Raw genomic sequence first — 72089 nt, forward strand, 5'->3', positions numbered from 1 at the left:
CAACGCCATGCAAGATTATAACAAGATTTATTTCAATATTCTAGTGAAAGAGAAAACTGGAAAACTTCATTTAACTAATGACAAAATATACAAATGAGTAGATTTGATAAAATCGGTAAACCTAGACAATCTGTTTCAACACCTTGCTACAAGCCTTAGGGGAATGTGTGCCAAGAGCAAAAAATAGTAGGTACTTGTTCTGGAAGCCTGTTGTTAACCGCATTCATTCCACTTTCTGACTCACTTCCTAGAATTACCCTCCACCCATCATCCCAGGTTTACCATGGAAGCAGTCACTTTATACAGTCGTGCTATGGCTCCCCGACTACAGTCAGTGAGGACACATCTAATGCCACGTTGGAACATTTCTCTCTTCTGAGATATTCTGAGAGCCGGGACCTAGTGAGGGCCTGAGCTTGGACCCGCAACAAGTAAATCTCAGCAGCTATTGGTTTTCGGTCTTGTGGACTGGGGAAATGGTCCGCACTCAAAGGAAGAGGGAGGCTAACGTGTGGACAGAAACAGAAAGAACAAGAAGAGAGTCCATTGTTTCAACTTTAGTTTGTTCTTTTTTTTTTTTAAAGATTTTATTTATTTATTTGAGAGAGACAATGAGATAGAGCATGAGAGGGGATAGGGTCAGAGGGAGAAGCAGACTCCCCGCCGAGCAGGGAGCCTGATGCGGGACTCGATCCCAGGACTCCAGGATCATGACCTGAGCCGAAGGCAGTCGCTTAACCAACTGAGCCACCCAGGCGCCCCAACTTTAGTTTGTTCTTGATGCTCCTTTGCACTCCTGATCTTGAGTTCCATCAGGGACCCCAACTTCTTTTAGGGGACCCCTTCTTGCTTGAGCTAGTTAGAGCATCTAGAGAAATGTGTATGGACACATGCTCAGAAAAGCCAAGGAAGCTGTGATGGCGGAAAAGTGGTTATCATATTAAGTTACAGGATTAAAGAACCTTGTGATTCAAGATGGTCACTTCATCTTTCCAGAGACCTCGCTTTTCACATCATTACAATGAAGGAGTTGAATTACCCTTGAACAGCATGGGTTTGAATTGCGTGGGTCCACTTACGTGCAACCTTTTTCAATAAATACAGTACAGTGCTATAAATGCATTTTCTCTTCTTTATGATTTTCTTTCTTGTTTTTTTGGAGTAGTTGACACATGATGTTATGTTAGTTTCAGATGTACAACAGAGTGGTTCAACAGCTCTATACCTTACGCCATGCTCACTGCAAGTATAGCGACCATCTGGCACCATACAACGCTAGCTAGTACAAAACCATTGACTATTCCCTATGCTGTACCTTTTATTCCTGTGACCTATTCATTCCGTACCTGGAAGCCTGAACCTTCCACTCTCCTTCACCTTTTGTGCCCATCCCCCTCCACTCTCTTCCTTATGATTTTCTTAACATTTTGTTTTCTCTAAGTTACTTTATTGTAAGAATGCAATATATAATATATAGAACACACAAAATATATATTACCTTCTTATGTTATCAGTAAGGCTTCCGGCCAACAGTAAGCCATTAGTGGTTAAGTTTTTAGGGAGTCAAAAAGTATACACAGATTTCTGAGTGTGCTGGGCTTAGCACCCCTAACTCTCAAATTGTTCAAGGATCAACTGTACTTTAAAATTTTGTTCCATTTTCTTCTGGCCCTCATGGTTTCTAATGCAAAATCCATAGTTATTGTTCCCTTGTAAGTAATGTATCATTTCTATGGCTGCTTTCAGGTTTTTTTCCTTTGTCTTGAAACTTATGACGTGGCTGGGCTGGGTTTTTTTTTTTTTTTTTAAGGCTTATCCTGTTTTGGATTCACTGAACTTTTTGCATATGTAGCTTTAGGTAGCCCAATCAAATTTGAGCATTTCAGCCATTATTTCTTCAAATATTTTTTCTGCACCACATTCTTTCTCCTCTCTTTCTTGGACTCTAATGACAGATATTAGACTTTCTTTCCCCCTGTATTATTTCTTTCATAGACCCCTGTAGCTTTGTTCAGTTTTTCAATTTTTTTTTTCTCTCTGTTGTAACAGATGTGATTAAGTTAAGGATCTTGAGATAGGAAGATTATCCTGGGTGGGCCCAGTGTAATCACAAGCATCATTATAAAAGGAACACAGGACTGTGAGGGACAAAAAAGAAAATCTGTAACAGAAGCAGAGGTGGGCGTGATGTGCTTTGAAGCTGGAGAAAGGGACCGTGAGCCAAAGAATGAAGGCAGCCTCTAAGAAGCCGGAAGAGGCAAGGAAATGGATTCTTCTCTGGAGCCTCCAAAAAAAATGCAGTCCTGCTGACATCTTGATTTTAACCTTGTTAAGATTCACTTTAGTTGTCTGATCCTCATGACTGTAAGATATGACACTTGCTTTGTTTCAGAGCACTATATTTGTAGTAATTTGTTATAGAAGCAATATGAAACAAATAGAATCCATGCAGCAATTTAAAAATTTTTTGATTGCTGTTACTACCATTTGGATCTTTCTATTTTCTGTTTCTTCACTGAGACTTCATCTTCTCATTCATTTCAAGAATATTCATACTTATGACACTTTTATAATAATTGCTTTAATATCTTTTTTTTGATAATTCCAATATCTGTGTCATTTCAGCATTGCTGTCTGTTGATTGTTTTCTTCCCATGTGAGTTGAGATTTCCTATTTTTTTATATGCCAAGTAATTTTGGATTGTATCTGGACATTTGATATTATGTTGTTTAAATCCTATGGAAAATGTTGATATTTTTGTGTTAGTAGGGATTGATCCAGTTTGGTTCAGGTCATGAGATTTGACCAACCTACTGTGCATTGTATTTTTAACATCAGTTCCCTTTCCAAATGCCTTTGCAGTGCTATTCAGATCTGCTGCATATATGCCCCCCCAGTGGCCAGTACGGGCCCTGGTGATGGTCTGTCTCACTGTAGTTCTAAGTGTATGATATGCTATTTAGGGTCGGAGTCAGGCATGCACAACTGGGAGATGATGCCAGGAGTTCCTCAAACTCAATGGGGTCTTCCTGAACTCTTTCTCTCTCAAGTTATTCAAATTACTCTAGAATAATACTTTGTCAAGTTAGCAGGCATATAGCACACTTATACATCTCTCTATTGCATGTGTTTTAAACACATTTTTAAGTGTATTACAGAAGGCTTATGACACAGATTCCCTTAAATAACACACTCCTCTCAAAGTAGCATGCACATAGCTCTTATAACCATCTTTATTACTTTTTTTTTTTTTTAGAGGGCGGTAGGGGCAGAGGGAGAGAGAGAATCTTAAGCAGGTTCCATGTTTAGTGTGGAGCCCCATGTGGGGCTCAATCTCACAACCCTGAGATCGTGACCTGAGACAAAATCAAGAGTCAGATGCTTAACCGACTGAGCCACCCAGGCGCCCCTTTATTACATTTGTTTTAAAAAAAATTCTCTAAATGAATTACAGAATGGCAATCACATCCATTCCTTTAAAACATTGTTTTCTTTGTAGCAGATGGATGGCACTCTTTTTTTTTTTTTTTTTAAGATTTTATTTATTTATTTGACAGAGACACAGCGAAAGAGGGAACACAAGCAGAGGGGAGTGATTACACAGAGCAGGGAGCCCGATGTGGGGCTCGATCCCAGGACCCTGGGATCATGACCTGAGCCGAAGGCAGACGCTTAACGACTGAGCCACCCAGGTGCCCCAGATGGATGGCACTCTTATAGTCACCATTATTATATGTGTTTCTAAATCCTTCTCTAAATGCATTATAGAAGAGCTAAGTATTCTTTTTTTTAAAAAACATTTTATTTATTTATTTGACAGAGAGAGACACAACGAAAGAGGGAACACAAGCAGGGGGAGTGGGAGAGGGAGAAGCAGGCTTCCCACTGAGCAAGGAGCCCGACGCGGGGCTCGATCCCAGGACCCTGGGATCATGACCTGAGCCGAAGGCAGACGCTTAACGACTGAGTCCCCCAGGCGCCCTGAAGAGCTAAGTATTCTTAGAATACTTCAAAACATCTTTTATGGGGGCACCTGGGTGGCTCAGTCAGTTAAGCATCTGCCTTTGGCTCAGGTCATGATTCCAGAGACCTGGGTTCGAGCCCCATGTCGGGCTCCCTGCTCAGCAGGGAGTCTGCTTCTCTCTCTCCCTCTGCCACTCCCCCTTGCTTGTGCTCTCTCTGTTAAATAAATACAATCTTTAAAATAAAACATCCTTTACAGCATAAAATCCAACGTCCTCAAGTCTAACTGATGTAATGAGATGGGTAGAGGCCATTTGATGGGTCACAATTGCCAATAGGAAGTGAATTGATCACACAATACTCAGGTCAAATAAAAATGAAGGTGAGTCTCCAATATGGGGCAGAGTTAGTTTGAACCTTTATCTCACACCTAAAGAATAAATCCCACCAAATAGGAGTTTGCATTCAATTACAATTCCACAGTGTTAGGGCAACAATAGTATAGTTATATTAAAAATATAAAGGCAAGAAAAGAAACAATTTATTTAAAAAAGCATCTTTGATTTTAGTTTACTAGAGCATTGCAGGCTTGTTAAAATACTTAAAGACAATGTGTAATTTAGAAACTGAAAGTACTCATGGCTCTTTTTCTGGTCATGAAATGAACTGAACTGTATACTTTGCTTTTGAGTTATTTACTTTAAAAGTATTATGTTTCCTGTTCTTGTTTTTAAAAATGAAATGACCACAACTTTCATGTTGCTCTCTCACACAAAAACAAATAAGTTGTTTTTTACTTAATGTAGTTCTCAGATTGTTTTTTCTTGAGACTGTGAATTTTAAACAAATTTTAGAAAGGAAATTTATTAAAGAATGGCCCAAGAAGTGGAAATAACCTACCATACACAAATAGTAGAATGAATAAACAAATTATAATTTTACAACGTACCACCATACTCTATTTTTTGTTTTTTTAAAAGATTATTTGAGAGAGAGAGAGAGTGAACATGCGCGCACAAGCACGAGGAAGGGGGAGGGGGAGAGGGAGAAGGAGAAGCAGACTCCCTGCTGAGCAGGGAGCCCAATTCGGACTCCATCCCAGGGACCCTGGGATCATGACCTGAGCCAAAGGCAGATGCTTAACTGACTGAGCCACCCAGGCACCCCACCATACTTTAAAACCAAGCAGAAATTAAAATGAATGAACTAGATCTATATGTATGGATGTGGATCAACCTCAATACAATGTTAAGTCTAAATAATGTTGTAAATGGTTAGGAACAGTGGGATACCATTAAGTACACACACATACGCACACGTATACCCAAAATAATGCCGTATTGAATCTGGATGTGAACATATGTAATGAAAGTATAAAATATGAATAGGAATGATAACCTCAAGATAGTGGTTACCTCTGGGGATAAAAGGGAAAGAGATAGTAAAGATCTGGAGCTTCAGCTGAAACAAAAAGAAACAAAAGTCCTGAAACATGCGCGGCAAAAGATTAACATCTGCTAATTCGTGGTGCTGCACAGATGACAAGTATATTATTTTCTAGATGTTATAGTTAAAATGGATGATGATGATGATGATGATGATGATGAAGAGGGAGATGAGGAAACCTTCCTGTTTAGTGTGGAGCTCCACATGGGGCTCCACACTAAACATGGAACCTAATATTTGGGGGTGCCTGGGTGGCTGAGTTGGTTAAGTGTCTGACTCTTGATCTCAGCTCAGGTCTTGATCTCAGGGTCTTGATCTAGGGGTCATGAGTTCAGGCTCCTGACTGGGCTCCATGCTGGGCTCCTTAAAAAAAAAAAGATTATTTGATTCATCCTTCTGCTTTTTCTGCTAAAAGATAAGTTTTTTTTTTTATGGTGTAGCAATTTTTAAAGGAGACTTTTTTTTAATAAAGATTTTATTTATTTATTTGAGAGAGAGAGAGTGAGAGAGAGAGCGCAAGAGGGGGTAGGGTTAGAAGGAGAAGCAGACTCCCTGCCGAGCAGGGAGCCCGATGTGGGACTCGATCCCGGGACTCCGGGATCATGACCTGAGCCGAAGGCAGTCGCTTAACCAACTGAGCCACCCAGGCGCCCTAAAGGAGACTTTTAATTTTGGAATAGTTATACATTTACAGAGAAATTGCAAAGATAGTAGAGAGAGTTTTCATATATTCACACCCTATTATAAACATTAGTATGGTAAATCTGCCACAATTAATGAACTAATCTTTGTACATTATTTTAAACTGAAGTCTGTACTTTATTCAGATTCCTCAGTTTTTAAAAATCTAATGTCTTTTTTCTATTTTGGGATCTCATCCAGAAATCACAATACCTTGAGCCATCATGTTTCCTTAGGCTCCTATAGACTGTCTGGTATTTTGTAGGATGTCCCTCGATTGAGGTTTCTACTGGTATCCATATTTTACCATTCTGAGCAAAGTGTAGAACTCTTACCTTCTTTTGTATCTCATTTCCCTCCCCCTTTTATAATATAGTTGTTTTAAATATTTCTTCTGCATACATTTAAAACCACACCAGTGTTATATTTTTTTAAAACCGGCAAATATAATTTAGAAAACTCAGACAAACGCCCATTGTATTTACCCATATTTTTGCTTGCCATGTCCTTTCTTTTTTCTTGATGATTCAAGGCTCTGTCTTTTATCATTTTCCTTTTGTTTAGAGAACTTCTTTTGGCCATTCTTTTTTTTCTTTCTTTTTAAAAAAATTATTTTTTATTTAAATTCAATTAATTAACATATAATGTATTATTAGTTTCAGAGGTAGAGGTCAGTGATTCATCAGTCTTATATAATACTCAGTGCTCATTACATTACGTTCCCTCCTTAATGTCTATCACCCAGTTCTCCTATCCTCTCGCCCCCATCCCCTCCAGCAGTCCTCAGTTTGTTTCCAATGATTAAGAGTCACTTATGGTTTGTCTCCCTCTCTGATTTCGTCGTTTTATTTTTTCCTCTCTTCCCCTATGATCCTCTGCCTTGTTTCTTAAATTCCACATGTGAGTGAGATCATATGATAATTGTCTTTCTCTGATTGACTTATTTCCCTTAGCACAATACCCTCTAGTACCATCCATGTTGCTGCAAATGGCAAGATTTCATTTTTTTAAAATTTATTCATTCGAGACACAGATACAGAGAGAGAGAGCTGAGCAGGGGGAGAAGCAGAGGGAGGGAGAGAAGTAGACCCCCTGTGGAGCAGGGAGCCCGATGCGGGGCTCGATCCCAGGCCCGTGGGATCATGACCTGAACCGAAGGCTGATGCTCAACCATCTGAGCCACCCAGGCGCCCCCAAGATTTCATTTGTTTGATGGCTGAGTAATATTCCATTGTATATATACACCACATCTTTATCCATTCATCTGTTGATGGACATCTAGGCTCTTTCCATAGTTTGGCTATTGCTGCTATAAACATTGGGGTGCAGGTGCCCCTTTGGATCACTACATTTGTATTTTGGGGGTAAATACCTAGTAGTGCAATTGCTGGGTTGCAGGGAGCTCTATTTTCAACTTTTTGAGGAACCTCCATACTGTTTTCCAGAGTGGCTGCATCAGCTTGCATTCCCACCAACAGTGTAGGAGGGCTCCCCTTTCTCTGCATCCTCACCAACATCTGTCGTTTCCTGAGTGGTTAATTTTAGCCATTCTGACAGGTGTGAGGTGGTATCTTGTTGTGGTTTTGATTTGTATTTCCCTGATGCCGAGTGATGTTGAGCACTTTTCCATATGTCTGTTGGCCATTTGGATGTCTTCTTTGCAGAAATGTCTGTTCATGTCTTCTGCCCATTTCTTGATTGGATTATTTGTTCTTAGGGTGTTGAGTTTAATAAGTTCTTTATAGATTTTGGATACTAGCCTTTTATCTGATATGTCATTTGCAATATCTTCTCCCATTCTGTCGGCTGTCTTTTGGTTTTATCGACTATTTCCTTTGCTGTGCAAAAGCTTTTTATCTTGATGAAGTCCCAATAGTTCATTTTTGCCTTTGTTTCCCTTGCCTTTGGACACGTGTCTAGCAAGAAGTTGCTGTGGCTAAGGTCACAGAGGTTGCTGCCTGTGTTCTCCTCTAGGATTTTGATGGACTCCTGTCTCACATTTAGGTCTTTCATCCATTTTGAGTCTATTTTTGTGTGTGGTGTAAGGAAATGGTCCAGTTTCATTCTTCTGTATGTAGCTGTCCAATTCTCCCAACACCATTGGTTGAAGAGACTGTCTTTTTCCCATTGGACATTCTTTCCTGCTTTGTCGAAGATTAGTTGACTATAGAGTTGAGGGTCCATTTCTGGGCTCTCTATTCTGTTCCATTGATCTATGTGTCTGTTTTTGTGCCAGTACCATACTGTCTTGATGATTACAGCTTTGTAATAGAGCTTGAAGTCAGGCATTGTGATGCCCCCAGCTTTGGTTTTCTTTATCAACATTCCTTTGGCTGTTCGGGGTCTTTTCGGGTTCCAAACAATTTTTAGGATTATTTGTTCCAGCTCTGTGAAAATAGTGGATGGTATTTTGATAGGGATTGCATTGAATATGTAGATTACTCTAAGTAGCATAGACATTTTCACAATATTTGTTCTTCCAATCCATGAGCATGGAACGTTTTTCCTTTTCTTTGTGTCTTCTTCAATTCCTTTGATGAGTGTCCTATACTTTTCTGAGTACAGATCCTTTGCCTCTTTGATTAGGTTTATTCCTAAGTATCTTATGGTTTTGGGGCAATTGTAAATGGGATCGACTTCTTAATTTCTCTTTCTTCTGTCTCATTGTTAGTGTATAGAAATGCAACTGATTTCTGTGCATTGATTTTATATCCTGCCACTTTGCTGAATTCCAGTATGAGTTCTAGCAATTTTGGGGTGGAGTCTTTTGGGTTTTCCACATAGAGTATCATGTCATCTGCAAAGAGTGAGAGTTTGACTTCTTCGCTGATTCGGATGCCTTTTATTTCTTTTTGTTGTCTGATTGCTGAGGTTAGGACTTCTAGTACTATGTTGAACATCCGTGGTGAGAGTGGACATCTGTGCTGTGTTCCTGACCTTAGGGAGAAAGCTATCAGCTTTTCCCCTTTGAGAATATTTACTGTGGGCTTTTCATATAAGGCTTTTATGATACTGAGGTGTGTTCCCTCTCTCCCTACACTATGAAGAGTTTTAAACAAAAAAAGATGCTGTACTTTGTCAAATGCTTTTTCTGCATCTATTAAGAGGATCATATGGTTCTTGTCCTTTCTTTTATTAATGTAGTGTATCACATTGATTGATTTGCGGATGTTGAACCAAACTTGCAGCCCAGGAATAAATCCCCCTTGGTCCTGGTGAATAATCCTTTTAATGTACTGTTGGATCCTATTGGTTAGTATTTTGGTGAGAATTTTTGCATCCATGTTCATCAGGGATATTGGTCTGTAATTCTCCTTTTTGGTGGGGTCTTTGTCTGGTTTTGGGATCAAGGTAATGCTGGCCTCATAGAAAGAGTTGAGAAGTTTTCCTTCTATCTTGATATTTTGGAAACAGCTTCAGAAGAATAGGTATTAATTCTTCTCTAAATGTTTGGAAGAGGGTGCCTGGTGGCTCAGTTGGTTAAGCGACTGCCTTCGGCTCAGGTCATGATCCTGGGGGTCCCAGGATCAAGTCCTGTATCAGGCTACCTGCTCAGCAGGGAGTCTGCTTCTCCCCTGACCCTCCCCCATTTTGTGCTCTTTCTCTCTCTCTCACTCTCTCTCTCTCTCAAATAAATAAATAAAATCTTTAAAAAAAATGTCTGGAAGAATTCCCCATGGGAAGCCATCCAGCTCTGGACTCTTGTTTCTTGGGAGATTTTTGATTACTGCTTCAATTTCCTTGCTCGTTATGGTCCATTCAGGTTTTCTATTTCTTCCTGGCTCAGTTTTGGTAGTTTATACGTCTCTAGGAATGCATCCATTTCTTCCAGACTGCCTAATTTGTTGGCATATAGTTACTCATAATATGTTCTTGTAATTGTTTTTCTTTGGTGTGGTTGTGATCTCTCCTCTTTCATTCATGATTTTATTTATTTGGGTCCTTTCTCTTTTCTTTTTGATAAGTCAGGCCAGGGGTTTATCAGTCTTTTTTTTTTTTTTTTAAAGATTTTATTTACTTATTTGAGAGAGAGAATGAGAGAGAGAGAGCACATGAGAGGGGAGAGGGTCAGAGGGAGAAGCAGACTCCCACTGAGCAGGGAGCCTGATGTGGGACTCGATCCCAGAACTCCAGGATCATGACCTGAGCCGAAGGCAGTCGCCTAACCAACTGAGCCACCCAGGCACCTGGGGTTTATCAATCTTATTAATTCTTTCAAAGAACCAGATCCTAGTTACATTAGTCTGTTCTACTGTTCTTTTGGGTTCTATTTCATTGATTTCTGCTCTAATCTTCATTATTCCTCTTCTCCTGCTGGGTTTAGGCCTTATTTGCTGTTCTTTCTCCAGCTTCTTTAGGTGTACGGTTAGGTTGTGTATTTGAGACCTTTCTGTTTCTTGAGAAAGGCTCGTACTGCTATCTACTTTCCCTCTTAGGACTGCCTTTGCTGCATCCCAAAGGTTTGAACAGTTGTGTTTTCATTTTCATTTGTTTCCATGAATTTTTTTTATTCTTCTTTAATTTCCTGGTTGACCCATTCATTCTTTAGTAGGATGCTCTTTAGCCTCCAAATATTTGAGTTCTTTCCAACTTTCTTCTTGTGACTGAGTTCCAGTTTCAAAACATCGTGGTCTGAAAATATACAGGGAATGATCCCGATCTTTTGGTACCAGTTGAGACTTGATTTGTGACCCAGGATGTGATCTATTCTGGAGAACGTGCCACGTGCTCTCGAGAAGAATGTGCGTTCTGTTGCTTTGGGATAGAATGTCCTGAATATATCTGTGAAGTCCATCTGGTCCAGGATGTGTCATTCAAAGCCCTATTTCCTTGTTGATCTTCTGCTTAGATGATCTGTCTATTGCAGTGAGTGGAGTGTTATTATCGATGTGTTTCTTTGATTTAGTTATTAATTGGCTTACATAATTGGCTGCTCCCATGTTAGGGGGCATAAATATTTACAAGTGTTAGATCTTCTTGTTGGATAGATCTTTTAATTATGATATAGTGTCCTTCCTCATCTTTTATTACAGTCTTCGGTTTAAAATCTAAATTGTCTGATGTAAGGATTGTTACCCAGCTTTCTTTTGACGTCCATTAGCATGATAGATGGTTTTTCACCCCCTCGCTTTAAATCTGGAGGTGTCTTTGGGTCTAAAATGAGTCTCTTGCAGACAGCATATCGATGGGTCTTGCTTTTTTATCCTACCAAAACTACCAAAACTGAGCCAGGAAGAAATAGAAAACCTGAATGGACCATAACTAGCAAGGAAATTGAAGCAGTAATCAAAAATCTCCCAAGAAACAAGAGTCCAGAGCTGGATGGCTTCCCATGGGGAATTCTTCCAGACATTTTTTTTAAAGATTTTATTTATTTATTTGAGAGAGAGAGAGAATGAGAGAGAGAGAAAGAGCACAAAGATACCCTGTATCTTCTGATTAGGGCATTTAGCCCATTTACATTCAGAGTAACTACTGAAAGATACATATTTAGTGCCAATGTATTGCCTGTAAAGTTACCGTTTCTGTATATTTCTCTGTTCCTTTCTGGTCTATGTTACTTTTGGGCTCTCTCTTCATTTAAAGGATCCCCTTTAATTATTTCTTGCAGGGCTGGTTTAGGGATCACAAATTTTTTTTTTCTGTTTGTCCTGGAAGCTTTCTCTCTCCTATTTTAAGCGACATCCTTGCTGGATAAAGTATTCTTGGCTGCATATTTTTCTCATTTAGCACCCTAAATATATCACGCCAGTCCCTTCTGGCCTGCCAGGTCTCTGTGGATAGGTCTGCTGTCAATCTAATGTTTCTACCCTTGTAGGTTACAGACCTCTTGTCCTGAGCTGCTTCTAGGATTTTCTCTTTTTGTCTGAGATTTGCAAGTTTCACTATTATATTTCAGGGTGTTGATTTTGAGGGGGAGTTCTCTGTGCCTCCTGGACTTGAATGCTTTCTTCCTTCCCCAGATTAGGGAAGTTCTCCACTATAATTTGCTCCAATATCCTTCTGCCCCCCTTTCCTCTTTTTCTGGGATCCCAATTATTCTAATATTGCTTTGCTTTATGGTATCAGTTATCTCTCGAATTCTCCCCTCATGATCCAGTAGTTATTTATCTTTTTCTCAGCTTTTTATTCTCCATCTTTTTGTCTTTTGTATCACTAATTCTTTCTTCTGCCTCATTTATCCTAGCACTTAGAGCCTCCATTTTTTTATTGCATCTCATTAATAGCCTTTTTGATTTCAACTTGGTTAGATTTTAGTTCTCTTATTTCTCCAGAAAGGGATTCTCTAGTGTCTTCTATGCTTTTTTTCAAGCCTAGCTAGTATCTTTATAATCATTATTCTGAACTCTAATTCTGACATCTCACTTATGTCCATACTGATTAGGTCCCTGGCAGTCAGTACTGCCTCTTGTTCTCATTTTTGAGGTGAGTTTTTCTGTCTTGTTATTCTTGGAGAAAGTGATCGCTTTTCTATTTGTAGAGTTGCAGCTATTCTTTTCTTAGACCTCTGCTTGAGTTTGCAGGTGTTCAGAATGATTTGATAGCTATCTAGCTGAATTCCTGGGACCAAACAAAACTAAGGTCTCCTACTCCTCTGCCATCTTGGATTATCTCTGCTAAAAGATAAGTTTGTGGATCCAATATATAGTATGTCTTTACATAGTCTAAACACACAGATGCCCTCCCCTTTTTTTCTTCCAGCTATCACACTTTAATATGTATATATGTATGTGTGTATGTATGTATGTATGTATATATGTAAGTAATCTCTGTGCCCGATGTGGGGCTCAAACTCACAACCTCAAGATCAAGAGTCCCATTCTCTTCTTACTGAGCCAGCCAGGCACCCCACACACTTTAATATTTAAAGACAAAAAGTGCTGATTTTTTCTATTATTTAAAATTTTTTTTAAAACATACACACAGAGGTCTAACAGCCAAAATTCACAGAGGAAATGAGCTCCTACTCTGCCCCCACTGGTCCTATCTTGTGGTTGATGCTGCAGTGGGCCCTCCTCCTCTCTAACACATAGCAGTTCACTGTCGCTTCTCTGCGCTACAGCCACATGCTACTCTGATGCATCTGCTCGGTTTCATGACAGGCATGTCCCTCCCCATGGCTCCATTCTAAGATAAAACCCCAACAGTTGTTAATGGTCAGGGTACATCCCTCTGACTGGCATCAGCAACTGTCCCACAGTGGGAGAGTGAGGGGATGTTCTGGTTAGGAGCAGTTTAGTGGCAGGAGTGGCATGGCCAGAGCTGGAGTAATGGTCTCCATTGCTGCAGTCTGGTATCAGAGTTGGGACAGAGATGTAAGTCTGAACAGCATGAAGGGCACAGATGAGGTTGGGACTCTGTGAGATAAAATAGGAGAGTTCCCCTCACCAGGTTTAGATAGAATCAACATGTCAACATTTTAAATAAAAATAAAAGTAATCCAAATAATCCACATAACTGTTGAATCAGTATGTTGTACACCTGAAATTAATATAATGTTATATGGGAAAAAAAGGTAATCCTAAGAATCAGCAATTCAACTAGTACTGAATTTCAAAATTTTCCCACCAAGACAGCTCAGCTATCACAGTAGCAATCTAGATCTGTCCAGGACAAGAAGGTAAAGCCCCCAGTATTCCCCCTGACAGCCCCATGTTGGGCCCTAGAAGGATCTGCATTTGCAGCTTTTCAGTCTCGAAGACCACAGGAAGAGCCAGGGTCATAAAGGAAGGCTGCCCTGGAAAAACCTGCATAGTTGTTTTTTTTTTTTTTTTTTTAAAGATTTTATTTATTTATTTGACAGAGAGAGAGACAGCGAGAGCAGGAACACAAGCAGGGGGAGTGGGAGAGGCAGAAGCAGGCTTCCCGCCGAGCAGGGAGCCCAATGTGGGACTCGATCCCAGGACCCTGGGATCATGACCTGAGCCGAAGGCAGACGCTTAACGACTGAGCCACCCAGGTGCCCTGCATAGTTGTTTTTTAATGACAGGGGTTGATTTTATTTATTTGACAGAGAGAGACACAGCGAGAGAGGAAACATAAGCAGGGGGAGTAGGAGAGGGAGAAGCAGGCTTCCCACTGGGCAGGGAGCCTGATGTGGGGTTCGGAGCAGGGAGCCCGATGAGGGGCTCAATCCCAGGACCCTGGGATCATGACCTGAGCCGAAGGCAGACGCTTAACGACTGAGCCACCCAGGCGCCCCCCTGCACAGTTTTTGAGCCTCAGGGAAGGAGAGATCCAAAATAGCTTTGGCTTTGGATCCAACCCTCTCTGGGCACATCTCTGTCAGACTCCACAGTCTCTCCTGTGGTGATTTATCTAGATCCTGTCATCCTCTTCCAGCTCCTCCTCAGTCTTCCCAGTACCTTTGAGAGCAATTCCTCTCCAGGGCTGGGGGGACGGCGGCCACGGCTGCCAGGGACTCCAGCCATAAACACCTTCTTTATGATAGACTTATTTCTTCTAATATACATCTAGGCTTTCATTTCTAAAATAAAGTCTTTACTTCTAGCACTTCATAAAGCTTAAAGGCTGTGCCTGTACAAAGATGGGATTTTTAAAATTACTGATTAAAAGTGCTTTATCCTACTTAATTCTCCCCTTGGCTTTTTACCTATTTCTTTATTTGCAAGCCTTATTCCTTTATAGGAATTTGGGCTCCTTTTGAATCCATTTTAATGTCTTCATTCTTCATTTCAAATTTCTCTGGAGAAACTGTTATTTCTCTTTCTGTTGATCACCTACCTACTGATTTAAGAGGGGACTGGCTGGTGGCTACCTCAATGGCTTGCTTCTCAAATGGTCCCTTTTGGCCTTTCTTATCCCTATTTTGCCTAGCCAGAAAGAGAAATCCAGTATGAAATTTGCTGATCCTTACATCAAATCCTTACAACTATCTCTCCATTGATAAGAGACAGGTTATCCTAAACAAGCACCCTATTAACATGTGTCCCTTCCTACCTTATAAAATGTTAGAACTTTACAGTTTTATACTATACTGCAGAACTTTATAGTTCTAAGTTTTAGCTTTGCAGATATGTTCTGCATAATGTTCTGGCAAATATGTCTTAAAAAGTACCAAATTCGAAGCAACCTTACCTAAAATAATAAAAAGCCCATGAATTATAAACACTGAGTTCATGATATTCTTCTGTCTTTCCCTGGTCATCAATACGCTTTTGGCTGTAGGAAATATGTATGTGTTATTTTGTGCTTTTCTTTTGAATATAATGTTATTTTACTTTTTAAAATTGAGATAAAATTCACTTACCATAAAAATTTAAAGGGTACATTTCAGTAGTTTTTAGTATATTCATAAGGGTTTGCAACCATCATATCTAATTCAGAACATTTTCATCACCCTAAAAGAAACCCATACCCATTAGTAGTTACTCTCAATCCTCTTCACCCTCATCCCCTGGCAATCATTAATCCACTTTCTAATCCACTTTCTGTCTCTATGGATTTATATATTCTGGACATTTCATACAAATGGAACCATATAGCATATGGTCTTTTGTGCCTGGCCTCTTTCACTTAGCATAATGTTTAAAGGTTCATCCATGTGTAGCATGTATCAGCCCCTCATTCCTTTTTATGGGTGAATAATATCCCATTGTTTGGATACACATTTGTTTTGTTTATCCATTCGTCAGCTGATAGACATTTAGGTTGCTTTGATTTTTTGGCTATGATGAATAATGCTCCTCTGAACATTTATGTATAGGTTTTGGGGTATTTACCAAGGAGTGGTATTGCTGGGTCATATGGTAACTCTGTTTAACTTTTTGGGGAATTGTCAAAATTTTCCCATACGTGCTGCATCATTTTGCAATTCCACCAGCAACAACACACAAGAATTCCAATTTCTCCTCATCCTTGCCAACACTTGTTATTTTCTGGAGTTCCCTCTATTTTTTTTTTTTTTTTTGCACCCACTCACTTATCTTTTTAATGATTCTATATTTTATCACATTGATTTACCATGGTTTATAGTTTGGGTCCTTAATTCATTGGGCATTTTGACTGTCTGCATTTTCCCTCTGCAATGATAAATATGGCTCTTTCTAAATCTTGGCAATAAAGATTCTTTTCTTTCAGATTATTTCCTGGAAGTATGTTCTTCCAATGTGGGGTTACTAGGGCAATGACTATGAAGAATATTATAGCACCTGTTGCTGCCAGCAACATACATTTCTCTATTCCCTCACAGTCCAGTTTAATTCAGTGAAAACTTACTAAGGCCCCCCTCTTCCTTGCCACTCGCTGCCTGTGGAGGTGGCAGCTGTCTTCTACTCAGCATCATGGCTGCCCTCAGACTTCTAGTGAAGCCCAAGATTGTTAAAAAGAGGATCAAGAAGTTCATCTGGCACCAGTCAGACCAATATGTCACAGTTAAGTGCAACCAGGGGTTAAGAGTCTGTCGGTTAAGAGTCTACCTTCAGGGGCGCCTGGGTGGCTCAGTCGTTAAGCGTCTGCCTTTGGCTTGGGTCATGGTCCCAGGGTCCTGGGATCGAGCCCCACATCGGGCTCCCTGCTCCGCAGGAAGCCTGCTTCTCCCTCTCCCACTCCCCCTGCTTGTGTTCCCTCTCTCACTGTGTCTCTCTTTGTCAAATAAATAAATAAAATCTTAAAAAAAAAAAGAGTCTACCTTCAGCTCAGGTCCTGGGATTAAGCCCCAGATCGGGCTCCCTGCTCTTGGGGAGACTGTTTCTCCCTCTCCTCCCTGCTCGTGCTCTCTTGCTATCTCTGTCTCTCTCTCAAATAAATAAATAAATAAAATTTTTTAAAAAAATTAAGTGCAACTGGTGGAAATCCAGAGGCACTGACAATAGGGTGCACAGAAGATTCGAGGGCCAGATCTTGATGCCCAGCATTGAAATGGGAGCAACACCAAAACAAAGCACATGCTGCCCAGTGGCTTCTGGAAGTTCTTAGTCCACAAGGTCAAGGAGCTTGAAGTGCTGCTGATGTGCAACAAATCATGCTGTGCAGAATTGCTCACAATGTCTCCTCCAAGAACCGTAAAGCCATTGTGGAAAGAGCAGCCCGACTGGCCATCAGAGTCACCAATCCCAATGCCAGGCTGTGCAGCAAAGAAAATGAATAGATAGCTTTTGTGCCTGTTGTATTTATGTTAATAAAACCATAAAACTACCAAGAAAAAAAAAACTTACTGAGGACTTACTGAGTGCTAGTCATTATGCCAGGTCAGGGCTTTACAGATGTGGTCCTACCCCCAAGGCACTTCAAGTCCAGTAAGACACATAAGAAAATAGATAATTTCATAACATGTAAGTATGAAGAAAGAGGTATGCACAGGTTGCTGTGGAAGCACAGAGAAACAGTGGGAAATCAAGTGGTTAGTGGTTTCCAAATCTTTTCCAGATGAAGCTTACTTCCTGTCCTGTTTTTTAGCTGTTGTAGCTAATATGAGGCGGTAGAGTGTTTGCAAAGTTGGTTGTAATAATGTCTTCCCATCCTTCCATGCAGGCTCCATTGCCAGGTGACTTTGCCATTCCATCCATTAAGAGGTGAGTCTATTTTCCTTCCCATGAATCTGGGCTGGCCTGCTGATTTGCTTTGTCCATGACAATGAGAGAGAAGTGACACTGTGTGACTTCTGAGCCTAGGTCTTGAAAGGCTTTGTAGTTTCTGTTTATGCTGTCTTGGAATAGTAATAAGACCAGCAAGACTAGCAGGACTGCCCAGCTAACCCCAGCCCAAACTGCTGACCTACAGAATTATGAGCATTATTATTATGTTATTTTAAGCTACTAAGTTTTGTGTGATCTGTTATGTGGCAATAAATAACTTTTACATCTGCCAAACCTTTTATTTTCTTGCAGCTCATGCCAACTGGTACGACATTTCATAATGAAAGGCTAAGTATCATTAGTATACTTGAAGAACTATTTCTGTATCTCATCTTCTAGATTATTTATCTAAATATTAATTTAGTATCTGTGAGATCTTAAAGTGTTCAGTTTTGTTTTGATTCCAACTCTTTATTTCTTATCTTTGAGTCAATTCTCTTTCCAAGATAAAATATCTCACACTTTTAACAGTGAACTTTTTAAAAGGGGGATGGTAAGGGGAGGAAGGAAGAAAGAGAGAAACTTTGAAGAGCCAGGACATTGGATAATACTGGTCATTCACAGAATGAAGTAATAATGTACTCCTTGCCTGGGGTCCATGTTTTATTCAATTTTGTATCTCCAAGGTCTCTAATGGTATCTGTATTTGGCACATGGCTGGAGTTCAACAAGAATACATGAAGAGATAATCGAAACTACTTCTACACATTGTTTCATATTTGTATGTCTTGTTTCCTGAAAGTAGAGCCAGCTTCTGCTAGAGTTCTGGTCCAGTAGGCAGCACAGCCCTGGGTATATCAAGGAAGATCTCAAAGCCTTATGTAGTAGACATCTATGTTGGCAACTATTACCTGAACCCTTGCCACAGGAAAATGAAAGACAGCAATATTTCCTATGCTCTTGCTCTTCTTAGGTTTTTCTGCTTGTACCTTTCTCTTCCACCAAAAACTAAATAACTGTTGATCTCAACTCCAGTGATCTCAAAGATTCATGAAGACAAAAATAATCCTTACTCAAAAATGGGGTGTCTACATAGATCAATGGAACAGAATAGAGAACCCAGAAATGGACCCTCAACTCTATGGTCAACTAATCTTCAACAAAGCGGGAAAGAATGTCCAATGGAAAAAAGATAGTCTCTTCAACAAATGGTGTTGGGAAAATTGGACAGCCACATGCAGAATAATGAAATTGAACCATTTCCTTATACCACACACAAAAATAGACTCAAAATGGATGAAAGACCTAAAGGTGAGACAGGAATCTGTCAAAATCCTTGAGGAGAACACAGGCAACAAGAAGCCTGCTTCTCCCTCTCCCACTCCCCCTGCTTGTGTTCCCTCTCTCGCTGTGTCTCTGTCAAATAAATAAATAAAATCTTTAAAAAAAATCATTTGATATGAAGATTTTCTTCTCTTCATATTGATTAGAACAAACACATAGCGGAAGAAATCTGTAGCATTTTACTTGGGACAGTAGCTCCAGTCTGATGAATACATTGTCCAAAACTCATATTTAGTGCAAAGGCATGTCAATTCAGTATTCTTACCAGTACACAGAAGGGATTTTAAATACAGTACATGCATAAAGGAAATTTTTTTATGTCCAAGGAGGTGGTTTCATAGTTTTCATTAGAGCCAATTTCCTTCTTAAAGGGAGATCCATATTTCTAATGTCCTCAAAGCAGACACTACACAGCATATCAAAGACATGGGGAACATTAAGATGTACAAGACACAAATCCTCTCAAGTGAGGTGAGTCACTCAAGTTTATTTATCTGCCATGTACCATGATGATAGAGGCTTCATATCTATTACCTCATTAGAAGGTGAGATAAGACACACGCAGAAATAATAATATACTTGGCATATACTGAGCACCCAATAATTATCTGTTTAATGAATGAATATAAGGAACATAAGAGATCTCAAAATAATCACCCTTGTTTCAGAGACCCAGAGATTGAGAGTCCCCCTTAGGTAGTGGTTTCCGACACCAAGAACCTCATTTCATGTTGGGTCGACCACTTCCGAGCTGTATAATGAATGGTCTGATCCTCGGCAGGTTAGGTAATCTGAATTTTGATTTCCTAATCTGCGAATTGGGTCAAGCGCCTCCCACTTCGTAGTATTGTTATGGGGGTTGGTGATAACGTATGTAAAGTTCCCCGCATAGAAGGCGCTCAAAAAAGTGGTAGCAACTATTACTATTAAGAAATTTTAGGGGCGCCTGGGTGGCTCAGTTGGTTAAGCGACTGCCTTGGGCTCACGTCATGATCCTGGAGTCCCGGGATCGAGTCCCGCATCGGGCTCCTTGCTCAGCGAGGAGTCTGCTTCTCCCTCTGACCCTCTCCCCCTCATGCTCTCTCTCTCTCAAATAAATAAATAAAATCTTTAAAAAAAAAAAGAAATTTTACTATTGGATTGATACGCTCTAGCCATTGATCTAGTGCTCTTTCTACAACCGGCTCCAGTTATGTGCATGCACTTCTGCAAACACACTTAAAGACTCCTACAGACTCAGAGACCAGTGCTTTTATCTGGTGGAAGACATTAGCAATTTCACTTTGATAGAGCGGAGTGTGGAGAGGCGTGAGGGATGTCTCCAGCGCCTTTTCAGGGCCCCTTATATACTGCAAAAAGCCTGTCACCGAGGCTCCCCACCGGCTTCTCGACGTCCAATCACGTTTCCTTAGCACCTACTGTGCGCAGCGCACGGCGCCAGGAGCTGCTGCGGGCCGGGCACGTTCCCTTTCTCTGGTCTTTTACGTCACGGCTTGAGGGAACTCAGCCCTCTTCCCTGAAGTACTGTTGAATTGGTTCGCAGGCAATAGCGGTACCCGCCAGGAAAGCTCCAAACCTCCACACTGCAGCGAAACCACAGACGCTCCCACCTACCGCGGCAGGGAGGAGCAAGGACCCCTGGGAAATTGACCTTTCGCCTCCACTCACTCTTTACTTCGGCTCACCAATTTTGACGCTAACGAATGAAGCGACGAGAAAACCTGGAAGGCGGGACTTAGTGTTGTCCGATCCACACTGATTGGACTGCGACGGCGTGAGGGGGTGGACCGCGTGAACAGGCTAGCGTCCCTCCCTCGGTGGGCGGGAAGAAGTGGAGGCTGCGCTTGCGCACTGGGAGGCAGCGGAAGTGGCCTGAGGCGGCTACGCGTGCGCGGTGGGCGGAGCGCGGCTCTTCTACCTCCTCTGCCAGCCTAAGTCTTCCCATCCTTGCCCAGCTGGTGTGGTGCTCGTGTTTCCGCACCTCTTCGCGGAGAGTCGCTGCCGAGTGGGCGCTCGGTGTTCGGGTCGTCATGGCTGGTTACGAATACGTGAGCCCGGAGCAGCTGGCTGGCTTTGATAAGTACAAGGTAGCGCGGGGGCCCGCGGACGCCCCTCTCCCTCCTCTTCCCGGCCTCTCCCAGGCGGCTGAGGGGCAGGCGCGGTTCGTGTCACCTTGTGCCGCGTGGCTCCGAGCGGGCTGGCGGGCGTTTCTCCGGGGGTCCTGTCGAGACCTGGAGCTTTGGGGTCAGGGTGCGTGGGGGCATCCTAGGCCAGCCGCCTTGACTTGGTACCCTCCCGGGGGATTGCCTTTTCCTTAGGAGACCGCTCGACGAGAGTGGAACCAGAGAATTCCCTGTGCTTCTTTACTTCATTATTATTATTTTTATTTTTAGCGGATGCAGTTCCCTTCGTGGTGTCTTAATTGTCTTCATTTTAATGAGGTCTCCACCCGTCTCTTGGATACAACTCAGATGGAGATGGTTTTTGGCAGATGAGGCCCGGGGAGGGGGAGTAACTACCGAGGCGGTGGTATTGATGCACTCCACTTCTACTCCCAATGAGGAGACTTCCTCAGCAGTAGCTTGGGGCGCTTGGGCTGCCCGATGAAGTAAATGTGCGCAGAACGAACTGTGTAGTAGAAAGAGAGCGAGCTTTGGCGTCCGTAGAAACCTGATACTAACTCTAATTACCTGGCGTTGGGCCAGGTAATAGTCCCTATGGTGCAAAATGATTATGGGAATTTGCGAAGGGCCTGACACGTAATGGGCCTCCAGTAAATGCTGGTTGTTAACTTTCCTCCAAATCTGGTTTTCCTCCACTGCTCCCTTATCAGTGACTGACTCCACTGTCCATCCAGTTTTCCGAGCCTGAAATCTGGGCTGTAACCTTTCATCCTTGCTATCTGTGTCGCTTTCACTCTTGAGTCCTCTACCTCACCCACCAGTCAGTGAATCACCAGGTCCTGTACCTTCTGTCATTTTTAGCCTAAGCTAGAAGAGTGGTTCCATTACCACTCTTCCCACATACACTTTAAGTAATCTTTTTATTTTAGAATACTTTAGATTTGCAGAAAAACCGTGAAGATAGTACAGTTCCCTATGTCTCATACCTGGTTTTCCCTATTATTAACATCTTACATTAGTATGTTACATTAGTCACGATTAATGAACCAATATTCACGCATTATTAACTGAGGTCCATACTTTACTCAGATTTCCTAAGTTTTCACCTAATGCCCTTTTTCTGTTCTGGGATTTCATCCGGGATATCACATTTCATTTAGTCATCCTGTCTCCTTAGGCTCCTCTTGGCTGTGGCCATTTATCAGACTTCCCTTCTTTTTGATAGCCTTGATAGTTTTGAGGAGTTCTGGTTATGTATTTTGTAGAATGCCTGTCAGTTGGGATTTGTCTAATGTTTTTCTCATGATGAGGCAAGGGTTATGGGTTTTTGGGAGGAAGAGCACAGAGATGAAGTTGCACCTCTCATTGCATCATATGAAGAGTACGTGTTATCAATATAACTTGTCACTGCTGATACTGACTTTGATCACCTGGCCGAGGTAGTGTTTGTTAGGTTTCTCCCTGTAAAGTTACTCTCTTTGGAAGGAAGTCACTATGAGCCCTCCCTTGGTAGTGGAGAGTTATGTCTTACCTCCCTGAGGGCAGAGTATTGGCATAATTTGTTTGGAATTGTGCATGGGAGATTATTTATTTGACAGAGACAGAGACAGTGAGAGCAGGAACACAAGCAGGGGGAGTGGGAGAGGGAGAAGCAGGCTTCCTGCTGAACCGGAAGCCCGATGCGGGACTCGATCCCAGGACCCTGGGATCATGACCTGAGCCGAAGGCAGTCGCTTAACCAACTGAGCCACCCAGGCGCCCTCCAGTCATTTGTTTATATCAGTGTGGATGCATGAATATTTATTTTATACTTTGGGTTATAATCAAGTACTACTTTATTTTGCTCGACCACATTTACTCTTGCCCTTATAGTCTTTTCTCTATGTTAAATAGTGATCTTTAAAAAAATGTGCATTACTCCTTTGCTTAAAACCCACCACTGTCGGGCGCCTGGGTGGCTCAGTCGTTAAGTATCTACCTTCGGCTCAGGTCATGATCCCAGGGTCCTGGGATCAAGTCCCACATCGGGCTCCCTGCTCGGCAGGAAGCCTGCTTCTCCCTCTCCCACTCCCCCTGCTTGTGTTCCCTCTCTCACTGTGTCTCTCTCTGTCAGAAAATAAATAAAATCTTAAAACAAAACAAAACAAAACACAAAAAACACACCAATGTCTTCCCATTGCTCTTGGAATGAAGTCCAAAAAAATCCATAACATGATCTGCACGGTGCTGAATGATATGGTCCTTGCCTGTCTTCAGCTTCACATCATGCTCCTCACTGTCTGCCCCTGCCAGTATTAGTAGCCATCTCATCCCCATCCCCCCTTTTCTTCTTAGATCTTTAAGTAATGTTGTTCCATCTGCCAGGATTGTAGCTTCCTTTCCTGTTTATATTCATCTTCATGTCTTCACTTATATGTTACTTCCTCACAGAAGCATCCCCTAAGTTCTCCTCTCCCCTTAAGCGTGCTGTCAGAGTACCCTCTGCTCCTTTATGGAATTTGTTAGTGTGTCTCCCTATTACAATGTAATACTCAAGTGGTTAGACTTGGCTTATGGATCACCATGGCCTTAGCACAATACTACTGTGCATACTAGGAACTCAATAGACATATGTAGAATGAATGAATAGCTGAAAAAAATCATAATGGATTTTGCCTAACTGGAATTGGAAAAACTATGAAGGACCTTGCTTACAAGCAGGTCATATAGGACATTCCTCTACTTTCAAGCAATATGGTGTCATACAATTTTGACCTGAGGTGCTGACATACATTAAAATTTAAGTGGAAAGAAGTTCCAGAGCCTTCTTGGTAACCTTGGCCAGGGCTTCACAACTTCATTAATGAAGGTTATTAACCCAGATACCTCATGTTTTGCCTTCAGCTCTACCCTCTTCCTGTTATCTCTTCTGCACAGTAAATATTGACATAAAAACTTTTTTTCCATACTAGGATCTGGCTTTCTGGGTGTAAGTGCCAATAGAATAGCTGTTTCATTTGCAGCAGTGTCTGTAATATGAAATCTACTTTTTCTTATAAAGCAGTGTTCCCTAAGTTTATATTTCCAACTAGATAGGTGTCCTAATTTACAGGAAATTTTAGTGTGCTTTTCTATTCCTATGTTTTCCCGTTTTCCGTTATCTGACTCACTTCCTGTGTCTGGCAGCGTATCTCCTATCATCCTGGAAAACAAAGGTCAGTTTAGCAAACATCCAGTGTTCACTAAAATGTAGTTTGTTGATTTTATTTTAAAAAAGGAGGGCCACAAATTATAACATAAACTTCTTCTAGTAGAGGGTTCTTAGTATTGTGTTCAGATTAAAAATATGAATCCAAAGGTGCCCAAAGGACAAATCAGTGTGGTCAGTTTTCCTGGAATATGAATTGCACCTAGAGACACTTTCCTCCTAAAGATCACATGTTCCCATTGTGTGATCTTCAACAGGAAGTGCTTTATAAATGCTTATTGAATTAAAACAGCTTTTGAAGCAGATCATCCCATAAATGGGTAGACTCAAAACAGTCAAGAGATTTTTATTCCCTGGTGTGGCCCTGTGTATTAGAGCAAAGTGATGTGAGAAAATTTGATACTATAAAAGCTGCTGGTGGAAAAATTACTTTTGAATTAGTTTAATTTCTTTGTCTCCCTAGAGGTACATCTGAGAGCTACAGTTGGAAACCTGGCAGTTATTCAGAATAACCACCGAGAGGGGTGCACATGTGGGTGGTAATTAGATTTCTGTAGTAAGAAACTAAGACGATTGCTTCTCAGTGTAGAAGAAAGCATGGGATGGATTGTATGTTATGTGCTGTCTTAACATTTGTGTTCTCCGTTTGTTACCACAATTTTATTAAGCAGATGAATAATTAGTTGAGAGTCTGCCTTCTCTGTTAGGATATGAGCTCTGAGAGGGTAGGGCCTGTAGCTGTCTTGTTCAACATGATCAGGGTCTAGCACATGAACAGAATAGATGCTCAACAAATATTTATTCGAGGAATGAAAGTGTAAAAGAACATAAATCATTTTGGAAGTGTGGTAAAAGGGAGCTGTGCATCTCCTGGATATCGGAAGAATACTTTTGTATTTTGAATGGGAAGATGTCAGGGGTTTAACTACCATTTTCTCTGTTGCTTATTTATGTACCTTCAGACAGTTATATTGAGGGATTTTACCTTTGAGAGGCTTCTCATTCCTCCTTTCTGCCTGACCTTTCTTTGGACAAGTCTTTACAGTTGAAGGATTTCCCCAGTTATCTAAGGGTGAAACTTCTGTTGTGGTTTACCTAATCTGACCTAGGGAAGGCATTGTTTAATTGATAGTGTAACAGCTAGTTTCAAATTGTATTATTTTTCTTCAGAGAGGAGGTAAGTGTTCTTTGAAATATCTTGCTTGGTTTCAAGAATATAATTCTATGATGAATTGGTTTCTGCTATTATTCTTTTGTTGCATATCAACAACAGCCTGATTATAGGAACTGTGATAATGGTAAATTTATTAGTATTGCAGTTAACAGGTTGTAAAGAGAGACTGTGTGCATCTTGATGATAATGCTAAAGAATCTGGCCTTCACCCTTACTAGTTCACACAGTTTGATTCTGTTTATTCAGTAAGCATTTATTGAGGGCCTACTGTGTCAGGCATAGCACTGGGGCTGCAAAATGCAGTTAGGTAAGTGCCGGGTGCTATGGGAGAGAAAGAAGCAGCTCCAGGGAGAGAGGGTTAAAGCTGAGAAAGGCAGCAGAGAGGGGATGGAGGGGAAAGGCAGAGCTCAGTCTAGAAAGATGAAGCTGAGTAGGTCCCACATTACCAGATGTAGAGGGAGAAAAGGCTTTACAGAGCAGAAGAGCAATGGAATGCAAAAGGAGTGGAGGCCGACAGTATTTTCTGGCAACCATAAGAAGGTAGATGTTTAGGCATAATGATGGAGGGGCAGGAGATGAGGCTGAAGAGGAATGTGGGGCTCTGTCAAGAGGGAATACTTTCATGGAAAGGACTTCTAGATTTTACCCTGTAGATCAGTGTTTCTGTGGCCCAAGGACTATCAGCATCAGAATCACCTGGGAAAGTGTTTAAATAGGAGATTCCTAGCCTCACTTTGGGAGATTCAGATTGGGTAGATTACTGTTATCTGCATGTTAAATACCTCAGGTGATTTTTAGGCACATTGTAATGCTGTAGGTTTGGGGGAACTGCTTGATTTTTTTTTTTTTTAAGATTTTATTTATTTATTTATTCCTTTGAGAGAGCGAGAATGAGAGAGAGAGCGTGCGTACATGAGGGGGGAGGGTCAGAGGGAGAAGCAGGCTCCCTGCTCAGCAGGGAGCCCGATGTGGGACTCGATCCCTGGACTTCAGGATCATAATCTGAGCCGAAGGCAGTTGCTCAACTGACTGAGCCACCCAGGCGCCCCGGAACTGCTTGATTTTAAACAGGATCAGATTTTAATTTTAGGAAGCTTACCCCAGCAGCTTGTAGAAAATGAATGGGTGAGGTGATCTGGAGACCTTTTGGGATCTTCTGGATAAACCTAGGTAAGAAATGAGGGGAAGCCTGAATCTAAGTAATAGGGATAGAAAGGGAGTGGGGATTCTAAAGATAGAAGTCAGAACTGGTTAACCTACCCACTGAATTTGGCCAGCAGATATGTTTAATTATAGCCCACACCATACTTTGTTTCAAAAATTAGCATCTTCCCCATAAAAACCCAGATTTCTCGATTCGTTTGAAAAACCAGAATAGTGGGCAACATTGGCCCTGAATTTCCTCTTGGCAAGACTCCCCCGAAGCTAAGTAGTGCTTGCCCTTTTTAAAAAAGGTAGTTGCTCTCCAGTTTGCCATTTTCCCGCCAGTCCATATGCTTCATGTGGGTCTGCTTTGTTCAGTTTATCTTCCTGACCCCTGTGGACGTTTGTTTATGATCCTTGATTTAAGATTAAAAATGGACAAGACCATGGTAACGGAGAAGCTGGAGGTGTTGGTGGGGTGAGTCCAGGGGATGAAGGATGGGGAGGAGTCTGGGATGACTCAGGTTCTGGTAAGATGACTGAGTGGAGAAAGGCGGTAGTCACTGAGGTAGGGGTTTTGTGAAGCATTAACCCTGGGAAGGTAACCCTTGGTAACAATAGTACCTAACACTTGTTTGGTCTGACTTAACCCTCTTGATAGCCCCAAGAGGAGGTATTATGAACTCCTATCTGATGAGTAAACAAACTCATGAGAGATTGACCCTTATAGAACAAGCATAATTGTAATTTAAACGATAAGTGATGCTGAATCTGGAAGAATAACAGTAATCTTTTGCGCAAGGCACTTCTCTTGGGCAGGGCCATGTGAAGGTGTAGTTTGTGGACTGGGAATCAAAACAAAGAAAACTTCATGCGCTAAAGAAATATCGCTGGTGGATGAATTATGCTCCACTAAAGGAATATTTCTGTAATGATTTCAGAGAGAACACTTTTCTTCTGAGCCAGAGTAGACACATGAGAAATTCTTAATCTTTTGATTTGCACTTATGATTGCAGGCCAGCTACAGTATACCATGTTAATTAAGGCATTACCTAGATATGTTACAGTTAATTCAGACATAACTTATTTTTAGTTGTGCTTGGTCTCCTTGAGTAGATTGGAAGAGCTGCCTTTCCCACCTGTAAATACATTCGTAAGTCTTTTTTTTTTTTTTTTTTTTTAAGAGAGAGAATGAGATAGAGAGAGCATGAGAGGGGGGAGGGTCAGAGGGAGAAGCAGACTCCCTGCTGAGCAGGGAGCCCGATGCGGAACTCGATCCCAGGACTCCAGGATCATGACCTGAGCTGAAGGCAGTCGCTTAACCAACTGAGCCACCCAGGCGCCCCCATTTGTAAGTCTTGAAAAGCATTTTAGTGGCCTTATTATTTATTTGTTTATTTTAAGGTTTTATTTTTAAGTAATCTCTACACCCAACATGGGACTCAAACTCACAACCCCGAGATCAGGAGTCACATGCTCTACCGACTGAGCCAGCCAGACGCCCCTTTTTTATTATTATTTTTTAAGGTATTTTTAAGTAATCTCCTTAGTGGCCGTAGATATAGATTTATAAATATCTCATGGAAAGAATTATTTTTGCAGTTGACAGAGACAGAGGAGTCTTTCAGAAGGAGTGAAATAAGGATGGATGGGGAACTTCTGCAGAATGAGAGGGAGAGAGATCAAGTGGTAGGTAGAAGGTCACCACATTTTTAGGTGCTATTTGGAAGAAACATCCTGACTTGGTTCTTTTACTATTTTCTGAAACATCAGTTCACTGAGGATGGCTTGTTTTTCTAACTCCTGTAATGCTTAAATGTGAAGAACTTTGAATAAGAATTTGCCCAGCGCATAAGGGAAAGTTGGAGAAGATGTTCCGGAGAGACTGATGGGGGAACCGAAGCACAGAGACCAGGAAGACCATGGTAAATTAGACATAAGGAAGTGGTGGGTATGCCCAGTACCAGGCTGAGCCTAGTGAGCCCAGTGAAGGAAAGTTGAAATGGCAAGAGCAATATCATTGTAAATACTGAGTGATAATAATAATGATAATGATAGCAAACATTTATATGGCATTTACTATATGCCCGGCATTGCTTTAAGTGCTTTTACGTATTTTATCTCATTTAATATTCACAAATGCCTTGTGAAGTAGAGCTACTTTATCTCATTTAATATTCACAAGTGCCTTGTGAAGTAGAGCTACTCTGTAGGCACAGAGAATTTAACTTGCTCAAGGTCCCAAAGTTTGAGATTTGAACCCAGGCAGTCTGGGTTAGGAGCCCATTTTCTTCATGCTATGCTTCCTTTCAAATCTAAGAACTAAAGATAAATTCTGCCTTGTAGTTACTGGGTGTTTTGTACCAGATAGAGGAACATTAGAATAAAGACCTTCAGTGACATGCTTAATTGGGTTTGTGTCTAATGTTTGCAGGCGGGGAAACTGTACAGTGAAAAAGAAAGAACTATTTTTGTTTTCTTTTCCCCCATTTAAAAATTATTAGCAGGGGCAAGTGGATGACTATATTTACTAGTCTTACATTTTGTTGAGTATTAAGAACATTTCGTATACTAGTAGCTTTAATTGAGATAAAAGTCTTTTGATTAAATAATTAGCTTTGGGACTAATAATAAGTTTGAAATAAACCACATGCTAGCGTTCTGACTTAGTGTCATTTTTAACCGGATTTCCTCATCTGTGAAATGGTGTAGTATCTGCCTCATAGGATCATTATCAAAATTGAATGAGTTTATATTTGTAAAGTGCCCGGCACATAGTGCTGTATTAGTGTTAAGTAAAAAATAAAACTTGACATCTGTGCCTCTCTGTTTGTGAACATTGGCTAACACATACACATGTGTACCCATACCCCAGGAAGTTATACCAAGAGAAAGTGTATTTTAGGAAAGCAAGTTAAGGGTGACAACTTAATGGAGAGATAGAAGAGTAATGGAGGTCTGTGTCTAGCTTGGGTCCCACAGAGACTTTGACTTCAGATTTCTTTTGTTAAATCATATATAATAATACAACAAGCAGAGTAAATAAATTTTCTTAAATACCACTTTCCTATTTAAGAATCTGCAGTATCCTCCGTGTATTTATCATGTGTTTGATACCCAGATTTCCCTGCAAGGATTTCAGGTTTCTTCACTCAATGACCCCTCTTTTTGTCTTCTCATCTCTTGTTAGAATTTATTATAGGTTATTTAAGTTTAGCAAGCAAACTTGTTTGTCATCATGAATTGCTTGTTTTTACTGCTCTTGCTTCTCCAATCTTGTGTCACCATCTTCTCTCCAACTTGTTAGTAGATGTAAGTGATAATATTGACTGAAATGAGATCTCACTGTCTACAGAGTCGTGTTTTCTGTGAGCGTAGTTCTTAAAGTCTTGTATTGATAGAAAGTATTTTAAGAAATTTTAAATTTTTGTCCCAGGGTTATTTGAACCCCCCCCCCTTTTTTTGCACTGTTAAGTTTAGGTTTGGTGTTTTTATGCCATAGATTATTTGTAGCATAATGCCTTGCATTTAGTAAATTTAGTGAGTACTTGTCAGATTTTATTATATCTTGTCTCTTGCTTACAATGCAGTATTTGAAGTTACCATAAGGAGGAATAGGTGTTGGCCACTAAACTAATGGTGTGGTTTATCCTTCAGCCGAGGAGTTGGTGGGAGTGCTCTTAATGTTTGCTTTCACCAGAGCCGTGGTCCTCAAACCTGAGTGTGCTGCACAATTACCAGGAGGGTCTGTTAAAAGAGACTGCTGGGCTGCACCCCTAGAGTGTCTGATTCTGTTTGTCTGGGGCAGGGTCCAAGAATATGGGTTCAGTTTGGTGACTACAGTTTGCAAACCACCTCATCAAAGAAATATTCAATTATATTGCAATCTGAAGAGCAGTTAATAAAAACCAAGAGATGGATATAAAGGAGTAAGAAACTATATTACTGTAATGTATTAGCTCTCAAGCATTGGGTAGTCTTGATTTTGTGGGTAGGAGCCCTAAGATATCTCTTAGTAGAAAAGAGGATGTAGTGCTTTCAGTTATGCACTAGTTTCTTATTGCTGGGTAACAAATTATCACAGACTTGGTGGCATAAAACAACACACATTTATAATCTCACAGTTTTTATGAGTTAGGAGTTAGCCAGCTCCTCTCTCTGTTCAGGGTCTTACCAGGCTGCAGTTAAGGTGTCAGCTGGGCTGCGTTCTCATCTGCAGCTTGGGGTCCTCATCCAGGCTTGTGTGGTTGTTGGCAGCATGCGGTTCTTCTCAGTTGTAGGGCTGAGGCTCTTAGCTTCTAGGGCTTTCCCACTTTTCCCTGCCACATGGCCCTCACCATAGGCAGTTCACATCATTGTTGCTTGCTTCTTAAAGGTCAGCAGGAGACTCCTCCAAATTGCTAAGATGAAGACTTCTATAATGAAATGTATCATGGAAGTGATATCTCATCACCTTTGTCATGTAAAGTATCCTAATCAAGGCAGTGACCTCTCTCACCTTTGCTATTTTCTGTTGGTTAGAAACTAGTCACAGGGTCCACCGTCAAGGGAGTGGAATGAACTATCAAAGGGAGGGGATTGCTTATACAGGGGCTTGACTCACTGGGGATTACTTCAGGATGTGTCTGCCATAAACTGGAAGACAAAAAGTGTATTTTAGAGGATATTTTGAGAATAATGATTTCAGTAAATTGGATCTAGATAGATCATGATCGTATTTAAGCCAAGAAAGGATAGTCTGGTTTCAGACAACGTGATCAATTTCATAGATGTGTTCCAGGATGAATCAGAAAGGACTTACAGTTCAGACCTTTCTGTTTATTAGCCGTTATAATCCTTGAATTTTATAGTCTCTTCATGTGTAATATAGGTAGGAATAATCTATCTTACAATACCAAACAAGAGAATAGCTGTAATTGTCCTGTGGAAACTGTAAAACATTATACAAATGTAAACATAATATTATTAAATAGGGGAAGAGTAAGAAGAATTTCCTCTTGTGAAGTTAAAAGTTGGTTTGGACTACTTCCTAGGGGAAAATAGATTTGGTGAAGGGAGTAACATTTCTTCTCATCACTGATACCTTAACTCTGTACTGCTACTTAAATAAACATGCAAAGTACTTCATGCATTTATTCATTCATATGTGCAAACATTCAAATATGTTTATTGAGCTCAGGCTACTGTGTGCCAGAAACAGAAAAGATCAGGTTGGGAAGTTTTCTCCATTCTCGTAATTTTAAGTTTCTTTATATCCCAGTGCTCAGTGAGTCCCACACTTGTATGTGAAAGGCTGCTCTTTTGATTGCCTTGGTATTTGTTGAGTAAATAACAATTTTTTAAATAATTGAGATCCCTCGTTTTATGTTTTGTGCTTAAGTGACTAGCCTGGAAGATTGGAATGCCATTGCTAAAGAACTCTGCTCCAGGAGCGGCTGGTGGGGTACATTTTGGCAACAATGGATTCTACCCCTGGAAAGACTTAAGGCACCTAAACATAATTGAGCCATGAGTCCTGTCAGCAAGGACCTCTGACCTCAGTCTCGTACCCCAGTGCTGCACCGGACACTGAGCTTCATTGTTGCAGGGGGAGAAAAGAGAGAGTTGACTCTTTTCTTTCTTTCTCTTGTTTTAAGACAGGTTGGTAATGTGTGTTTTTCATTTTAGTCATGTCTGAAAAGTTGGTTTGAGCAACAAATATTATAATTTCGCATAACCCAGTTGTGAACTAAAATTGGCTCTTTATGGATATCTTACTTTTTACTCCTAAAAACATGGATAATTTTGAACTCAAGAATTTTGGAAATAACTTAAAAAAGTTAAAAATATCATTTCGAGTTTGGTTGCATCTGAAGTGATTAACAAGTGCAGTTTATGAACTATTAATATCTTGTATCGAGCCACATTGTATGGATTACTATAGTTAACTAAATATATTTTATAACTATAAAGCTTTGGGGCGCCTGGGTGGCTCAGTCAGTTGAGCAGCTGACTCTTGATTTCGGCTCAAGTCATCATCTCGGGCTTGTGGGATCAGGCCCCACATCTGGCTCCTTGCTCAGTGGGGAGTCTGCTTGAGGATTCTCTCTCCCTCTGCATCTCCTCCCACTTGTGTTTTCTCTCTCTCATAAGTCTTTTTAAAACAGTATAAAGCTTATATTTCAGATGGGTAAAGACAGGCCTTATTTTAAAATCATTTGACAATGAGAGTCCTATTCTACTTATATTGTTTAGAAGACCAAGTAGGGGAAATCTGTTGCTGAGTATAGATAGTAGAGCATTACTTGGGACAGTGGCCCCAGTCTAATTAATAATTTGTCCAAAGATCTGTATTTAGTGCAAGGGTGTGTCTTCGTATCAGTTTTCTTAACAGTACAGAGAAGGGATTTGAAATATAGTACCCTTGTAAAGGAAATACTTCTATGTCCAAGGAGGTGGTTTCACAGTTTTCCTTTCATTGGAGCCAATTTCCTTCTTAAATTAAGGGGAGTCTCACATTTTTAATGTCCTTCTCGAAAACATACTTCACAGCATATTTTGGAAGTAATTTAGAAGTCACTGTACTGCTAACCCTAACCCATAATCCTCTCCACCTGATGTACTTTAAATCTTGTAACTGGCTTCTATTTGCACTTTGGTCCCTGTCTAGTTCTTTTTACACTGTAATCAGTTCGATGCTTTAAAAATGTAAATCAGTGGGGCGCCTGGGTGGCTCAGTTGGTTAAGCGACTGCCTTCGGCTCAGGTCATGATCCTGGAGTCCCTGGATCGAGTCCCGCAGGGAGCCCGCTTCTCCCTCTGACCCTCCCCCCTCTCATGTGCTCTCTCTCATTCTCTCTGTCTCAAATAAATAAAATCTTAAAAAAAAAAAAAAATGTAAATCAGGATGTGCATTGGGTTTAGAATAAAATCTAGCTTACTGTGGTCTTGCTGGGTGGTTTAGGCCCACGTCTTCAATCGCATTTCCTGTCACTTCTTCCTGCTCACTAAGCTATAGCTGCATTAGCCTTCCTCCAGTATTACAAGTATTTCTAGTTTTGTGGTCTTTGCGCATTTTTGTTCTCTTTGCTTGGAAGGTATCTTGGCATGTACTTGCCTCCCTGCAACAACACACACGTGCGTGCACGCATATACACCCACACACACAAATGCACACTGCCACATATATATTCTTTATTTTCTATTTCTTTTTAGGTATTTTACATATAAATGCACAGATCTTAAGTGTCTAATTTAGTGAATTTTTATATATGTATATACCCATATAACCACCACCCCAGATCAAGATACAGAATTATTTCTGGCACCTCAGAAGGCCCCCATTCAGTCTCTTCCATCAAACTACTATTATGACTTCTTTTGTCATAAGTTAATTTATCTGTTTTTGAACTTGATATAAATGGAATCTACAACAGCATGTTCTTTTTAGTGTCTCGCTTCTTTGACTCACTACAGTGTCTCTTATGTTCCTTATCTGTCTTCTCATCTTCTCGGCCTCAGCTGTGTCCCCTTCTTAGAGAAGCTTTCTCTGACTGCTCTATGCACGCTCCCTGCCCCATGTCCTCTCGCAAAATACCCTGCTTATTTCCTTCACGGTATTTAACACAACTTGTGATTATTCCTTGTTTTCGTGCTTACCATCTGTCTCACAATGGGCTGTAGACTTGGTTAACATAGGTAACATTTTGGCTTGTTCATCATTGTCTTCACTGGGCCTAGCAAAAATTTGCCTGGCACAATCATAGGTACTGAACCATAAATACTTGTTGGCTTACTGAATGAATGAATGAAGAATGAACTCTGCCTTGTTTTCTGACTTACACTGAAGTAAAAAAAAAAAGAAAGGTCTGAAACTTTCTAATTTTTGGCAAAATGTTATCTAAAGTAATTCTGATCTTACTAAGAATTTATGAAAATTTTCTCTTGTGGGAAAGATAGACTAATTGTCATAGATGACAGGACAGAATTCTATACCCAAATAAAAATTATTGAATGTACTAAAGAACAGTCTTGAGGGAAGTGTTTAGAAGTTCTGTCTTGATCAGCATTTTTACAGAGACTTAGGTGAAGGCATTATTATCAGCATGACAAATTTACATGCTGAGATTTTGGAGAGGCATAGCTATTACCTTGCATAAGTGAGTCTGAATCTGAAGAGATCTGGAGGGGATAGAAAAATGAGTTGAATCTAGTAAGATGAAATACTATAATGGTAAATGTAGAGTCTGGTACTTAGGTTCCAACAGTCATCCTCACATTAGCATGGAGAAAGGTGGCTTAGTAGTCCAACTGCCCATTCGTATTTAAGTCTGCAGAATGATTTTGTTGCCATAGGAAATTAATAGGTTGAGTATCAGAGGAATATTGAGGAAGAGCGGCTTATGGTCATGTTATTTCTACTCATACACCACATGAAATGTTTCTTATGCCCTGGATCGCATGTTTGTATTGGTTTAACAACAAATTGGATTGCCTGGAACACAGGTTGTCAAGCTAAAGGCCCCAGGCACCTGTATTTGTGAATAAATATTGTTCTGTAGGCACACAACCGTGCCCATTTGTTTACCTATTTTCTGTGACTGCTTTCTTGCTTCAGTGGTAGTGTTGAGTGTTTATTACAGAGACCATATGGCCTGCAGAGCCTAAAATATTTACTATCTGATGCTTTCCAGAAAAAGCTTTCCAACCTCTGGTCTAAAGTCCAAGACCTAGATGAAGAAGATTGAAAGCATGGCAAGAGGAGCCCCAGAGGAACATGGGATGTTTAAGCAGGCGAAGAGGAGATGTAGGTGCGACAGGGAGAGTGGCCTTCAAATAATTGAAACACTGTTGTTTGGAAGAAAAATTCGACCCTTGTCTGTTTAACTTTGTAAAGCAGAATGAAAACAGGATAGAAAATATGGGACAAGGGGAGGATTTTGTTAGTGTATAGAAAGTTGGTTTAACATGGGTTGGGTTGCTTCTGGAAATAATGAGGTTTTTTGCCACCAGAGGCATTTAAAAAGAGGCCGGATGACTGGTTTACCTGGTTGCACTGATGAGGGTTGGGCACTCAAGAACTAGACATCTTCTGAATTCTTGTAATTCTGAGATTTTGCCTTGGAATGATTCTCTCAAATCCAGGCTGTGGTTTTCAAGCATTTCTCCAGGGTACTAGCTTTGTCTGGCCTTGTAGATTGGAGATCAGGCAAGTCACAGGGAGCCTTAACAGTGGATTATCTACCTGGTGAAGGTGTTCAGATATATACCATTCCAGCAGAAAATAAAAATATATTTAATAAGCTTTAACAAATACCTGAATCTAGTTTAACATCTTTAAGATTTATTTTTTATTTTTTCATGAATGTGGAAGGTTTGAATCATTCTTTTTTCTTCCTATTGATTCACAAGACAGTTTTAAGTTTCTTTGTTTATACTAAGTGAAATGTGATCTTGAAAAATACTCAGGTGTGTAAGGCTGGAGCACAGAGGGTTCTTTAGGTTTATTGTTTGCTACCTTTTGTGATCTCATATTACATTTTCTTGCTGTACTTGAGCTTCAATGTGAAACATCCGTTTAGGCAAACTGACCTTGTGTTTAGTTCTGCATTCTTTTCATACTTCTGGTCTTCTGAAGTAGAAATTTAGAGGTAAAACTTCAGAATTTAAAAAGAGGAGCTTTTCTAATGAAAATACCATCAGTTAAGGGCCTTCTTATAGATCTAAGTTGAAATTATGGAAAGCTGCTGAGTGAGACTCGTTCAGCAAACATCTGAGTTAAGAACATTGTACTTTGTACATCGTATTAGGTACTCATGTGATGTCTTAAACAGTTTCCTTCTGATTTGGACTTTTTATAACTTTTGTACTTTGTAGTGGACAGTGGGCTTGAAATGTGTGGTTTCCCCATTTATCTGACCTGCTGGCTACGTCAAGTGGGTCTGGGTGCCGACTTCTGTGAAGTGGAGGCCAGGGCCCTCCCCCTTGTCATTGGCAGTCTCTAGAGGCTCGTATTGGTTCCATGTCCTTAGGTCCGAAGACTTAAATCGAAGTGAGGAGCCCTTCGTTCTGCAGAGGTTCAGATGTAATGGTATCTATTATGTGGAAAGGCTTTGTAACCTGTAGGGAGCTGTGCAAGTGCAAGTTGATTTTAGGAAGAGCAGTAACTCGCATTTAAGTAGAGTCTGGCCTTGGCTGCTCAGCCTGTCCCTGTGGCCAGCAGAGGCACACTGAGTTCTTCACCATTTTCCTCCCACTGTCTAGCTCAGATCCACTGTCCCAGTTACCCATTTCGGCAGAATAGGTTGGAGAAATGGAGGCACTCAGACATGGAGTCTGTTGAATCATAGACTTGCTGATTAACTTTGCTAGCAGTATTTAACATTATTTCTATTTATTTACTTTTTTGTTCCATCACACTTTTGAGTCTTGAAACACTGATGAGAAAAGATTTCCTGCATATTTGGAAGCATTCAGGAAGAAGTTTTGACCTTTAATTATGATTTTTAAAAAATTAGATATTCAAATGCTTACTACTTATTTTATGTACATACTAAGTGTTAATATAAAACACAAAACTTTTTTCAGACATTTGACTGTTGTAATGTTTAAATGTCAACTGGACAAGTTAGGTAGTATTCCCACTCTTTGAGGTGGGAATTATCCCTTACCAATTAAGTATCTCTTCTTCCCTATACTAGTAGAGTGTTTCCGACATGCTAGGTACTCCAGTGTGTGTGTGTCTGATGAATAAGTCATTGACGTGACTCTTAAAATTATATATATGTAAATATATATATAAATACAGATAATAAAATTTCCTTTGAATTTTTATTAACTAGCTCAATAATTAGGGAATAAACTGTATTACCACAGAACCCTAACCTGTTGTTGTCTTTCTTTGCTTATTTATGCAATCCATTTTCCTGCTGTAAAGGGATCTGTCGTCCTTTGGTGGTTAAAACACATTTAATAATATCTAATACTTACATAGCACTTACCGTGGGCAAGGTACTACTTTAAGTGTTTTGTGCATATGATTAATTTCTTAATTTTTATGACAGTCCTTTGAGGTAGAAGCTATGGTCCTCATTTACAGGTGAACAAACTAAGGCAGAGATTAAGTAACTTGCCCAAGGTTGCACAACTAGTAAGTGCATTAGTGGTGGTCTTAGGAGGTTGAGAAAGTCAGTGTTTGAATGTATACAGTGTGCACATTGTGATCTTGCATTGTGAGAACTTGTAAGCAATATAAATTTCTCTACTGAAACATTTAACATTGTAAAAGTTGATTGAATGAAAAAAGAAATCTGGCTGTACTTGGCTGTCTTTGTACCATTTATATTGTTCCTCCAATTTTGTTTAGATGAGGACATCATGTAAATAGACATATTCTCTAGGTTATTTTTGTATTATTATTTTCACTCCAGAAATACTGTTCTACTTGTTAGTGTGCAAGGGTAACTGAATATTTTCTTTTATTTCTTAACAGTACAGTGCTGTGGATACCAATCCACTCTCTCTGTATATCATGCATCCATTTTGGAACACTATAGTAAAGGTAAGACAATTAATAGACTTGTACTTATGTTTTAGTAAGTTTTAAATATTTTACGGAGTGTTATGGATGCAACTGTTTAATAAGATATAAGAGAAACTAGCTCTCCTATACTTCTTTCCCTTAGTCACATACCTTTTGATTTATCTCAGTGTTGGAGTATAAGCTTATACTCTATAATTTATCATTTTTATAAAATGAATCTAAAAATTTTCTTAAGTAAATGTAGTGTTATGATTAGAAAAGTTTGTTGATTATAGAATTATTTAAAATATAGAAAAGAGAAGAAAGATGCTTATTTTTATCAACTGGACATTATGGTTTATGATCTTTCAAGTTTATAGCTTTTATTATGACTTAAATTTGCATCTTGTGTAGTGGCCAGAGAGATTCCTTTACTTTCATTATTTTTTAATTATTTTGAAAAAAAAATTAGGTATTTCCTCCTTGGCTGGCTCCAAATCTGATAACCTTCTCTGGCTTTCTGCTGGTTGTATTCAACTTTCTACTTATGGCATACTTTGATCCTGACTTTTATGCTTCAGGTAAGATTATTACTTTAATACAAAATTTAAAGTGTCTAAATAGAGAAAAGTGAGATGTGGTTATTTTCTGGTTCTATTCATAGGCTTGTATTTGGGGGAAGTTTTGGATACTATAAGGGTATGTAAAATGTTAGGAATTGAGTGTAAAAGCTAAGTTGTGTTTTCACAGTCTGTTATGGATGTTTCCATTAAATTCTAGACACCAGCTTGGCTACTTAATTTAGATATGCTGTCTAAAAAGCAATGAGGTTTTGATAAAGAATAATTGGATTTATAAGAAGAAGAAATTAGGATTATGACACTGCCTGAAAGTGAATATGAGCGTGGTCCAACATACCCAGCAGTTCCAGAAATATCCCTTCTTCCCTTGTTCTCATTATGCAAGAAAAATCCCCCCCGCTTTTTTGGGAGGGAATGTGATCTCTCTTTCCCTCTGCTCAGCATCTGTATTTGCCTTTAATACCTCCAAGTTTTCTCTGAAAATGGTTCTTAGACCTTAAATGTTGATTGAAGTTTAAGGTCTTAAGAACCTCATTGGAAGAGAGAGGAAAGAAATGCTTTTGGAGGCAGTTGTTAGCCTGCTTGCACCCCAGACTCCAGTATCTTCTTTCACATCTGTTCCTGTCCTCATGTTCTCCCTCACCCTGTTTCTGCCCCAGGCCATAGGACAGCATCTGGCTGTATTTGGGATGAAGGGGGATAAGTGGGAGATAGAGTTTATTTTCATTGCTCAGCTAGTTGATGGAGTTGAGAGAAATGGAAAGATGGAGGTAGATGAATATTTTTTGCATTCTAAGTTGGAGTATATATTTTCCAATAAGAATACTTACAAATGATGTAGTAGTAAGGAGTTTTAGTGTTATAATTCATCTGTGTTGTAGGTTTAGCAGACTTTTGTGGACTGGCAGAAACTAACAGTCACTGAAAACATTGTTTTTATAGGAAAATTCAGATTTTCACAAACTTATGACTTGGTATTATAGAAATTCTGAATATTGAAACTGTACATTTGCTTAACTGTCAATTGAAATTTTAAGCCATGGCTTCTGTACATGTAATAAAATGGCAACTTTATGAAGATCATAAGGTATGACATGATTAATAAGATTAAATTTTATTAAGCATGGTGTGGATATTAAGCAGTTTTTAAAAATTTGTATTTTAATCTTCAGAACATCCTCAAAAGTTTGTTTTGTAACTAGAAATATTTTATCCAACTACTGTAACATTATTTACTCAGTTATTAAGAGAGCTAAAAATATGTAAATATTATGCGTATTTCCCCAAATCATAGAACCTAGAGGACCAGGTAAACCATCTCGTCCTGGTATATTTGGTAAATGGAAGATGGGAAGGGTTAAATGATATATTCATGGTCACACTGCTGGTTGAATACAGAGCTGGGACTGGAACCTAGACCTCCTAATTCTCAGTTGTTCTATCTTAGGGTAAATAGTGAGGTCCAGACATTTCAGAATGAGTCTGATGCCAAATCATCCAGTGGAGGTGACCTATCTGTACCCAAACGAAAAGGTCTTTTGTTTAGCTAATTAATAATGTAATGAGAGAATATAGATTGAAGGCTTAATGTATGTTGTAGGATAATTGTAAACAATGAGGATCAGATTAAACACAAGCATCTTTTAAGTTCCAAAAATATTAATTTTCATTCTCAGCACATAAGTAATTTTCAAGTAAAGATGAACAATCAGTTTTGAGTTATGATTAAAGCTCAAAATAAATGCCTGTTGTTTATGAGGGGTTGGGCAGTTACTTCTTTGGTTTTGTCAGTTTACTGATATATTTTAATATCTGCATTAAAAGTATATTATAATTTAATAAATAGAAATATTTCTATATTTCTCATTGCCAGTATATAGTATGGTAAGCATGCTTATACTTTGTATTAAAACCCATGTTGTTTTCCTTTGCAGCACCAGGTTACAAGCATGTCCCTGATTGGGTTTGGATTGTAGTGGGCATCCTCAACTTCATAGCCTACACTCTAGGTAAGAAAATGGCAAATACTCATGTTAGTCAATGGCTTGTGAATCTGTCAGCAGGGATAGCATTCCACTAAGTTAACTAACATTTTCTCCTGTGCTTAATTCATTTTAACTTGGGTTTATTAATTTCCTGTTCAATTTAAAACAAATGTTTTTGAGTTTATCTATGGAAAATACTGTCACTCATTGCTGGGGATGCAAAGAATAAGGTAGGAGTTGGCGAACTACCTCTTGCAGGCCAACTCTGGCCTGTTGCCTGTTTTGACAGGTAAAGTTTTATTGGAACACAGCTCTATTTATTCCTTTATATGTTGTCTATGCCTGCTTTCTGCAACAAAGACAAAGCTGAGTTGTTGCAACAAAGACTACTGATGACCCACAATGCCTCGACTATTTCCTGTCTGACTCTTTACATAAAATATTTACCAACAGCTGGAATAAGACGTCATTTTTGCCTTACGTTTGGGAAGCAATACTGACATATCAAATAGTTGTGGAATACTGAGAGAGCTGCTATAATAGAGCACAGTGGGAGAACAAAAATAATTGGGAGAATAAAAAAGTGATCAATTCTTATTTGGTGGAGGGGGTGGTCAGGGAAGTCTGCTGTGTTAGGCCGTATTGTCTGTTGTGCCAAGAATGCTTTTTTGTTGGGGTTATCTGCATGGCTTGTCGTGCGTGCTCCTATTCTCCTTCCCTGCTTTGTTTTTCTCCATAGTACTTAAAGCCATATGAACTGCTTGTTGTCTGTCTCCTCTAAAATGTACATAGCTTTGAGGGCTATGTACCCACTGTTGAGAACAGTGCCTAACACATAGTAGGCACTCAGTATATAGTTTTTAAATGAATATAAAATACCAGACCCTGACTTCACGTTGCTTAGATCTCTTGGTAAAAATGACTTGCACTCATAAAACCGGTATAATTTGGTACATGACTAAATGCTGACATTGCAGGTGACCAGAGCTGCAAGGGTTTGGGGAAGGAAGAAAGTGAAGTCCAGAAGAATTAGGGGAGAACTTAGTGAAAAATGACATTTTTAGGCAGAAGCTTTTGTACATTTGTTCTTAAAGATGAGCAGCTTTGGAGCGCCTGGGTGGCTCAGTTGGTTAAGCGTCTGCCTTTGGCTTGGGTCATGATCCCAGGGTCCTGGAATCCAACCCCACATCGGGCTCCCTGCTCAGCGGGGAGTCTGCTTCTTTCTCTCCCTCTGCCTGCTGCTTTGCCTACTTGTGATCTCTCTCTATCTCTCTGTCAGATAAATAAATAAAATCTTAAAAAAAAAAAAAAGAGCAGGTTTAAGAATTCAATAAGGTTTGGTTACCAAGGGAAATAGGGAAAATGTTGAGAGTGGCCTGGGGCTCTGGCTTTTAACAGCATGTCTTAAGAGCCTTTTGATAATACCGTATCACTTACCTGGTTCATGTCCACAATTTTGGCAAAAATCCTGACCAAACATGAACTATTTGTTGCAAAACTGCCTTGAACTAATGTGAGGCAATGTACAAACTTTATTCTACTAGTGTGACTATTCTTACATTTTGCTGCAGGGTGCTGTCTAGGTCCTCCTGGGTTGTTCCCCACTCCCCCATAATATATGCTATATGCCCTGAATTCCCTTTCTTAAAATGAAACAAAAAACCCCTTCTGAAACATATCCAGACTTGTGGAGCTGGAATGGGTTCAGTGAGATGTACAGAACCTAATTATATGCAGTCCATGAATTCAGTGTTTGTAATAACTGCCCAGGAGTTGCACCACAAACAGGAATTTAAGCCAGCAAATAATGAGAAAAGACTTTGTGGAAACATTTTAGCTACTTAAGGGCAAAAAAGTTCCCAACGCTATATAACAGAGATCTGCAGTGTTTGGGCAGGAATCTGGGCTTCGTCCTTTTCTGTATTCCTTCAGCAATATTTTTAAAGGCCTTCTCTGCCACAAACTGAGGTAGGCCCTGGGGATAATACTATAGGGAGCAAGATAAACCAGTCATCATAGGAATTGTTAATTCCTAAAATCTGAATCTTTACAATTAGCCTAATAGTTAATAAAACTATTTCTTTTGGGGAGAAATTTTTATGGTTCAGCTTCTTTTTTTTTTCTCTTAATAATAGCTCCCCTACTAGACAGACAGTTCCTGAGAGACCACAAGAATGGTATCTTCTTTAGCAGGGTGGTTGGTTCTGCACAAGCATGCAGAGCTATGCTTTGGACTCTTCTTTTTAACTAGGCTTTCTCATTTTCTCTTTCTCTCTGTTTCTGCCCCTAAATGAAGGTGTTCCCCTGTGCTTTATCCTTCACTTTCTCTTTCCACTCATTGCCTTGGCAATCCTGATCCTTCCCACTGTGGGGATGACTCCTGTGTTTATATCTAGCCCTCATCTGTCTTCTGAGTTGCTATTAAGTACCTTAGGTTGAGTTGCGTGATATTACCATATGGATAATTCTGCCAACACTTCAGTTTTAGCACCTAAAATTGTACTCAGCATCTTTTCCACCAGTCACGCTCCTTCTTTGACTTCTTTATTTCCTACCCCCCTCTTAGTTACCCAGATGGGAAATTTTGGAGAGGATGTTTCAGTCCCTCAGCCTCACTGGTCATCTTTCGCTGCATTGCCATTTTTATTTTCTTAATATCTCACCTGCCTCCAGCCTTTCATTGCCACTGTATCCCATGTCAGTGTGGGCCTGCTGATTAGTGTGCTCTCTCCAGCCTGTCATTCCCCACTGATGCCAGGGGAGTCTTCGCAAAGCTCGTCACTGCTTTCACCCTTATCACTCCTCTACTCATCCTTTTAGTAGCTCTTCGTACTCCCTGAAACTTTTAAACTCGCTCCAGCCTCCCTTCTAGCCTCTCTACTGCCCTTTTCATGTACTAGTTTCTTCTGGTCAACCTGAACTACTTGGCATTCTCTGAACACTCATGTGCTTTTCCATCTTGGTGTTTTTGCCGATAGCACTTTCTCCTCTTGAAATAGCATACTCTTATCTACTGAAATCCAACTCATTCTTTATGTCTGTACTCCGGTTTCATCTTCTCTGGAAGGCCATTCTCAGTTATCTTAGCCTGAAGAGTACTTGTCCCTTTTCTGTACTCTTCTGTGGTTTGGGATGTACTCTATCTTTCATTACCATGTTTTGTTACCTTTCTCAGTTGTAAACTGAGGGCACAAACTTAGTTTATTCTGAGATTATTCTTATAATCTTCACAACATCAAGAATAGTGCATTGCATGGTTTTAATACGTTCTTACATTTACTGAATGCCTACTATGTGCAAAGTCTTTTCTGAAAGCACTTAAAATTGTGGAAGTGGTACATCTGTGACGTAGTGACTAATTTCAAGTAAGATGAAATAGGTGTTAGGACTGAAGCGCACAGGGTGTTTTTGGATCCTAGAGCAAAGAGTGGTTCGATAAATTGTAATGAGTAACTATTGAATTTTCTCTGGAGGCTTGAAAATTTGTGGCTAGCAGAATAACTTGGTTGTTTGGCTGATTTGGAGGAATTCAGAGTCCAACTACGATGCTTTGTCTTAAGATCTAAAATTGACACCATTTAGTGTGATTAATGTATTTTAATTTTCATTAACCAATTATTTATTTTTAAAGATTTTATTTATTCATTTGACAGAGAGTGAGAGAGGGAACACAAGCAGGCAGAGGGAGAGGGAGAAGCAGGCTCCCCGCTGAGCAGGGAGCCCGATGCGGGACTTGATCCCAAGACCCCCGGATCATGACCTGCGTGGAAGGCAGACGCTTAACCAAGACTGAGCCACCGAGGCGCCCCGTATTTTAATTTTTAAGTTAAACTCTGAGAGATTGTAGATTTTATTTCTGAAATCTTTGAATTGTAGGAATTAAAGGTTGGATTTTTATAAAAAGTACTGGCTGGTAGCTATTCTTTAGTTTATTAACATTCCTATAATATGGTGATCTGTTTTGTTTTATGTTTCTCCAGTTTATTAAAGAAGACTTTCCCCATACTGGTACAGATGTTGACCTTTTCCCATGGTAATGTGTTTTTGTTGCAGATGGTGTGGATGGAAAGCAAGCCCGGAGAACCAATTCCAGCACCCCTTTAGGGGAGCTTTTTGACCATGGCCTGGATAGTTGGTCATGTGTTTACTTTGTTGTGACTGTGTATTCCATCTTTGGACGAGGACCATCTGGTGTCAGTGTTTTTGTTCTTTATCTCCTGCTATGGGTAGTTTTGTTTTCTTTCATCCTGTCCCACTGGGAAAAATATAACACAGGGATTCTTTTCCTGCCGTGGGGATATGACATTAGCCAAGTGGTAAGTATGTGTTCTGCTTTAAATTTTCAACATGGCCATGAATTTTGGGGGCAAGTTTTTGTCGTTCCTTCTTTATAGCCCTTATACTTTTTTGGCTAGAACTGATTTGTGTTTTTAAAAAATTTCCTTTTTTTTTTTAAGATTTTATTTATTTGTCAGAGAGAGAGAGAGAGCAAGCACAAGCAGGGGGTGGGGCAGGCAGAGGGAGAAGCAGGCTCCATCCGAGCAAGGAGCCTGATGCGGAACTCGATCCCAGGGCCCTAGGATCATGGCCGGAGCTGAAGGCAGCTGCTTAACCAATGAGCCACCCGGGCGTCCCTAAAAAATTTCCTTTTTATTTTGTGTTATTTCTTGCTTATTTATGAACAATTTCAAACAAAAAAGTAGAATAGCATAGTGAACCCTTATGTACCTGTTACTTAGATTCAGCAGCTACGTGGCCAGTCCAGTTTCATGTATACTCTTCCTCGCAATTATTTTGAAGGAAATTCCAGATAGTACGTGATTAGTATTTCACTACATATCTCTAAATAGTAAGAGTAGTTTTTAAAAAACCATAATCACAGTGTCGTCATTATTAAAAAATGAACAGTTTCTTAATAAATATTCCTTTGAACTGTTCATTTTTGTAAAGAAAGATATGCACATATAATTGTTGCTTTTTTGTCTTTACTGCCCATGTTTCAATGAGTAGGGATACTTGTTTTCTCTTACTTAATAGGCTTGCTATTAACTCTCCCTGCCTTTGAATACTAGCTTTTTTGTGTTACCATTTTGCCCATTTGCGCCTAAGGCCCCAGTAAAGCATCAGACTTTGGAGTGTGTTTGAAGAAAGAGATTGGGTAGGCAAATTGGATCATCCTATGCCTTAACCAATTCCTGACATGCCTTTAAGTGTTCTAAATTATGGCCAGTTGCTTGCATTGTTTAGAAGTTAATTATTTTATGGCATTGTTGGCTGAAAAAAGACATTTTTAAAGGCAAGAAGACTTGACACAGTATCAAATTTAAGTGTACTTCTTGCTTTTACTAAAACTATTTACTAGACTTATGCTGCATACAGCTTTATTAGCTCCCTGATCTTTCCAGCTGTTAATGCCTCTGTATGCTTTTGTCTGCATTTTCCTTCCAGACTATATCTTTTGTCTACATAGTGACTGCGATTGTGGGAGTTGAGGCCTGGTATGAACCTTTCCTGTTTAATTTCTTATATAGAGACCTATTCACTGCAATGATTATTGGTAAGAAGCTCCATGTTGAAGCCTATTTTAACATCACTTTATTATTGAAGCCAGTGTTTGATTATCACAAGCTATACCACCTTTCCCCTCTCCCACACCCTCCAGCAAGCGGAACAGCCCTACAACCCTGGTTTCAACCAAACCAGTAAGGAAAATTGAGGTTTCTGTGTTTTGGTTTTTTTGTTTAGCACTAAGCTATTTCTAGTCAGAAGGAAATAAATACCAAAATCACATAAACCTTGTAAACTAACTATTTAAATGAACCTAGACTGTTCTAGAGGATCCACATTTAGGTGGATATTTGGTATAGATTTCATGCCTGTCTCAAAGTTGAAGATCATTAGTTTGTAGGAAGTAGAATAGATGGAAGATAGAGATTACTTCATAATACATCCACTCCAGAAGTTGAGCCTTTGTTCCTCTCAGATACTCTCCTTTTGCCACTGGCCATTAGTAGGTAGAGGTTTTTGATCATGGTAATGTTTCCCTTTTGATTTTAGCCAGAGGGGATATCTATGGGAGGCAGAGTGTTTTCTGTGCAAAGAGGCAAGGAGGAAGTTATTTGGGCTGTGATTTGGGGGCACTAGGAGTGGCGTTAGAACCTCTGTAGAAGTAAAATAGCAAACTCTTGGCTATTGCTCTGTTCCCTGATCTAAAATATAACCCCCTCTCTCACTGCCAGTGAACATTGGTAATAGAATGGGCATTGGGTAGGGTTTGGAAACAGCTGAGAAGTGGTGCATTAGGCACTGGCTTTTGGGTGGTGGTTTGGGCCTTTGTCTGTGGCCCTGAACTACAGGTATTTTAGAACCCCGCTGTTATCTTCCAAATGTTCATTTTTGGGTTTCTATATGAACTGAATCCTCTTCCTTGGAAAGGCTAGCTATTTGTCACCCCCACCACATAGTGAATCTTTTGATTTAAGTGACTAGTCTTGTGGCGGTATTGCTGCATTTTATGTTTAAATGTTAAACTTAATGATAAGATGGAACCCTCTGGTATGTGAGATATATTTTTGAATGTTAAGGAGGTACTTTAACAGGCACATAATTTTTTTTGTAATTTATAAGTTTATCTGAATTCTTCTCTCGAAATAAAACAAAAGCCCACGTTTCTTTACAAATAAATAAAGCAGCTTTCCCAATACAGGTATACCTCGTTTTATTGCACTTCACTTTATTGTGCATTGCAGATACTGTGGTTTTTACAAACTGAAGCTTTCTGGCAACATATTAGCAAGTCTATTAGGGCCTTTTTTCCAACAGTGTTTGCTCATTTCATGTCTCCGTGTCTCCCTCTGTCATATTTTGGTAATTCTCGCAATATTTCAAACTTTTGCATTATTATATTTGTCATGGTGATCTGTGATCAGTGATCTTTGATGTTACTATTGGAATTGTTTTGGGGCCCCACAAACCACACCCATATAAGATGGCAGCTTAATTAATAAATGTTGCGTGTGTCTGACTGCTCCACCTACCTGCCTCTCTTCCTCTCCTCGGGCCTCCCTATTTCCTGAGACACAGTATGGAAATTAGGCCAGTTAATGACCCTCCGGTGGCCTCTAAGTGTTTAGATGAAAGGAAGAGTCACACATCTCTCACTTTAAACCACAAATTAGAAATGATTCTAATCATTTGATTCTAGTCAAATGATTCTAATCACTTGGAAAAAAGCCAAGACAGGCCAAAGCCAGGCCCCTCGCACCCAACAATTAGCTAAGTCTGTAAATGCAAAGGAAAAGTTCCCAAAGGAAATGAAAACTGCTACTCACTGAATACACGAATGATAAGAAAGCAAAACAGCCTTTTTGCTGATATGGAGAAAGTTTGAGGGGTCTGGATAGAAGATCAGATCAGCCACAACATTCCCTGAAGCCAAAGCTAATTTAGAGCAAGGCCCTAACTCTCTTCAATTCTGTGAAGGTTGAGAGAGGTAAAGAGGCTGCAGAAGAAAGGTCTGAAGCTAGCAGAGGTTGCTTCTTGAGGTTTAAGGAGAGAAGACTTCTCTATATCATGAAGGTGCAAGGGGAAGCAGCAAGTGCTGATGTAGAAGCTGCAGCAAATTATCCAGAAGATCTCGCTAAGATAATTAAGGAAGGTGGCTACGCAAACAACAGATTTTCAGTATAGATGTGACCGTTTTAATACTGGAAGGAAATTACATCTAGGACTTTCATAGATAGGAGAAGTCAATGCCTGGCTTCAAAACTTCAGAGGACAGGCTGATTCATGTTAGGGGCTAATGCAGCTGGTGATTTGAAGGTGAAGCCAGTGCTCACTGACTATTCTGAAAATCCTTAAGGGCCCTTAAGAATTTGCTAAATTTACTCTGTCTGTCCTCTGTACATGGAACAACAAAGCCTGGATGGTAGCACATCTGTTTACAACATGGTTTACTGAATATTTTAAGCCCACTATTGAGATCTGCTCAGAAAAAAGGGATTTCTTTCAAAATACTACTTCTCATTGACAAGCACCTGGTCACCCAAAGCTCTGATGACAATGTACAATGAGATTAATGTTGTTTTCATGCGTACTAACACAGCGTTCATCCTGCCGGAGATTGAATAGTAATTTTGACTTTCAAGGTTTATTATTGAAGAAATAAATACCTTTTTATTGAAAGCCTACTTTGGAAAGAATTCACCATTCTAGGTTCCATTAAGAACATTCATAATTCATGGAGAGAAGTCAAAATAATCAACATTAACAGGAATTTGGAAGAAGTGATTTCCAACCTTTATGGATGACATTGAGAGGTTTAAGACTTCAGTGGAGGAAGTAAGTAGCCGTGGTGGAAATAGCAAGAGAACTAGAATGAGAAGTGGAGCCTGAAGATGGGACTGAATTGCTGCCATCTCATGATCAAACTTTGTAACAGATGGGGAGTTCTTACGGATGAAAAAAGAAAGTGGTTTTCTTGAGATAGAATCTGTTGGTGAAGATCTGTGAAGATTGTTGGAATGACAACAGAGGATTTCGAATATTACATAAACCGAGTTGAATAAGGCAGTGGCAGGGTTTGAGAGGATTGGCTGCTATTTTGAAAGAAGTTCTGTGGATAAAATGCCATCAACCAGCATTGCATACTGTAGAGAAATTGTTTGTGAAAGGAGGAGTCAGTGTGGGAAACTTCATTGTTTTCCGTTTTAAGAACTTGCCATAGCTACCCCCAACAGCAGCCATCAGCCTCGAGTTAAGACCCTCCACCAGCAAAAAGATTATGACTAGCTGGAAGCTCAGATGATGGTTAGAATTTTTTAGTATAAAGTATTTTTTAGTTAAGGCATGTACATTTTTTAAATACATAATGCTATTGTAATCTTAATAGGCTACATTATAGTATAAACATAACTTTTATGAACTGGGAAACCAAAAAATTTATGTGACTTGCTTTATTGTGACATTCACTTCATTGTGATGATCTGGAATGCAACCCGCAATATCTCTGAGGTATGCCTGTACTTTCTATGGCAAGTACATTAGGTGCTATTTAGAGAAGAAATAGAAGATACAGTGTGTCTTTTTGGCAACCTATATATAGCCCAGGCTTTCTACATGCTTGCTGTATTTAAGATAAAGCTATTTCAAGATATTTGAAACTAAAAATACTCTTAGTAGCAAATCTTTTGCAAGTTTCTGTCAGCCTATTTCCAACACCTCAGAGCTATAGTGATTCTGGGTTAATTAATTCAGCCCCTGCTCCCTACCAGTTCTTCCCAGCTTGACACAGAGTCAGCTTGTCTTCCCTTCCTTTCTAAGCTCTTCTAGCTTGGGGAACTTTGTCACATTTGGGCTTGGAAGTGGCAGAGTAATTCATCTTTTCAAATGAGATTTCTGTTTGGTGGATTCTAGTCTTTTTATCTGTTTTTAGCAAAATGTCTTAGGAATTGTTTTGAAGGAATGTTTTTCTGTCTTTGATCCTTAAGGTCATAGCTGCATTGACCACCTTCCCACCCCAAGCCAAGTATACAGCGGGAGTCTGGTGTGGACAAGCTAGGGCTAATCTGTTGAGTGATGGTGACATACTCAAATGAAGTAGCCCGAAACTTGCCACAGGTGTTGATTTGGAGTTTGACAGAGAAAAAAAATCAGGAATTTACATCTCTGTAATTTGTAGAACCAGAGAATTTAAAAAATGCCAGGGACATTAGGAAGTCAATTAACCCATCCATATTGTACAGCTGTGGAATCTGAAGCTCAGACAGATTGTCTGATTTGCCCAAGAGTACATTACTAGATTTCGGAGTCACCTGTAGGAAACTTGCAGTTAAACTGTAAGAGAGGATTCTCTGAGGGAGAATAGAAGCACAGTTGAATGCCCAGTTAGGAATATGCAGGAGGCAGAGCTGCCAATAAAGGATAGCACATGTAATGCTTGGATAACTAACAGCACTGGGAGAATGGATCACAAAGGCAAAGGCAGGAACAAATTGCAGTTAGTGGAGGGTCAGCAGAGTCCTCTTACTTAGAAGTCAGGAGTGAAGAAAGAATATTGAATTTGATCATTAGGAGAACTTGGTAAATTCCAGAATACAGTTTCTGCAGAGAGAAGGCAGAATGAGTGAGTACTGAGGAATTGAAGGCCACCAGCAAGGTCTAGCGAGTGATAGGGGAGTAAGAGAAGAAGTGGAGAGGGAGAAGCAATGGGGTGGGGGTGGGGGGCTTCTTGGGAAGGCTGTCCTTGTTTTCAGGTTTGAGGGGAAAGAACTAGTGTATGCTTAGGGGTGGGCGGAGGAACTGAGAATGCTAGGGAGATAAATAAGTGGAAATGGGAAACCACAGAATCCATTAACCATCCCCTTTCAGTAACTCACACTTGTGCAATTTACTGCATACCAGGTACTGTTCCAGGTGTTTTTATGTGTAATAACTCATTTAATTCTCAAAACCCTATGGGGTCAATCCTATTATGTCTATTTTATAAAAGAAGAGATTGAGGCACTGAAACATTAATCTGCCTGAAATCCCATAACCTGTAGGCACAACCAAAGTTCAAGCCCGATCTTTCCCCTGAGCCTCTGCTCTGAAAACACCAAGCTGTACTGCCACTCTTCTGGTTGTAAATGTTGTTCAGAAGTGTATTTAATTTCATTACAAAAGTGAACCTGAGAGTTACTGGGTCTAAAAGCATTAAATATTTTGTATGTATTTGATAATTATAAACATCACTCTTGAATAATAATCACAATAATTTAAATATTCTTCCTTTTAGGTTGTGCGTTATGTGTGACTCTTCCAATGAGTTTATTAAACTTTTTCAGGTAAGTATTTCTTAATTGGGCAAGAAATGTGAAAATCCTTACATAGATGAATTTTAGGCTCTGTTTTACTTTTGGCATCTGGACATTTTGAAAAGGTCGTGAAACCTGTATTTTGAACCTAGAATGAGGTTAGGATCATTTAGGGTCTACAGCGACGGCTCTGTAGTCAGTTCAACCATAGCACAAAACTGCTGGTTCTTTTGTTATAATTTTTGGCTCACCAGTCTTCTATTTGTCATTTTTTTGTGGAGTGAATTGGGAAGGAGTGTGTTCTTGTTGAATATTGATAGGTTCATGTTCTTTTTAGAAATTGATTACAAGTTTTTATGAATTGATTCTGTGTAAGTGTAGTCAGCATGATCATAAAATTTCTGGACTTGTGTAGTTTAGGACCTAACCCTGAATCTATGCTGACTTCCCAGGTAGCACTATGTAAAAATTCTTGCCAGAGGAATGGGGCAAGGGTTCGGGAGGAGTTTCCTGGCTGGCATTTCATTTCTTTGATCTGCACTTCTCCACCTTTGCTCAGCCACGCTGAATTTACATGGGGGACCTGAATGTATTTTGCTGTTTCCCTCCTTGGTAATTTTGTTCCCACTTCCCTCTAATACTGTTTCCTTTGCTTGAAATGCTTGTACTTCCCTCCTCGTCCTTCAGCCCTCAGATCTGTCCTGCAGAACCCTATCTGTGTCCCTCTGAGCTCTATGAATCTTCCCTATTCATGGCAACTGGCAGCCACTCATAGAAACCGTAACATTTCAGGCTCTGAAGGCCTTCCAGATGGAGACATTTTCTCCTCATCTTCTAAGGATGAGGTCCTGATTAGGCGGTATCTTGTCCAGGATCATGTAATCAGGGGCAGAACCAAGACTAGAATTTGGGGCTCTGTTCAGATGAGCTGACACATAATGGAGTGTGTGCTGGAGACACTGAGATGGGCTATGGGTGGTCTCAGTGCAGAGTCTTCCACTCGTTGGTTCTCTGTCACTTTGTATTGTCGCAGCACTCTGAGTTCTTCCTCGTGGTGTTTTGTGTGCATTTTATTTCCCCTGTTGGAGTGTAAGTCTCCCAGAACAAAGATCAAGTGCTAGTCATCTTTACATTCCAGGGGACTAGGGCTCAGAAGACTTCCGTTCTAGTCCTGGCCCTGCCACTTGGTAGCAAGCTATGTAAACTTAAATTCTCACACCGTCACTTAACCTGTCTGCAGAATAGGGTTAGTAATGTTGGTTCTTTTTGTGCTATGGGATTATTGTGAGTATAAAGTAAGAGAGTAAGTGTGAAAGTACTTTTGGAAACTAGAAAATTTACAAACTCAGTGTGAGTTTTATATGTAATAATGTTCTTTGTATTACTTGATTTTCTTTTTTTCAGAAGCTATAAAAATAACACCTTGAAACACAATTCAATCTATGAAGCTATGGTTCCCTTTTTTTCTCCATGTTTGCTATTCATTTTGTCTACAGCATGGATCCTTCAGTCGCCTTCAGATATTTTAGAGTTGCATCCTAGAGTATTCTACTTTATGGTTGGAACAGCCTTTGCCAACATCACAGTAAGATTTTTTTCTTTTAAAATTAGTCATAATATATCTAAGGAGTATATGACAAAATTTGATAATTTGAGAAATTTTATATAGTATTGAAAATAAACAGATTTTAATTTAAAGATATTTTACATCAGAAACTTGAAAGAATTATAACCCCTAAGACAGAAATGCTGAAAATTATTTTTTCCTTTTCCAGATGGCTGCAGATCTAATGATTAATTTAGCGAGGCTGAAAGGGGTTTTTGAGAGAAAATACACACACACTTCTAAATCAGCTGATTTTAAAATTAACGGGGAGTAAAAACTTTGTAATAAATAGAACTTTTTTTTTTAAAAAAAGATTTTATTTATTTATTTGAGAGAGAGAGAGCACATGAGAGGGGGGAGGGTCAGAGGGAGAAGCAGACCCCCTGCTGAGCAGGGAGCCCGATGCGGGACTCGATCCAGGGACTCCAGGATCATGCATGACCTGAGCCGAAGGCAGTCGCTTAACCGACTGAGCCACCCAGGCGCCCAATAGAACATTTTTTAAAAGCCCTTTCTTTGCGATGGCCCAGCAAGAGAGCAGACAGGTAGGAGAGATCAGGAGGAGTTGAGAAGGGACCTTAATGGTTCTCACAACCAGGGAGCCTGTGCTCTAACTCTAAAAACTTAGTTTTTACTTTATAAGGTAGCCACTGAGTTTATGTTTCCGTGTCTGTAACATGTGTTCAGTATCACCAGTCTTATTGAATTCACAGGGTTTAAAGATGTGAAAATAGTAATACATTGTATAAAAGGTATCTCAGAAGGAATAAAGCTAGATTTGAGTAAGGTATTGAAAGTAAAGGGAGCCAGAGAGGTCTTGGTGTTACTGTGACCATATGATTGAATTGGAGGCAGCATCTCCTCAGCACCATGAAGAAATTTAGTTGCATGGAGCTGTAAAAGGTTGTTTTGAAGGTTTTTTTTCAGATATCATGCTTAAAATTGGGAGAAATTTCTTTTATCCAAACTGTTACCTAGTGGAAGAATGCCTTCCGTAGCAACCTGACTAAATTATCTTCCCGCCTCTTCTGACACACGCTCTGAGGGTCCGTGGGCTTGGACATGTGGGCAGAGGTTCACTTTGGCTCCTGAGCAGTTGAGAACTACTGATTTTAATAATGTCGTGTAACTGTGTGGGTTCAAGTACTTGAAATGCTTTTTAAATGTTGGAGTTACTAATTTTGGAAGTGCTTTGCTAATTAAATTTTCATTCTTTCCGCCCCCCAACTTCAAGTGTCAGCTGATTGTTTGTCAAATGAGCAGCACCCGGTGCCCAACTTTGAATTGGTTCCTGGTTCCTCTTTTCTTGGTTGTCCTGGTGGTAAACTTAGGAGTACCCTCTTACGTTGAGAGCATTCTCCTGTATACTTTAACAGCTGTTTTCACTCTGGCCCACATCCATTATGGAGTACAAGTGGTGAGTACTCTAGAGCAAAATTGATTCCATTTGGTTCTTATGTACTAGGAAAGGTGAGGGAAAAATTTCATAAGAAAGTAACTTATTAAAGTAACTGGAAGGAAAAAAAAATAAAGTAGCTGGAAGAATTGGGATATTCTCTATAAATTTTGAATAATATCCAGTACATAATTTCAGATACCGTTTCTCTGATGAATATGTTACAGTAACTACAAGTAATTTAAAAGCTGGATAATTATGAGGAATTAGTTGTTTTTAAGTAGGTAGAAATGTAAACTGTTTTCTTGGTGAATGGAGTTGTAAACTCTTATGTGCTTTTAATTCTGTGAGGACCAAATAATCCCATTTGTTGATGATTTATTTCTGTACTTGCTTCGTTAGCTTTAGGGGCATTTTTATAAGGGGGAAATATTAGAAGAAAATGGATTTAAGAAGTATTTTGCAAACCTTAATATTCTCTTCTAAAGCAAGAGATTAGTTTCAGGGCAAATGGACTAAGATAGAATAAAGTGAAAATGAGAACCATGCAGTTTATTTTCTTTCCCTCACACTTTAACACTCTTTTCTAATTATTTGACATATTTTAGCATGGTCTTATAAATATGATTTTTAATTGTTGTACAATATTCCATCAAGGAGATTACTTAATAATTACCCAGGGTACTTAGTTATGATCCAGTTATTTTAATCATTTATGTTGTTTCTAAATTTTCACCATTATAAATTAGAGTGAACAATCTGGAATAATATATTTTCCTTTGTTTTCTTTTTTTTCTTTTTTTTTTTTTTAAGATTTTATTTATTTATTTGAGACAGAGAGAATGACAGACAGAGAGCATGAGAGGGAGGAGGGTCAGAGGGAGAAGCAGACTCCCTGCCGAGCAGGGAGCCCGATGTGGGACTCGATCCCGGGACTCCAGGATCATGACCTGAGCCGAAGGCAGTCGCTTAACCAACTGAGCCACCCAGGCGCCCCTTTCCTTTGTTTTCTGAAGGTAGTTTCATAGCAATAAAAAATGTAAAAGGGGGGGCGCCTGGGTGGCTCAGTTGGTTAAGCGGCTGCCTTCGGCTCGGGTCATGATTCCAGGGTCCTGGGATCGAGCCCCACATCAGGCTTCCTGCTCAGCGGGGAGCCTGCTTCTCCCTCTCCCTCTGCCTGCCTCTCTGCGTACTTGTTCTCTCTCTCTATCTCTCTGTCAAATAAATAAATAAAATCTTTAAAAAAAAAAAAAGTAAAAGGGTATTCATGTTAGTATTCGTGTTTTTATGACTCTTAAAATGATTCTATTTGGTATGCTTGTTTTAAAAGGAACCCTACTAGGACTCAGTTTGAGAAACAAAATGTCTTCTATACTGTCATACATATTTTTAAAATGGGGGCACCTGTCATGCTTGATAACTACTTTATGCTGTGCATATGTTGCTAAACTTAGCTTTCTTCTCGTAGGGTTCTCCCCAAAGTAGCTTACATTTGTTGGGATAAAATAGATGAAAAAAAAAAAAATCCACCCCTGCTCTGCGGGGAGCCTGCTTCTCCCTCTCCTTCTGCCTACTTGTGTTCTCTCTGTCAAATAAATAAATAAAAAAAAATCTTAAAAAAAAAAAAAATCCACGATAACTAGGGATTATGACATGAAGACATAATTGTTTGTTTTTTATTTGTATGTACTTAACATAAATGCTTCTTCACTTCATGTTAATACTCTTAGGCTTTCATATTCTATTTCATAATATAGTTGTAAACGTCTTTTATAATTGTGTTAATTTATTATAACCCCTCAGAAGCGTATCTTTAGGCAACTGTACATAAACCAAACCAAAACATCTTTTTCTTTAAATTACAAAAGCAGTACATTTTCACTGTAAAAAACCTGGAAAATAAATACAAGTTATTGGGGAAAAAAAATTCAAAGAACATCTTTTTTGTCTGTCTTTGTGCTCTCTTGCCACTTCTGCAACTTCTGACCAGAAGGTAGAACTTGATAAGCCACACAAAGCACTAACCTTTGAACTACTGAAATATAAATAATAACAATAGATCTGGGAAGTATTAAATAAATGATGTTTGGTAACTGACACATAACCAGGGTCTTGTCTACCCACCAGGAATACCTTAACTAATATGGCCTAAATCTCCCAAAATGTACTGTTTCATCAGTATTAGGAATGATTATCTAGAAATACTGTAAGCAACTGAATATTGAGTCTAACTGTATATGTAAATATTCGATCTACTATATATTGTAAGTCAGCTAACCCTATAATTTTTCAGCAGATTTGGGTGTGAATTTGTGTGGTCCAGAGGGCTCTGGAAAGACTAGATTTTGGAGTTAGGCAGCCCCAGGCTTAAGTCCTAACCCTCCCAGGGGTAGTCCTGGTATTCTATAGAATTCTATAACCTTCTAGCTCTATAGCTATCCTAGGCCAGAAAAACCTGTCATTATTTCTGCTGAGTTTTGCCGCATCGGTAAATTCTCTCCAGAGGGTGAATTCTGTGTCCTTTTAAAAAATGACTAGGAATGTATTTGTCACTGCCTCATGTTCTGGTTTTCCGCAGGTAAAGCAGCTGAGCAGCCATTTTCAGATTTATCCCTTCTCGTTGAGGAAACCAAACTCGGATTGACTAGGAATGGAAGAAAAGAATAGTGGCCTGTAATCTACAGAAAAAAGTACTGTAAATAAGATGCTTGTAAATATTTCATCCATCACCATTGAACTAAACTGATCTGCTTAACAGACCTGGGAACTCAAGTGTGTATAGTACTTGGATAGTGGGAGTGATACAAATGATCTGAACTTATGGAATTTTGGACCTACTAACTCCCAACTTATTTTATTTTTTATAAAACCATGTGGCATTTTGGTTAAGCATAATGTACTTTAGACCAGCAAAATGTTTCTAGTGATTTTAGCTTCATGAGTCTATAATGTTTTGGTTCATACAGAGTTAAAGATGCTTTGTTTTTATTTTTAAAGTCCCCACATTGGTTTAGGAACACTGATAACATTAAGAAAACCACAAAATGTTTTCATATTTGGTACTACTTTAGTAGTAGGTCTTCAGCAGTGGAAGTTATCAATAGCCCAAATCTAATATAGGGAAAATATAAGAGCAAGTCACCTTTAGCAAGAGATGCCAAATGATTACAGAACTATAATGTACAATTGCCAAATACTGGTTTCTCTTTCCCATGGAAATGCCTTTTTTCCTCATGTGCTAAGAGAGCTAGTATATATATTTAGATTCTCTAGTATTCTGGCTCTCTTTGTTTGGGAGAGATCTTGATAAATGATTTAATTTTCTTTTAAAGAAAAATATTCGACTGAGACTTAGCAGAGAGTGGATCATAATTGTAGCTCACCCACTGACATGGTTCATTGTTTAAATATGGCATTTCCCCCCTTAGCTGCAAGTTGCTGAGATTTGGTGCCTGTGAACTATGATTATATGAATGCATGTGACAGTCGCAGTCTTACGATAATTACTTGTAGGGAACACAGGTAAACTTCCTTGTAAGAGAAATTTACTTTGGAGCTAGAAATCTCATGAGCCTCACTATGAATTCCTGCTATGAACCTCACTACAAAATTCGTTTTCTGATTCAGTTTGCCCTTCCTTCCTTCCCTCCTTCCCTCCCTCCTTTCTTTGTTTCTTTCTTCCTTCCGTCCGTCCGTCTATCCATCCGTCCATCCGTCTCTTTTTTATGGAGGAGAGAGTGCTGTGTTTTTTATTTCATACAAGATAAAGAAGTAGAAATTCTTTCTTCCCTAACTTGCCCACTTCCCCACCTGAAGAAAGTTTCTGATATATATGCCTTACTGAGTACCTACTCTCTTTAATATGACTTGGAATAATTTTTGAGGTTTACTGACAAACATAAAAATCCCTTTGACTTCAATGTGGTTGTTTTATAGATCACACCTTTTCATGAATGTGGATACTTTATCTTTTTGACTTTGTCTCCATTTAGTTTGGTGGTGGTGAAATTTACTTGCTGATTTTCTTTTATTTTCCACTGAATGAGGTTTGTGCTCGAATGAAGAGTGTATCTTAAACCCTTTTTTGTTTGGACGGATTGCACTTGGATAAAATAGGCACCACTGTGTTGATATGTAATTAAATTCTTAACCGTTATTTATCTATGAATGTGACCATCGTTAAATTTAATTATAGTGTATTCCTTTTTGAATTTCAGTCTCCTGCTTTGTAAAAATAACTATGTAATATTTCAGTTTTTAAATTTGTAAATCCTAATCATTGTTATCCAGGTTATTAGAAATGAGGAGTCAAGGAGCTAACTCATGGTTCTGTACTCATTTTTAAAAACGGTTCATAAAGATTGAGGTATATTCTGTGACTTTTTCTGAGACTGAACATGGTGAGAAATCGATGCTGGAAAATGTGGGTAGTGATTCTGTGTTTGTTAATAAGTTGCCATCATGGAGGTCAGAGAATGAACAAATTAAGGGTAACTCATTTTGTAGACCTTGTTCTTTGTCATCTGTAAAATTGAACTGGATCAAGTGGTAGTTTGGGCTGGGAACAAAGCTTTGTTTGTTCTAAGGTTTCTGAGCTAATCATTTTACCTTTTTGTTGATCTTGTACACAAGAATGAGATTAATCTGTATTATATAAGAAAAGAACTGAGAAATGTTTATAAAATGACAAATTTGAGCCACAGGCTTTCTTCACCTTATACAGTATAGTTAAAAAAAAAAAAATACCCTTCTGGCATAGGGTCATGTTCTGTACTTTTGGGACTATTTTACATCAAAGTGTCTTTCTGTTCTTTTTCTGTTGCATCAAGTTTATTTGAAATTGTTTTATGCCTGTACTTCATGACCTATTTCCCTATGGGGTAAAGAATTATGCCATAGTTTTATTGACACCATTAGATGAAAGGTGGCTGTCAACAAGGTGAAAGTGAAACTGAGTGATGAACTGTTTCAGAATACTGTGGACTTGTGAATCTTCAGTGGACTGCTTTTTTTTTTTTTGGTTTAGTCTGCCATCTTGAAATGCATCTTGAAAGCCTCCATTTGTCGTGTAGTGATACAGCAGCTGAAGCAGGACTTACTTGCAAATAGCTCTGTGCATTTGTGTCGTGCCAATTACCATAACATTTCCAAAGTATAAAAGATATTTCAGGCTTATGCATGATATTTTGGGGTGAGTCTACCACTCCAGCCTTTCTCCCAGCATACACTGAGCTGCCTTCAGGGGAGCAATGGCATGGTTGGTCATACATGCATGTTTTCTGTACATTTCAGAATGGAGTGCCTTAGCCAGGCCAGATGTTTGCTTTGTGTTTCTGCTGACCAAAGTTAACCTAGACCTGTGAGAAGTTTCTTGTCAGGTTATGGTATGAAAAATGTCCTTTCATGCTTGTCAGAAATTAATTCCCCTATATTTGAGGGGGGCATGGGATAGAAGAATCCTTAAAATACCTGGGTAGAGTATCTGCCTTTTCTGATCCTTTACTGACATTCATGATCTTTAGTGCATTACACAGTTTAAGATTGTCACAGTTGAGGGCGCCTGGGTGGCTCAGTTGTTAAGCAACTGCCTTCGGCTCGGGTCATGGTCCCAGGGTCCTGGGATCGAGCCCCGCATCGGGCTCCCTGCTCCGCGGGAAGCCTGCTTCTCCCTCTCCCACTCCCCCTGCTTGTGTTCCCTCTCTCGCTGTCAAATAAATAAAATCTTAAAAAAAAAAAAAAAAAGATTGTCACAGTTGACACTGCCATTGCTCCATTTATACATAAGAGATGTAGTTCATGAGTTTTAGTCTCAAGGGTAATAGAGTGAATAACTTCCAGATGAAAAACTAAATGGTCCTTGGCCTTTTAATAATATCATGCTTAAAATATTTTAAATTCTAATTTAAAAAAGTCTCCATGCTGATTATGGTCTAGAATGTTCTACCAATATTTCATTTATTTTAATATAGAGGTATGGGGAAGAGGAGTATATGTCTAGAGTTGTCCAAATTCTAAATAGGTACCAAGAGAGCATTAATTATGACCTGGAGTCTGGGCTTTGGGGGAATATGGAAAAGAAAAAGCAGGCATAAGGTCCACCGAAGGGGAGAGGAAAGGGTCACCTTAATGCACAGGGCCTGTTGTGCCCAATGGTCCTAGTGCAGTGCAGAGTTTAAAATTGTTGTTCCTTCAGTAACTTCAAATTCAAATGTGAATTTGAAAAGTTCCCAAGTGTTCAGTTTTCAAAGAATTTACTTTGTAATCAGTCAAAAAACATTTGGAATATAACTTGCTTTCCAAAGTAGACTTTGATTCTATAGCCTGTGGAAAATAAAAAGATAAACTGAAGGTGTTTGAGTCAAAGGGCCCTTTTCCCCTTTGTATTTTAACTAGAAGCCTGTGTGTAACTCCTCCTTTTCACTATTCACCCGGCCTCCCTTTTGACTTGCTACACCTGGGACAGAGGCGCCCACTTGCTTTATAGTGCCTGGGTCTGCCACATTCCAATCTCCTGGATTGCCTTAGATCTCTTGACGTGTCAAGGACTGGGACCGTGCCAGAGGGAACAGAGTAAACCCGATGGGCTAGCACTTTTGACTTTGGGTCCCCAGAAAGCCAAAAACAAATACAGAAATCTTTGGTTGTTGTGTTGATTCCTGTTTTCAGAGTGGCCTTTATCTTTTTTTTTTTAAGATTTTATTTATTTTTTTGACAGAGAGAGACATAGCGAGAGCAGGAACACAAGCAGGGGGAGTGGGAGAGGGAGAAGCAGGCTTCCCGCCGAGCAGGGAGCCCGATGTGGGACTCGATCCCAGGACCCTGGGATCATGACCTGAGCCGAAGGCAGACGCTTAACGACTGAGCCACCCAGGCGCCCCAGAGTGGCCTTTATCTTGACCTCGGTTCTGGACTTGATTGAGTACTCTAGGAGATTTCTGGTCATATTAGGATTTTCTTTGTCCTGTGAGGTGTCCTTGTAAGAGCATGCCCTTTCTTGAACACCCTGTGGGTGAATAACCTTCCTAGTTAGCTGCCAGTACTGGAACCTTCCAGAAGGAATTTTAATTTGCTGCATTTGAAGCACTTTGACATGTACATTTTAAGTGACAGTTTTAACAGTAAAACGGTGTTAAACTAATCACTGTGAAACTTGAAAGTGTGATGCTCTGTACATTTTAGGAAGCTTAAGTAAATTTCTGGTTTTTCCTTTGTTAATTATGTAACCCAGGTGATTTGCATATTTTACTTTTCATCTTTGACAGTGGCACAGATGACTGACATTTTGGCAGGCAGTTACATTAGGGTATATGGTAAATCATGGTTGTGTAGCTTTTCCAGAGAAAGTGGCGACATGTTAACTTCTTCCTTGTGTGGAACCATGGGAGTGGGATTTATTGGCTAATTCACTGCAGTGTTTTTACAGTGCAAAATAAACGTCCACAAAGCTAGTAATACGCTTTGCTCTTTAATAAACAAATGTGCAAGAGATAGTAATCTAGCTGATTTTGGGGGGGGGGGGGGTTGTTTTTAAGCAGGGACCCGCTCTTTAGTCAGATCTTAAATGAGCTAATATTTAGGGAAGCAAAAGATGTTCTGCCATCTGTAGCCCTCTCAACAGGTGGCCTGTATGAGGAAGTTGTGTTATATTTGGTCAGAAAGGCCAGGGTCCCAGAATTGGAAAATGGTACATGGACTGATTTTAGAATTTTTTTTTTTTTAAAGATTTTATTTATTTATTTGAGAGAGAGAATGAGATAGAACATGAGAGTGGGGAGGGTCAGAGGGAGAAGCAGACTCCCTGCCGAGCAGGGAGCCAGATGCGGGACTCGATCCTGGGACTCCAGGATCATGACCTGAGCTGAAGGCAGTCGCTTAACCAACTGAGCCACCCAGGCGCCCCGATTTTAGAATATTTTAACAAGGGCTTATCTCTATAGGAAAGTCCATTTGGACGTAACAGAAGGATTGTCTGGTCTTCTACAGACCCATTCACATTGTTTTACTCTTCACAGAATCATTTTAGGAAAGGTAGGCTAAATCAGAGTGGTGCTGTTTTTAAAGCTTGTGAATTGGATCATGGCCGTATGGTACCTAATGCTACATGGAACTTAGAGACAGCATTCAAGATACCAGGAGTGGGGAAGCCTGGCTTGCTCAGTCCGTAGAGTATGCAACTCTTGTTCTCAGGGTTGTGTGTTCAAGCCCCATGTTCGGTGTCAAGATTACTTAAAAAAATAAAATCTTAAAAAAAGAAAAAAAACCCCGAAAAACCAGGAATGGCTAAATGCTGGGGATGCCTTATGGTTCTTTGGCTAAAGTCTTCTCTTGAGCAGTTTCTGTGGGTAATAATTAAGATTAGAATTGATTTTGTTTTTTTATTAAAACATACACAATTTGCCATGAGTTCTAGATTCTGATATTCTTGACAAGAACTTTTTATCTCCAAAGAGTAAGTTATTGACCTTACTTGGGACCTGCTTAGTATTTGATGTTATTAACCCGTTATGGGGGGAATTTTCATTTTGCAAGACCTGTGAATGTTGCATTTTAAATCTGTTTGAATTACTGGTATCATTTAGCATCAAACTCTAACAGCTGCTAATTAAAACTACCCACAATATTAACATTGTAGGTTATTTTGTTTAGCTAACTTACCCTATTAGCTTTCAAGAGACAAAGTCCCAGCGACATGTAATGACTTGCTTGTTCCAAAATGTGCCAAGAGAGCAGACTTCAGTATTAAACTCCAAATTTCAACTGTTTTTAAAAAAGTAGCATTTCCTCTGGGTAATGGGGAGGCAGTGAATTACTGCCCAGGTGCAAACTCCGTACCACCTACCTGTCCCCTTTCCCTCCCATCCAACATAGAATAGGTTAAATTTGCAGCCAACTGTAGGAAAAGAAGTTGGTACTTTTCTGAGTAAGGCTTCATGTCCTGTGACTAGGAAGAGGTGACAGGAATCATGGCCTAATCAATTATTGAGTTGTGTCGCGTGGGCCATTGCAGTTTGCTTTCTGTAGTATTCTGAAACAAAAGGATGACTCCCTCCCTTCTCAGGTACTGAGAAACAGCTCCATGTAAGCAGCCAGAATGTGTTTGCGACAAGTAGGATATATTAGAGTGGAAGATAAAGGGTAGCACAAAATCTTTCATTTTCTCTTTCAGGTAGTTTAATTGAGCATATTCATAATTGGTCTTTCTAGAACTTGCTGTGTTCATAGTAAATAACGTAGCATTTATTTTATCTGGTTATGTGTGGTGTGCGTGTATATACGTATTCAATATGTGCACATATTTCTGCATTATATGTACGATACATTCATTTATATGTACATACTCTCTTGATTATCTGTAAAATGGTAAGCCCTCATTAGATTGTTCTCTTCTTGTTGACTTAGGCAGCATGGAGCCCATAACTCTGTGAAGCCTCTTCCTTATCTGGAACCACAGTCTTTCCTATTTGCAGTTCATCTCCATCCCCAAGGAAGGCCCTTGAAATATGTCGCTTTCTGTTTCCCTTTCACCAGGGATTGTGAGTGAGAAAGATAGCTGCTTCCACCGGGTTTGAGGCTTCTGGCTCTGAATGATGATGCGGCCCTTTCCTGGCCCGAAGGCAGCTTCGGAACAGTTGTGCTGAAGGGCTCAATGGGGGAAAAAAACCTAGCCCTTGCAGAAATGGGGCTTCATAACTTGCTTAAATTCCTTAGCTGCAGTGTTGTGAAGTCTTAGATAATTTGATGCACAAATAGATTACAACTATGCATTACACTGTTACTTTTGCATCATTGGTAGTACTGTTCCCTGTTGGTAGCCCAGATAATCAAGACCTGACTGTTTCTTGCCACTGGATTCTGGAAGCCTTGCCCTTTCAACTGGATTTATGTTTATTTCTGCTGCTGTGAATCCCAAAAGTAATGCAGTAGGTTTTAATTTAAAATTGTTTAATTCTATTATTGATAAATATTTATTGTAATAAAAGTAAAAAGTAAATAATTTTTAAATCCTTTTAACTGTTTTCAGATTGTCTTCTTTGTTTTTCCTTGGAAGGTACAAGAGGGGAGGGAGCTAGGAGGAGAAAAATAATGTCCAGCCACTTGTCTCAGAGTTACTATTTTAGAGCAAAACATTAAATGGTTTTTCGTTTTGTTTGTTTAAAGAACGATCAGCCCAGGGGCGCCTGGGTGGCTCAGTTAAGCGTCTGCCTTTGGCTAAGATCGTGATCCCAGGGTCCTGGGATGGAGCCCCCAGTGGGGCTCCCTGCTCTGCGGGAAGCCTGCTTCTCCCTCTGCCCCTCCCCCCACTCATTTTCTCTCTTTCTCTCCGTCTCTCAAATAAATAAAATCTTTTTTTTTTTAAAGATTTTATTTATTTATTTGAGAGAGAGAGAATGAGAGAGAGCAAGCACGTGAGAGGGGGGAGGGTCAGAGGGAGAAGCAGACTCTCTGCCAAGCAGGGAGCCCGACGCGGGACTCGATCCAGGGACTCCAGGATCATGACCTGAGCCGAAGGCAGTCGCTTAACCAACTGAGCCACCCAGGCGCCCTCAAATAAATAAAATCTTAAAAAAAAAAAAAAAAAAAAAGAACGATCAGCCTGCTTGCTCCTGGGTGCTCTGTAATCCTGTGCCTTGTTTCAGAAAGCAGAGTACCTGGTGGCAGTTAACAGCTGTTCATGATGTCCTGTTCTTGATTTCCCCAGAACTGGGTACTGGGCAGTGTATAATGATAACTGGCTCACACTTAAATTAGTTTGTAAAGTGGTTGTCTCATACTTAAAAACATTTTCCTATCGAAAGAATGTTAATTTTCCAGGCTAATTCCACAAGAACCGAATGGCCACACTTGGTACACTTAAACAATAAGCTTTATTGAAAAACCTCATATTTTCGGGCACCTGGGTGGCTCGGTTGGCTAAGCGACTGCCTTCTGCTCAGGTCATGATCCTGGAGTCCTGGGATCGAGCCCCGCATCGGGCTCCCTCCTCAGCCAGGGGTCTGCTTCTCCTGCCCCTCTCCCCCCATGCGCGCGCGCTCTCTCTCTCAAATAAATAAATAAAATCTTAAAAAAAAAAAAGAAAAACCGCATATTTTCTAACATTGCTTCTGAGACTATTTCCTGTCTTTTACATCAGAATTGATCTCTGGCAGCAGGCATTTAAATTTTTTTTCTGTAATAGGTTTGAAGAAGGTGAGGAGAAAATGTCCATATTGTAACCCAGGCTAGTTCTCCAGCAGTGTGCTCATAATCCCCTGTCCCTCCCAGCCTCTTGGTTGCCCTAGCAGTTATCCCTGCCCTTCTCTCTGCAGACCTCCCAACACCGAGAGAGTGCCTGACGGCATAGCAGGTGCGTCCTCGGTAAGCAGCTTGGGTCGGTCCAAACGGAGACGCTGTGCCTCCAAAATGTCCTGCTTTTCTTCCTGCTCTCGTCTTTTCTCCTTGCTCATGAGTTTCCTGAAAGAAAAATTGATGTCTGCTCCTTCCATTTTTTCTTTTTGCTTTTATTCTGAAAGTTTCTCAACACCTCCCAAGCTTTTAATGCCATGACTGTTTCTTAGTCATGTTCAGCCTGGCAGGCTTCGACCTGGGGCAAGTTACTTATTTTTTTCTGAGCCTCAGTTTCTTCACCTGTAAAACGGGATCAGTAATATTACCGCAGTCATGTGTATGTGCTATGAATGATGCAAGGAGGTATTTAGCACAGTGTGTGGTCTAAGGTAGGTCCTCGGTTTCTGCTAATAACTTTGAACCCTTCCCTAAGCCTTATGACCTACTCTTGAAACTTCCCTTCTTCCTTCCCTTTCCTGTTCTGTCCTTTGTACCTTTGGTAGTCAATACATGAAGATGATGGGTGAGGCAGTTCTAAAAATAACTTGAAATGAGTAAAAGAAGATTGCCTTCTGAGAATCTATTAGTAAAATTCACACAAATTTGGGAGACAGGAATAAGCCAAGAAATTACGTAAATGTTTGAATTCCCAAACCCCAATTAAGATGATTTGGTGTAATCTTACGGATGTGGAATTAAGTATGTGACTTGACTTCATATACTAAAATCTAGTCAGTGTATCATTTTTCTGGAAAAAGGCTATATACTGAAGGTAGATGGCGAGCCTGTAGCATAGCAAAGAAAGCCCATACATCCAGAAGGGTTTGCATTTATCATCCCAAACTTACCCAGGGATGGGATGGAAGGACTATCGAATCTTTGTAGCAAGTTATACCCATTGTGGGCCCCTCAGTTCATTGCAGTCAATCGTACAACATCAAGAAACTTGCCAATTATAGTTTGATTTCCTTTGTAGATTATCCACAGACATGTGCTGGTCACAGGTCATAAATACACATGCTTGTGTGTCAGTTGTAGTTTCTTGCTCAAATTAGGGTATCCTCTTTTTCTTTTGTGAGCTTATTAGTGTAAGTCAATTCTCCAAAGCAGCTCTACTTTTTGGAGTATTGCCTACCAGTGAGGACCAGACTCTGTTTGTGAATTATCAAGATGGACCTACACCTACAACCCACCCCCAAATCCCTCTCACCTGTGACATTTGCCTGCTGCAGTCTCTTCAGGAACTCCTGTCACCACTCTTTAAAAAAAAAATAAACTTTATTTTTTTATTACATCCAAAGTGATTTGTATTATTTGTAAAGTTTTTTTAAACTAGAAAATAAAAACCACCTATAGACCCACACCCAGAGATACCAACTACTTTGTGTTTTTTTTTCCCCCAAATCGAAAGCTTTACTAAAACAATAAATTTGGGAAATAATGGATATTAATTTAATTTCTACAGTTTAATTCTTTTCCCCGAGTTTTTATTTGAAGTCCAGTTAGTTGACATGCAGTGTACAATATAAGTGATTCAACACTTGATTACAACACCCCATGCTCATCACAAGTGCCCTTCTTAATCCCCATCACCTATTTCATCCATCACTCCACTGACCTCCCCTCTGATGACTATCAGTTTGTTCTCTATAGTTAAGAGTCTGTTTCTTGGTTTACCTCTCTCTCTTCCCCCTTTGCTTGCTTGTTTTGTTTCTTAAATTCCACATTCCAATGAAATCATACGGTATTTGTCTTTCTGACATAATACTTGAGCTCCATCCATGTCGCTGCAAATGGCAAGATTTCATGCTTTTTTATGGCTGTGTAATATTCCACTGTGTGTGTGTGTGTGTGTGTGTGTACACACACACCACATCTTTATCCATTCATCAGTAGATGGGACAGACACTTGGGCTGTTTCCATAATCTGGCTATTTGTAGATAGTTCTGCTGTAAACATCGGGGTGTATGTATCCCTTTGGTTTTTTATTTTTTATTTAAATTCCAGTCAGTTAACATACAGTGTACTATTAGTTTCAGGTGTAAAAATATAGTGTACTTGCATACAACACGTAGGATACAAAATCAATGTACAGAAATCTTGCATTTCTTTTTCTTTCTTTTTTTTTTTTAGAGAGGGAGCGGGGGTAGAGGCAGAGGGAGAGTGAGAGAGAGTCTTAAGCAGGTTCCATGTCCAGCTCAGAGCCCCACATGGGGCTTGATCTCACAACCCTGAGATCATGACCTGAGCCAAAATCAAGAGTCAGATGTTTAACTGATTGAGCCACCCAGGCGCCCCAGAAATCTATTGCATTTCTATACACCAATAATGAAGCAGCAGAAAGGACTCAATCCCATTTACAATTGTACCAAAAACAGATACCTAGGAATAAACCAAACCAAAGATGTAAAAGATCTGTACTCTGAAAACTATAAAACACTGATGAAAGAAATAGAAGACAACACAGAGAAATGGAAAGACATTACATGCTCATGGATTGAAAGAACAAATATTGTTAAACTGTCTATACTCCCTAAAGCAATCTACACATTTAATGCAATCCCTATCAAAATACCTATAGCATTTTTCACAGAACTAGAACAATCCCAAAATTTGTATGGAGCCACAAAAGACTCCGAATAGCCAAAGCAACCTTGAAAAAGAAAAGCAAAGCTGGAGGCATCACAATTCCAGACTTCCAAGTTACAGTAACAAAGCTGTAGTGATCAAAACACTATTATGATACTGGCACAAAAAGAGACACATAGATCAGTGGAACAGAATAGAAAACCCAGAAATGAACTCACAACTATACAGTCAATCTTCAACAAAGCAGGAAAGAATATCCAGTGGGAAAAAGAAATGTCTTCCACAAATGATGTTGGGAAAACTGGCCCACTTTCTTACACCATACACAAAAATAAATTCAAAATGGATTAAAGACCTAAATGTGAGATCTGAAACCATAAAGATCCTAGAAGAGAACACAGGCAGTAACTTCTTTGATATCAGCCTTACTTTCTGTTCATTTTTCTTCCCTATATACTAGATACATTTCCAATATAGAACTTGGATCACACTCTACACATTGTATTACATCTCTTCTTCGTTTAATACATCTTAATCTCTCTCTAGGTCAGATCCGTTCTTAGTGGCTGCATTGTTTTCCATCCCATGAAAGCTTTGTCAGTTCCCCTGTTGATGGATTTTGGGGGTCATACCAGTTTTTTAATATTATAAATAACCGCAGTGAGCACACAGATACATCTAGGTACATTTCTTTCATTCAGCAAACACTGGTTGTGCACTTACTACATACTAGGTATTATGCTAGGCGCTATTTGTACAGTGCTGAATGAAACTGATGTCATTTTCACCCCGCGAAGGTAGAGCCTAAGTTGCATGCTCTCTCCAGGATAAAGCCCTGGGCGGGCATGCAAATGCAGGTGGGCGGGGCCTGAGGTGGTGTGTGTGTGTGTGTGTGTGTGTGTGTGTGTGCGCGCGCGCGCGCGCGCACTCCAGCTGCCGGTCAGGTGACTGCCTTTCCCTGGCAACGGCTTGTTGTTAGCAACCGGGCGGCGGTCTGGCTGGTGGTCCGGGCGGAGCTGCCTGGGGCGGGAGGCACTGTCATGAATCCGCCGGGACCCCTGGGGGTCCTGGAGGAGAAGGAGGAGGAACACTTGTCCACCCCGATTCTCGGGCCGTCCATACATTCTGACAACCCTCAGGAGCGGATCCAGGCCCGGCGCCTCCGCATCGCGGCGCGCCTGGAAGCCCGGCGGCGGTGAGCGGGGGAGGGAGGGGGCATCTGGGCGGGTCCGCAGCGGAGCGCCCCGGGTACCCGCGACGCAGGGCGGGGACGAGGCGGGCGCCTTCCCCGGGCGGGAGACTCTGAGGGGAGCGGCCGGGGAGCCCCGTGTGTGAGCGGAAAGATAGGCGGTGAGATAGGAAAAATTTCTTCCGGAAGGTTCAAGCAAAGTATGGGATATGAAAACATTCAACACACTTGTAAAGTCAAAGACGGAAATAATAGTCCCTTCAGCGCTTTTATTGAGGGCCTGCTGTGCCATGCACTGAGAGCAATACGCTGAAGACACAGGCCATCCGTGACCTCCCCTTAGAGGTCTTCTTTCCTTCTTCCATCCCAACCTGCCTTCCTTCCACAAGCAGTTCTGCAGCGGACTTCCGCTGTCACTTCTGCTGGTCTCAGTGGCTTATCTGCTTGGATGACACAAACCCTCATTCCTGAAGGGTCTGAGACTGATATTCATACCCTTCTCAGGCCATGGTTGTTGCACCTGTCCATTCACAGACACAGTGGGCTGTCATAAGGGGGTACCAAGAGGCACCTGCATGATCTTCTGAATTCCTCAAACACCCTCCCTGTGTAACAGCACTTAGACCTTGTCCTGCTGGCCAGGGTCAGCTACCCTACTGAGATGCTGACTTCTTGTCTGCTGGCCATTGGACACAAGGGGCCCAGAGTGTTGTGGCTGTGTTCCAACAAAACTTGACTTACGGACACGGAGATTTGAATGTCGTATAGTGTTCACGCATCACAAAATATTCTTCATATTTTGATCTTGTTTTCTGAATTCACTTTTTAGAGAAGTTTTAGGTTTGCAGCAAAACTGAGTGGAAAGTACAGAGATTTCCCAATACACTACCTGCCCCCACACATGCATAGCCTGTCCCACTATCAGCACCCTCCAGAGTGGTACATTTGTTACAAATGATGAAACTGAGTTGACACATCATCACCCTAAGTTCATAGTTTACATCATGATTCACTCTTGGTGTTCTATGGATTTTGACAAATATGTAATGACATGTATCCACCATTATAATACCATACAGAATAGTTTCACTGCCCTAAAAATCCTTTGTGCTCTGCCCAGTCATCTGATCTTTTTTTTTTTTAACCATTAAAAAATGTAAAAATCATTCTTTGCTTGTGAGCCCTACAAAAACAGGTGGGTCATATTTGGCTCCCAGGCCAGTCTGATGTAATGGATCAATGTGATGTTCTGTGGGATATCCAGATGGTCCTGATCTAGTCAGACTATATTTTGACCGATATCAGGAGAATTACCATGATGACCCTGTAAGTGTGTGGGTTATATGAATATACATTATTATCTGTTGCATGTAAATGTGAGCTTCCTGATCCTTTTTCGTGATTGAGGTAGAAAAGAACACATTTGGCCCGGTCGGCAGCCACCTTGTATGTACTCAGACCACTCCAATCTGCTCTAGCAAAGATACCACGCTTGCATGGCAGCAGCAATCAGGGTTACTACTTGGTTGAGCTTGCGGTATTAATCATTTTCTCACATCCCATCCAGTTTTTGCAGAGGCCAGACCCGTGATTTAAATGGAGACTTGATAGGGACCACCCCTCCTGTATCCTTGAGATCCTTAAGGGTGACGCTAATCTCCCGCTCCCCACCCCGTTTGTGATTGTTTTTATGTAATCAGGTGCAGTTTTAGAGATGTCCATTTGGCCTTCCCTGCCATGATAACTCTTACCTGCAGGCCAAGGACTTAATGTGGGAGTTTCTCAAATTTCTAAGTATGTTGAGATCGCTCTGATTGCTCTTTGAGGGAACTGCTTGGAGAAGCCAGAAGTGTAATTAAGGAGACCAGTTAGGAAGCAATTGCATTGGTCCGGGTGAGGGATGAAGTTGGTCTGGTGGGATTGGAGAGAAAGCAGATGTACTCAAGACATATTTTAGAGCTTTAACTGACTGAATTCACTGATTTTGGATACGCTGGTCAAAGACAGGGAAAAAGCAAGAGTGGCTTGAACAGCTGGGTAGACGGTAGTGCCTTATACTGAAATGATAAGGACAGCGACAGGGGAAGCGAGGCAGGAGGATTTGGAAATCAAGAGTTTGGCTTTGGACATATTAAATGAAATTGGATTTTGGAAGACATTAAAACTGAGATGTCCATTAGGCAGTTGGACATGGGTCTGAAACTCAGAAGAGAATTGGATTAGAGAGGTCAGTGCAGAGTCAACAGCCTTATGATTGTATTGAAATCCATGGGAATGGATTGACTTACACTGGAAAAGAGGATAAAAAGATGAGAAGAGAGCTCATGCCAAGCCCTAGGAAAGCTCTGCATTTAGAAACAGATGGAAAAGGAAACGCTGACAGAGGATTGTCTCCGTGATATAAAGATGCTGTAGAATGGCCAGTGGTGCTGGTGGGAAAACTTAATACATGAGGTACAGCGGTGGACCCAATGAATTTAACACCCGAAGCAGGGGAGTTTTTAAAATAATAATAGCCTGGGGGC

At 40.1% G+C, this 72089-nt stretch overlaps 2 protein-coding genes across 2 annotated transcripts in view; both read left to right on the forward strand.

Annotated features, from left to right (window-relative positions):
• The first annotated feature begins 20882 nt into the window (after positions 1-20882).
• Positions 20883-59076, forward strand: SELENOI (selenoprotein I). Its single transcript, XM_035000737.1, has 10 exons — positions 20883-21059; positions 38070-38138; positions 38572-38680; positions 40615-40689; positions 44719-44981; positions 46114-46222; positions 51440-51488; positions 52863-53043; positions 54299-54481; positions 57039-59076. The coding sequence occupies exons 1-10, from the start codon at positions 21003-21005 to the stop codon at positions 57135-57137; spliced, it is 1194 nt and encodes a 397-aa protein (XP_034856628.1). The 5' UTR covers positions 20883-21002; the 3' UTR covers positions 57138-59076.
• Positions 59077-69282: 10206 nt separating this feature from the next.
• DRC1 (dynein regulatory complex subunit 1) overlaps positions 69283-72089 on the forward strand; it is a 43095-nt gene continuing 40288 nt past the window's right edge. Inside the window, exon 1 of the mRNA XM_035000738.1 lies at positions 69283-69570. Within this exon, the coding sequence (XP_034856629.1) occupies positions 69416-69570 (155 nt within the window). The 5' untranslated portion in view covers positions 69283-69415. The remainder of the gene's footprint in view (positions 69571-72089) is intronic.

The sequence above is a fragment of the Mirounga leonina genome, unplaced genomic scaffold (genome assembly GCF_011800145.1).
Source record: "Mirounga leonina isolate KUSES-001 unplaced genomic scaffold, KU_Mleo_1.0 Mir_125, whole genome shotgun sequence".
Classification (NCBI taxonomy): Eukaryota; Metazoa; Chordata; class Mammalia; order Carnivora; family Phocidae; genus Mirounga; species Mirounga leonina.